Genomic DNA, 53,994 nt, shown 5'->3' on the forward strand with positions numbered 1-53,994 from the left:
TGAATCATGAAAATATAAACAGAATTTCTACACTTTCTGAATTCATTGGAACTTTCATCTGACATCAGTCAATCAATCAATCAAATAATCAAAATGTATGTACGATCTTCCCTAAAACATGCGTTTGTAGAGATATCAATAAATCTTACTGCCATATTTTCCAAAATTGATATACTTTTCTGTAATTTTGGCCATATTATTTATAGTATCTATTCATACTCTGTTACAATAACTAATAATATTTCAATTTATCTGATAATTTTAGTTAATAATATAATTAAATCTTCACTTCGAAAATAAACGTATGACCACTCCCCCAGGAAGAGAAAAGTAAATTAATTGGTTTGTGGTGGTCCATACCATGGACCTGCCTTCGGGCAGACTTTTATTTATTATTATTATAACTCCTCCAACAAATAATTGGACGAGTATCTTACTATTACAATTTTCTTAATATACCATGAAGTGAATTTTCATAAATATCTGTGAATATTGGAATAATAATTAATTCATTGTCAATATCAAAATGCGTTCCAGTTATATTATCGAAATAATCCTGCAAACAAGTTGTTGCTTGTTTTATTTCTGTCGAGATACCGTATACCAATACAAAATTGCGATATAAAACCTAAGGGATGTCACCCCAAGTAATTTTAGGGTAACCTACCTCACATTAGTTAGAAACTCACACACAATTATATGTGTATTCCTCATCGGCATCTCACCCTAAATATAATCGATATTCTAGTCTACACAATAGACCAGGAACAATGTCAAAAAAATCAGGTTTTGATCTGGTACATGAATATTTTGGAACTTATGCACAGAAACCTGTAGAGACAAAGTCGTACAAGTATTTCCTCGTTCGGTGATTCATTTATATCTTGATCCTTGTGTAGAATCTTATGCGTTTTTATCACGTTATTTAATTTTTTTTACATATTTCTCTAATATATTATATGTACAATACAATTTTTTAATTGTATATAAATTAATCCATTTTTAAACAATGATTTTTTAGAGTGGCGAAATGAAAAGTCAAATGCAAAACGAGCTTTAAGCTTGGAGTGTCCATGAAATATCTATAATAAAACAATTTAATTTTACTTATTTTGCTTATACACGTTTGTGATAATTTTAGTACAATTCTTCTTTATATTTCATTATACAATATATAATTTTTACAAATATGTTTTTATATAATAACCATATCATTTGTCAGCAGAATTATTCGCAAGAAATGTGCATCATTGATTGCTACTTACTTAGAAGTAGTATCACTGTTTGTGGACTTTAGATAATTATTTAATAATAATTAAGTAAAATCATTTTTATTATTATATGTAAATATATTATATTTATTTTATTGAAATATTGCATACTACAACACACATTTAAATTGGAATTGGAATTGCACCCTATCTAACTTGTTGAATAGAATGCATTACTTTTCAAGAGCATAAACTCAGTTAAATTGATATGACTTTTTGTAAAACATGTTTTTTAAATTTTTATTTATATTTAATATATTCTACATTTTTTATTCAGTATGTCTATTTGAAATAGAGACTCCCTATACTTTACAGTTGGTCAACATTTCATATAAATCTGATCGACCTGATTGAATTGGTAATTATATTTGGTATATATTGGTAATTATATATATTATTAATTGGTATTTATATTTAGTTAAAGATTTCTTTAATCCAACCTGTTATATTCTAGAGCTCCAAAAGTAAATGTTTTGCGTTGCAATTTTTGTTATTAGTGTCATAGGTAAAAAATATTTATTGTTTGTTGTATATTATTTATAAAATATTTTTCCACAACAAGGCTATATGTGTTGCAATATTTATTACGTCCAATTGTGAATGGATTTGCTTTTAGAGTCGCACTTAAAATAATAAAAAAAGTAATTATTTATTTATTTACAATTTTTATACTACCTTATGTTGATATTATGTTATGTACATTTTATTTTTTACATAATTTATTTTAGTTTCGATATACTGTACTATTACAAACCTTCCATTACTTTGTACTTCGCAGAAAAAGCCCTGTTTTTTGTAACTTATATGATAAAAATAATTTTTAAAAATGTTCAAGTAAAAACAATATATGTATACTTTCTCTAATGTAAAAATAATCGAGTTGATAAAGAGAATGAAGTTTATTTTGCATTGCATTATTTAAATACTAACAGCCATTATTTACTGCTAATTTTATTATAACAAACAATTCTACTATTGGTCGACCTGTACAAAAAATTTATCAAATTGATATATAATATATTTCATCAAATCACTTTATAATTAATCATTTTCTTGTTAGCAAATAATAATTTTGACAATTTTTTAAGTTTATTTTAATATTATTGTAAATATTTTGAACAATTTTGTTAATGTGACTCTTTCGTGAATGAAATTGCTTATGTAATGCATATACGCAATAACATATTTGCATATGGTACTGTACATATATATATATATAATATATAATAATATATATATTATATATATATAAACATAAGTATTATATAAAGTTTGGTACGTATGTACTTATATTAGTATATTATGTGATACCTGTACAATTCTATGCAATCTACTTTCACTTTAGGCAGGCCCGCATTTGCAAATGTGCTCTGCATATTCTATAATGGTTTCATATACATATGAATTAATATTATCAACACCAAAAACTTTGAAGAAAAAATCCTTTAACCCCTTATTTTTAATTAGTATACTACTTTGATACATTAGCTTTTTTCCATGCGAAACAATAATAAACAAATATTTTTTTAAACTGATTTGTTGGATATTGCTTTGAGATGATCTTGAAATCTTATATTCATTTCTTTAGCATAGGTTTGACATATAAAAATGACCTGAATTTGATACTAAATTATTATCTGAGTAGCGTTCCATTTAGATATGGTATACAAACATTTAAATTCAATATAAAAACAATGCAACTGCTTTAGACAATGTCAGTGGTGGTAAATTTTAAGCCTGGTAAATCCATGATAACTAAATATGAAATAATTTATTTATTTTGTTAAATAATGTATCTATCTTTCTTTAAAAAGCTGAGAATTTTTTATATTTTGTATTCAACCCTTTTATATCGCAATGCTTTCCTCCACAACTTGTTGTGGCTCCGTGATAAGATATTTTTTTATTCACTTCGGCAGGCTTGATATCAAGCAGAGGTAATATCATCGGCTTTCTTTAAAATTGATTGTTTCAAATTTGTGTTGTGTTCACTAGATAGATTAAAAAGAGTATGATTAAATAGAAGTTTGTGATCCACCGAGATGCTGCCGAACTTTATTAAAGTACACTTTGTTTATATTGTCAAGGACCAGATATATTTATTGGCTATATCATACCGAAATGATAATAGTTTTAATCGTTGTACATATATTTACATGAAATAATACGTTAATATAAACTTGAGTTAATGTTACTTGTTGAATGTTGTTTTTAAAGTTGTTACTTAGATGAAATTGAGATATTACTGAAGATACATAGTTGAAATTTCGATTAATACTTTTTACAAAGATTTGATAATATTATATTAATTTTCTGATTGGTCCGTTTAGTGGATTTAAGCGACATTCCATTACATTTTTGTATGATCAGTTGTTAACCTGAGATTTGATTGAATCGAGATCAAGAAAAAATGATTTCTTGGAAGGAAGGATTAGTAATTCATAGGATACATTATAATGAATGATTAGATTTTATGATGCTTACCCTGTTAGAAAGGTATTAAAATATATTTTAATGATTTAAAACAGGGTTGAGCTTTAGGCGTTATCAAAAATATGATTTAAAGTGGGTAGCTTCTTGGAGCGTTGCAGTAAATTGCAGTCTACAGTCATCAATATTAAAAAAAATAAAAGTTTCCTTTCTTTCTTAAGGAATTAAGATTACAACAGGTCACAGAACGCACATTATAATTAAAAATCATAATAATGTTCTTTACGTCTTTAAGGAATTAACATTGCAACAGGTCATAGAGCACACAGTTCTGATCGTTTTTTTAAATATAGAAAATATATTAAAATATAAATACGTTATTATTATATTATATCGACAAGTTTTTATCAATTATTTTTAATCTAGTGCCTAATTATTGACATTTTCTAATTATTGTTTCTATTTTTCAGTAAATCTCTACCTCCACTGTCGGTTGTATTATTCATCATGCGCTTGCAGAGTGCTATGACTAATATGTGTTGGTGAGTTAGTTAATTTTCAAGGATATAACATTGATTGTAATATAATATGCTAATATGTGCACGCTTATTTCCTACAAAACAAACTTTTGATAATGGAGATTTGCAAATGCGCACTTTCAAAAAATAATATGAAGCTACTTTGGTAGTAAGCAGACAAGCTAGTAAATGCAGCTGTAGGGTAGGATGAGTTTTAAATTTTTTCTGATTAAAGTACTTTACATGGAATATTATTACATAAGATTCTTTAAAATTTTCATTTTTAATTATCAATTGAAAATAATATAGAGATTTGAGCAGCTCCAATGTCAGAAGTTTGAAACAAATTCTTATGAGGCCTAAAGGGGGGAGGTGTTTGACTAAAAGTAATTAGTTAAAATGCATGCTGAAAAGATATCATTTAAATTATTAAATAAATATTATTGTTATTAAAATCTTTTATTATCATTGATAATTGTTTATAAACATTATCCAAATGTTTATTACATATTTTAAAATAACGCTTTACCAATGATTTTCATCAAATCTAGCTTCCTTATCTGTATAAGAGCAAATTCTATATCCAAAAAAACTCTATATTCATTCATTGCGTAAAGTAATGTGTATATGATCCTTTTTATTTTCGCTATTGAACTCTCGTGAACTCTACTGGTTCGAAGTAAACTAAAAAAAACTGAAAAAACACGTCAATAAAAGCAACAAGTTTTGATAAAAATTCGTTCTCAGAAACATGATGTCAACCGCGTTATGCATATTACAGACAGTATGGAAATATGGGAGAATAATGACCAGCGAATATGATTTGTATTTTGATTAACTTTTTAGGAACGATGATTAAAATTTTTAATATTCAGAGCATGATCGAATGCATATAAATCCATAATTATGCCAGGCTCTTCAATTTTTGTACCCAAGGATTTTCTTACCTCATATATTGTTGTTTCTTATACTATAATCTATAGACCACAAATATTTATTTTTGCTCTGTGAATTTATTCTCTTTTCTAAGAAATGATATTAATTAGGAAAAGGTGTATTAGCAAATATTTTTTCAAAAAGTTGTTATTTAGGCGACAGACCCAGAAAACTGTTGGATTTTGTACAAATATATGAAAACTGTTGAAATTGTAATATGATTAATAAGATTCTCTCGAATAACCTTTTAACACCTGCCTGACTGAGATATGAAAATAATATATAAATAAATAATAAAAAAAATCAGATAATAATAAAAAAAAAACTAAAAAACTAATAGGGTGAACATTCAAAATTATATATTTGAAGAAAATAAAAATGAATATAAAGTTAATATATTTACTTAATTTACCTAATCAAGAGTTACAAATTAATGAAATAAATATTAACAGATATTTTATGTTTATATTGATATTATAGGGCCGCACTAATATAATATAATTTAGATTTCCGTACCAAATTTTTGCAAATTACTAACACAGACCATTTTGATTATTGTAGTATATTTGCAAATATTTGTTTTTTACATGTTTTATCTTAGTCCGGTACGTTGCTTAGTGTTAAAAAATACAGATCTAAAAAAAGAGGTAAAAACATAATAATCAATTTTTTTTTCAAAAAATTTTTGGTAAAAAAATATTTGTACATAAGACAAGAAGTCCCAGCTAATTTCTATATTGCCAAGGTCATAAACCTCAAATTTCTGTTTCCACTTATTGTTTGTTTCTAGTCAAGATCCTATTATTTCATATAAAAGTATAAAATTTTCCGTTGCCTTACAAATCTTCATATGTTTTATCCAAATAGATATGCGTGTGTTCCGCACCGTGTGTGTTGTTCTGTATGTGTCATATCGAAGAATTGGATTAATTAAAGAGAAATTCTCTATATGTTCTTTTACTAGTACGTAGTTCATGAAATTTAGGGAACTATGGGGTAAAACGACATATATTACACATTAAGGTAGTACATTGAAAAGTCACAGAATGAGCATTTTATTAAAACATATGTAAATATAATGTGTAAAATAATTCTTAAGATTTAAGTTTAATTATGAATAAATAATGCTTAATAAGCGTAAATTATAATATTTCTGCTTAAGCAGTCAAGCCATTTTTTCACAGTAACATCACTCATGTTAATATGAAATGATACAATTAATATGGAATGATACATACAATTATTTTGAAATCTTGATCACACAATATCTTAATACTTTTTTATATTAGAACCTTTTTTTGAAATTAGTATGTATACTTTCTACCACCGTCAACCAAGTAACAATCAAGAAAATAATTTTATAAACAATACCAAAATATTTAAAAATGAAGAAAAAATAGAAATTGTATATAAAAATAGTACATAATAAAAAATAACTTAAAGAAAAGTGTTATGAACAAAAATAGCAAATACATCATATGAAATATAAAATATAATTTTGTAAATAATTTTTTCTCTATACATTAAATATTGAGATACTCTCGATTTTGATAGTTTACTTATTCAATTCAAATTTTAATAATTTAAAAAAAATTATGTAAAGGTATGGTAATTTAAAATAATTGCAAGGTTTAATTAACATTAAAGTTGTATATATATTTATGCATAAAAGCTTATATTACAATCTTGTAATTTCAAATTCGTTATTTTTACGGACTTTTAAATCTATTTATTGATTAAATTCATTTATATAATAGTTGCCTTCTAATTAAAAAGTTATAATAATTTCTGAGATTTTAGATGTTATTCACATATTTTCATCAATGGTTCTTACTAACAAATAAAGATTAGAGTTGCCTAAATCTATTACATTTCATGCCATACTTTTCCATTTCATTAGGCTTATGTCACTCCATTCCATTTGATGCCATATTTTTGATGTGATTTTTATTTTATGCCATTCTATCCATCTACACATTCTATTCCTTTTTATGCCATTATATTCCGTTTTCTGCTGCTCTATACCATTTTATGCCATTCCATTCATGTTCATTCCATATTACATTTTATGCCATTATTTTTTATTTTATGCCATTTCATGTCATTCTACTCTAATTAATGCCATTAGCAATAAAGTGAAATTTATTAGAATCAATTTAGTTTCCTGCAGATCAAAGCATAATAATTTCTGAGATTTCAGATATTATTCATATTTTTTCGTTTAATCAATTTTTCAACTATTACAAATTATATTCTACATTTACTACTAAAAGTGAGCCGTTTGCCCTTGATTTCCCGTACACTTGCGCAAACAGTCAGTACCCACGTTGTGCTGGATTGCTTTGTGCTTTCTCTTGTCGCAGGTGAAACTTGAATCTATTATAGACACATTCACATTTCCCCATCACAACACATCAAAATACTATCAAAAACAATTCGAATCATGTTATATTAGATATTATGCTGTACTGGAAATTTCTTGCATCTTTTTTGTAATTATATTAATTGTTAAGCAATGACTCCAAAAGGAGTGATATAATAAATAATATTTTCTCTTTTCTTCACTAGCTTTGCATGATGTTGATTATGATATTTTTATCTATATAAATAAAAATCATATTGCTTCTTGTATTTTGAAGGTACTTAAATTGTTCAATTGTAAAATTTGATAGAGCAGCACAGTAGTTTAAATTAATTGCCAATCGATAGAACTTTTTTTATACCAAAATATGTGTGCAAATATGAAATATATTATGTCTAAATATATGATATAATCCATCTCTCATATAAACCGCATCGAACGCCATTGAACTAATTTCATAATGAGCTTGCCACATTGTCACTAATATAATAAAATATTGATGTCACAAGAAGACGTGCAATTCGAAGAAGAATTTTGTTTAATAATAAGCAAAGGAATAAACTATGTATATCACACGTACGTTTGGAATTGCGAATACTCTGACTCATGTTCCAGCTGAAGCATTACTCACAATTTGTTCGTAGAGTAAATATTTATTTGAATTGATTGAGACTCATTTTTTATTGCAATTGTTTATACTGCACAATTATATTTTTGTAAGCATACCACATGGCTGAGAAATGTATACACATATATGCTGAGAGCTTCACATTTTTTTATTATTTTCTCTCTACTGGTTCATTGATGGATTAAATATTGTACTTTTCAGACATTTTCTTCTATGTTTCCATATTTTAAACTTCGGCTTTCAGTCATCAAGTTGCCAATCATCTGCGTCCTTAGTTGATATTATGCAGGAGACACTCTTTTTTCTATGGGATCCAATCAAGTTTTCTTTGCATTTCATAATTGTGTTCAAAAAAGTTGCTTTTTTCCTACACTTTATAGTACGATCTGGTTTATTACTGTGTTGATTTTAGAACCACTTTTTAAACCATTTGAGGTTGTTTTTGCAGGCTTCTGTTTGTGCAAATCCAGACTAATTTTTCAGCCAATTAGGAGCATATTATAGTACTCCATGATTTTGAAGACTATGTTCTGAAATTTTTGTATTATATTATATCTATGTTGGTTTTATGTGCACTAACCATTAATTAATATTCATAGCACCAAATTGGCATAATTGTGTGTTTTATAAAGGAGCAGCTTATTATAATATGGTATAAGTTTGAATTTAGCCTCTGGTAACCTGTAAAGCTTTTTGGTTGAGCCAAGACTTCTAATCGATTCAAAACTATAATTGTCTCATGCTGCAGTGACGTTTTGTTTTATGGATCTTGTGAATGGGTTCTATACAAGTTGTATCAGAGCTTTTGTTAGAGCTTTCAATCGAGGAGTATTCAAAAAAGGAGTATTCTTAAAAGTTATAAGTTATGCAAATTGTAGATTGAGACAGAATTGAGACAGTATAATGAATAGAGACAGTATATTAAATTGAAAATTTATTGAGACAAAATAGAGACTGCTCTATAATTAACAATAAGACTGATGATAAACTGCCTAGAACTTTGCTCTCTGTGGAGTGAATAGTGCCCCAATAGGGTTCCTTCTTTTGTGTTACCATAATTTGGCTCCGAGTTGATAGCAGAGAAACAGTATACATGCCATGATACTCATACTAAGGGGGAGTCCATTAATCTCGTGTGGTATTCAGAAGAAGGAGAGGTTTGATAAAAAATCACGCGTATTTATCTTTTACATAATTTTTTATTTAAAAAAATCCAAACATTTCCAAAATAAAATAAAAAAAATTACATTTTTTTGTAACTAAAAATACACGTAATGTTTGATGAGGGAGAGGGGTAATTTTGAATATCACCACGTATCACCAAAGGGGAAGGGGGTCCAAAAATCCCTGAAAAAACGATCACGTGAACAATATACGCCCCCTAAGGCGCCAATTAAACTTCTAATATAAAAACGTTATTCAAATGTTTGGTTTCTTGCACAAATGTACTACAAAATTTAATACGAATATTGTAGAAAGATACAACTTTTATCTCATGTTTAAACATTAAAATAATTTTCAAAATCTATCATAACTATCCACTTCAGCCTAAGATCATCGGAATCATAATACATTCTACGTGACCGAGAGTTTGTAAGCATAAGAGTAGATACTCGTCATACGACTTCATGACGAGTATGTGAATCATAACAATTATAGATAACGGAATATTTATTTAAGAAATTTGAAATTTTGAAATATTTATGCGACTCTGTTGCAATTCTATGCTAAAACGTCATTTTATGGAAAAATGATATTCCGGTATTATAAAAAGCTTCATTTATCAGTACTTACAAGTATTTCCCAAATTGCTGATGTGGTAATAACATAAAGTATGGGAATGAGATTCTGTTAAATTTGATAAAATTTAATATACATTTACTTTGAATTACAATTACAACTTAATTTCTGTTTCCTTAAAATTTAGGGTTTCCCGTGGCTTACTGGTTAGAGCTTCAGCTTTTATTTGAAAATATAGATCGAAATATGTTTACAACTTAAGAGTCCTATATGCTCAGGCAATCTGACATCAAGCAGCGTGATGCCCATTTTAAATTGAAAATATAGATCAAAATATATTTTCAATTAAAAATAAGCCCATTTTGCAATGTGAAATGGAAATCAAAAAAACTCTCACACTATTTCTTTCATTAATCAAGTTGCAGTTTCCTTTTTGCCCTCACAGACCTGCCTTAGGGCAGTACTACCAATTAAAATGTTGTTGTGATGATACTTTTAACTACTTGGATTTTTAGAATACAACTTAAAGATTAGCCTATCTCTATTTCATACAAAAATTTGGTATCAGAATTCCTCTAATACTGATGATTTCTTAGCACGAGGCAGCATTGCTGAGGAGGCGCTAATTTCACTTGAAAACATGTTGATGAGGAATCATGAATTATAAACTTCATGCATTTTGTTATAATTTATCAATATTTATTGAAATAGTGGCAGTACGTTTTACCTATATAGCATAAATAATAATGATAATAATCATCATTTTGCAAGTGAAATCATAGTAAGAGCCTATAGAAACGCTTCCGTTTTTTGTTTAAAATACGCGTAGATGTTCGTAAGTTGACCTATAATATTTATTCTCCTATAGTTGAAATATGTTCTAAGCGGATGGCCGCATTGTGTATACGTACACAACAACTCACTTTCCAATTGTAAATCTGAGAAAACGTAAGATTCAGTGCTGACAAATCGCAGGTTTCGTGTTAATAATTGTACACAGTCATATTAGCAAAATTTGTAGCTTAAATATCAATTATGGATCTACTTGGCCTTTACCATCTATGTCATTTTACAAAAACCAGAAGAAAAATTGAGGTATATTTTTAAACGAGCTTTTATGGAATGGGTTATAATTTATTTTAATTACATAATTGTCTGATATTTATATGCCATTCTAAATTATTCTTTTTCAAATAATGGTTGTCACTAGTTGTATAAATGCACAAAGACAAATATCACATAGATCCCATATTGTACCCAGTGCTGGATTTACAGTAGGGGCAATCGGGGCTACTGCCCAGGGCGGCAAATTTTGGGGGGCGGCAAAATTTGGATAGTGAGAAAAAAAATCTATACAATATAATCAACTTTTTTTAACAACATTTTTTATTTCAAGAAATACAATTAACAAAACATAATACGAATGCAATGCAAATTTTGGGTTGAAATAAACGATAACTAAAATTTATTATTTTGCCTTGCCTCCTTCTCCGAACGTAAATTATCACACTGGTTAATAAGTTATCAAATTTGGCAATTTGGCTAATATAAAGATCCGTAAACAAGCTGAAAGTTTAAGAAAAATAAGTTCTTCAGTTCTCGAGCCCTCTTAAAATGACGTATACTTCCAAGCTTATAGCGTCGAAAAAAAATTTAAACCAGTGACTCATGGCTTTGTGCCTTAAGACAAATTACTGAAACATCCCCTACTGAAAATTGCATTTTATAAAGAGCTTTCAATTTTATAGAAAAATGAAAAAAAAGACATAAAACACATTTTTTGTATTTTCAAATTTTTCGAAAATTATGAACTTTTTGCAAAAAAGAGAAAAAATATTGAAACTCAATTACCATTTTTCGTAATTGCCTGTACCAAAAGCTAATCAGCACGTCTGCTCATCAATACAAATCTAATGTTTTTTAATTATTCAAGTCGATTTCGAGAGCACGGATCAACCGATTTATGATTCAATTCCTATTGATAAGGAGACGTGCTGATTAGTTATTGGTTAAGGCAGGTCCAACTGAAAATGATAATTTAGTTTTTGAGAAGAAAGCGTCCAATAACATTCAAAAAAAATTTGCAGAATAAATAACTGCTTAAATCTGTGGGGAGCAGGTTTAGCGGTTTCGATGATCCAATAAAAAAATTTGAAAAAGAAACATTTGGCGGACAAAAGTGATTATAAGACATATGCACATTAAATTATCAGATATTTTAAAGATATTATAATAATAAGTATAAATTTTGTTTGCATTTATATAAGTTCTGTAACATTGTTTATCCGTTAGACTGCGACGCGGCGCTTACGCGCTTCTATATCTTGTACCTCGTAGCCGAAGCAGGGCGATTGCTTTAAAAAAAAGTTCGAAAGTTCGTAAAATTTCAGGGATGGGGCGGCATTTTGTCAGTGCCCCGGGGCGCCAAATTTCTAAATCCGGCCCTGATTGTACCCCTCTAAAAGTTCCACTAGATATAAGAATTCCAGTTCTTAAAGTTTCTAAGAATTGAGACTTCCAACTAAATAAATAAATTTCTTCAAATAAAATAGATTATTATTGGTAAAATTTATATAATTATTACAATAAAATATTAAATTGGGAGCTAAAATGTTTATATATTGCACTGCTCAGATATTTATCAAAGAAGTAATAGAAGAAAATAGCGCTCTAAAATTAGTCAATTATTAAAGAAATTAAGTTAATAATAATAGTTTGAGAACATATACTTTAGTTAGTAAATTATAAATTTCGAAACCTAATGAATTTTATTACTTATAGAAAGTTTTTAATTCAAACAAAGTATGAATATCTGACGGACAACAATGTAGTATTGAGATAAATAAAAATAGTTTAAAGTACAATTCATCAAATTCAAATATTAGTATTTTTATTTAAGTATTTTTAAATATATTATGAATAAAGTCACTAGTGAAATGAAAAGTTAGGCTAAGATACACAAATAGAGCTTAATTTTATCTATATCAGTTGATTAGCACCAAAACTCTTTTGCCGGTAATTAGCTTATTTTACTCACTTGTTTTCAGATACAATGTCTTCACGTTTTGAAGGTTTCTGAACATTGTGGCATACTTTAAAAAATGGATGTATGTGTGCGTGTGTGTGTATGTTTGGATACAATTTTTCGTCTACGATTTCGGGCACACGAATCAACCGATTTGAATGATTCAAAAAACATTCGATTCTTACAAAGTTATACTTCAAATATTAATTTTAAATATACAATTCAGTTTGAAAATGTAAGAATTATATATTCAGATAGATTTATGATGGGTCGTTTGTGAACGATAAAATATATAGTGATTATAATTATCTATTTGAAAATTTTTAAAACAAATGTTATTAATGATTGATCAATATTTATTGACTACTGATTTTCTTTTCTCAAATATTTATTTCTAGTACAGGAAGTTGCAGCAATTTGCCTTAAGGCACGATGCTATACACCACTAGTTAAGCAAAATAATCAAACTAATAAGGAGTATTATAAAGAACACTATACTGCTATGATAAATGAAAGAGCTTTACTCTCTTTTGATGGCTTTTTCATTTTATTTGGTAAAATTGTTCAGCACTGTTAAAATTGTTTGAACGAACGACAAATAATTTTGCTTCCTTGTGTTAACCATCTCTTTATTTTGTGATAAAACTACTAGAACATTTTGGCTGATATGTTTTTGTCCCATTTGATTTTTTACAAAACTTGTTCAAATCAATATTACGTTTGTCTGCCCTGTTTGTCGCGGACAAATGTTTATATACAAACGATAATGGAATATTGTGAGACCCGTACTTGTTGCATCATATTAGCGAACCATTCTAAATATATGTGTATTGCGTTATTTGCCCATAAATTACACGAACACATATTAAACACGAAGATGAAAAGGTCATCTCATGCTTATATTCATTTATCATAATAGAAACGCTAGTGGTAAATCGTTGACTAAATTTAAATAACCGGCTATTTTCCATATTTTGGAAACAACTTTTTTTTCTGCAAAATTTTCAAGTGAAAATGGATATTATTATTGCTCGAATAAAGATATTATTATTGCTCGAATAAAATATCAGTAGTAATTTCTTGAATCTTTCGTTTAAATGTACTCTATTGTTTTAGCAGTCAATGACACCTGAAAAAGCAGGTGCCCAACGAATGTTCTTCGGCGGTAGCAACATATATGAAATATTCGAATCACATAAATAACGCAATTTATAAACAAAATATTTTATGATTCATTTCATATTTCAGAGAATTACAAATTGTACAAAATTTGCTATAGATAACGAATAAGCAATCATTGCTATAGAAAAAAATTGATACAGTAATATGAAATTATTATCAGAAACTCACAAGGATTATAGATTGTTGCATTTTTTTACAAAAATTATCGTAAATTGTTGCAATATTTTTATTTATAAAATTTTTGTTTTTCAAAGTGAGTATGAAAAATGTATAATCAAAAAGAAAAATACTTTACTATAATAGTAAGGTGACCATATTTTTCAAAGTCAAAACCGGGCTGGCAATTTTTAGTTATGCTAATACGGGATATAATAACAGTTTTATATATATATATTTTTATAAGAATTGCGGACTTTCAGTAAGATCTTTATTACTCGATTATATGTCATACTTTTTCATCTATGATATTATATCTTATATCGATCTATGTGTTATTCTCGCTTTTGAGTCTTATATAATATTCTATTCAATTTTATTCATAAATATTTTGAAAAATTTACCATTGTTAGTTTTTTTCATAATTTTTGTTAATTCATCTATTAATTTCGTTGGAAATTTGGAACTGTCCCGGTCAATCCAGGACTTATGGTCACCTTATAGTAATATTTTATGTAAAAATGAGCGACTTATAAAACATTTAATCACAATGTATACAAAAATATATTGTTTATTTTCTGAAATTCCTTTCTCAAAATAAAACAAGTTGTATTATAATTAATAAAATGTGTGCTTTTAAAATCCTTTCAAAATTTTATAAGGAGCGTAAAGTTATCATCAAGTACCTTTCCAACCACAAGGTTGCGGGTTCAATTTTTGCTCTACGTACACCCTGATATCAAGCAGTTTCTATATCAGTTTTTAATTCAAAATGTAGATAGAAAATATATTTCTAAGTAAATATACACTTCGAGCACAGCTGTCTAAGGAAGAAGTAGTAAAAATTTAAATGGCTCAAAAATAGAATTAAAAAAATTGAGTATAAATCAAAATGAACTAGAATATTCGAGTAAATGGCTAAATGCTAGAGTGATTTTAATAAAAATAAATTAATATTGAATTTACTGCCAAATAAGCGTAGGCCATGTACGATCAACATCTGTTTGAAAAAAATACTCCAATTTTTTTGGAAATGAATTAATGGAAAAAGTTGCATTATTTGTATCTTTATATCATTGAATCTTGAGTAATATATTCACGAGAGCTTTTTCTATTATACGTTTTCCTGTAAATGTGCTATCGGTAAAAATATTTAATAAGTGCCTGTCATTAAATTATTTCTATACCACCGTACTATTAGCATTTAAAATGTGAAATAATTATATATGCACATTTTACATATATACAGAATCGTATACATATAGTAAAATCACCTAGAAACAGTTCAATGCATCTTAGACTTCAAAATATTTTACAAAAAATAAAGATAGAGCTTGATTGTTAGTAGATTAGTCTACGATTGAATGCAAAATATTGATAATTTGGAAATCAGTTTAATTTGAGAAAAAAATTAATAAAATAAAAATAACAACCTAACAAAAAATGCAAACATTTTTTTCATTTACATACTTATCAATCTGACGATACACATTGCAGAATTGTTCAAGGACTCATTCAAGGTATTCTGAATAACTAATTAGCTTAAACATTTGAATGGATTGAATACTAAAATGAAACGAATTTCACAAAATTCTTCGGTTTTAAAGATGCTATAAAAGTATGATATTGCCATAAATCCATATTAAAGAAAAAGAGCCATACAAATTTTTTTCATACAAAAAATGAGTGATTAAAGTGAAATTTTTGCAAGGAAAAGTGCTTTAGATTAAACTTAGATGTAAAGGCATTATATATATATATATATATATATATATATTTCATTACATAATTCAAATTGATTCGTGATCGACACAGGTTCCTTGTATTATAGTAATTAAATTTATTATCTTCCGGTGTGAAATTATTCGACAAAATATAACATATAGTGAAAGGCAGTGTAGTTGATTTTAAATAATTTCTTGTTTCGAATAATAACAAAGTTTATTCAGCATTTTACAATTAACAAAACACATTTTATATTAAAAGTGCTTCTGGTCAGAAATTTACATCTAGAAAAATAATTTTGTGTAATTAAAATAACTCTCTCTTTATTTTTCAAGAGCCTTTTGATGTTTAGAAAATAAGTGTTTTATATTTTAGGAAAAAAATTCGTGATTATCAAAGAAAAAATAAATATAAATTTTCTTTGCCTTAGGGATCATCATTCAAACTAAGATTCTGATAGTATATTTCACCCAATAATAATATGAAAAATAACTCTAACCAATTTTTTCATTCAAAAAAGATTTACGTAAACATATAAAATTGGTACCTACTTGATTTTTTTTGCAACCTATATATACAAAACATTTTGTCTTTGTTTGGATATTTCCCCGTAGGTATAGTACCCATTATATCTGTCGTTGAAAACAATAATAAGTATTTAGAATATAAAAGTTATGACATAATTGTGACAAAAAAGAGGAACGAAAAATTTTCCAAAAAAAATAACTATACCACCTTACTTTCTAATAAAGTATAATAAAAGGCAGTAAGTAAAAGTAATTATTTTAATTAATGGGTATAAACCTTACCAACATAGTGAGTTATAAATAATGAATATAAATCCTATTAACAGAGTAAGTTTTCCCAATAGTATTTTCGTAAAAAGTATCTCTAGCCCCTTTCTTTATGCGAATTGATCTGTACAAATTTTAATGTTTTCTTAAAAGCTACAAAAGTCTTACTATCAGAGTAAGTTTTCCTAATAGTATTTTTGAAAAAAGTATCTCTACACCCTTTCTTTATGCGACTTGTTCTGTACAAATTTTAATGTTTTCTTAAAAGCTACAAAAGTCTTACTATCAGAGTAAGTTTTCCTAATAGTATTCTTGAAAAAAGTATCTCTACATCCTTTCTATATGCTATTTGATCTGTACAAATTTTAATATTTTGTTAAAAGTTAGCGTGAAAGCAATGAAATTGATAAAAAAAATTCAAACTAGTGCTTCTTAATGCATTTTAAAATGATATTAATATAAATAACATACTTGTCTCTTCTTTAAATTCAGTGCTATAAGCTTCCACATGTGAAAACTTTCACAATAATATATCTATATAATATTACTATTTTTTAGGCTATAATAGCCTAAAATTTCCTCCTTATATTAGAATTACATCACATCGCAGAGTAATATCTTTAAAAATACCTCATCAATATTCAGTCGAATTCACAAAGTATATGCCCTTGCTTTAATTTAAAATTGATTGAGCACATTAAACCATCTTCTACATACAAGTATACTGATGTATTCCAAGTTGTATGAAGATATGACGGTATATTTATATATGTGGACCAGTTAATTAAAGTCGTTAGCATTGAGAAATAAAATAGGAAACGACAATATGGAACAGACTATAAACCTACGCTTGGACATTAATTTAATACTGCGTCTTAAAATCCAAATGCGTCTCGTCAATATGCGAAACAAAATGTTTATTGATCAATATAATATTATATAATAATAGAAACATTAATTTTAATTCATATTTTTATTTTACAATATATAATTTAGGTAATGTGCTTGGTCATCCATCTACATAAAAGTGACTAAGAACAAGTCCAATAATGCAGCCCTTAACATTGATAATGAGAAAGAAAAACATAAACAGGATTTTTATTTATTACTAGATTTAAAGTATGATTTTTACATTTCTTTATGAAATTGATCTAACAACTTTTTTGCCAGGCTATCAGTATATTCAGTAAGCTTATTTTTATAATATACCTTAATTCCTTTACTCATTTGCTTGATCATAATAAATTAAATAAAAAAGAACATAAATTAAATGCTCATAAAGTTCCAAAAAATTCTTTACTCTATATTATAGAGCTTTATATTGTTAAAGTATAGAGTCTATACTGACTAAGAACAAGTTCAATAATACAGTCCTTAATAGTAATTATAGTACAAATAGAAAATGACAAATTGATTTTTATTTTTTAGTAGTCAAAAAAATATTCTTTATTAAAAAAATTTAATCTAACAACTTTCTTGCCAGACTATCAGGATATTCAGTCAGCCTGTTTTTATAATTCAGACTCTGCCTGAATACCTTATTTCTAGTATTATTTTTAAAAAAATTGGTCGCGTTTTTTGGACCTTTTATCGATGTTTTCTCAAAAACAATTGAGTCCATTTTAAAAATTTAAAAGCCATTTAATGAAATTTTTTGTAATTAACAGAAAAGTGAAAAATTTTCCGTCCACGTTTTAGCCAAAAATATTGAACCGATTTTAAAATATCAAAAACTATTCGAAAGATATTGTTTGGGAGTTGTGCTGATTAGTTTTTGACAAAGATCGGTCGAGCCGATATTTTGTAATTAACTGTTGAAAAAAAAAATTCTAATAAAACTTTTTATGTTAGATAGCATGGTCTTGAACAGCATACTAATCTTTTACATTTCTACGGCAAGTAGTTTAATTATATGCCAAAATTGGTGTTTAAAATTGCCTTTGTTATGTGATGTTAAATAATTATCAATTCATTAAAATTTATAATAATTAGGTACTAATTTTAGGAAATACAAGCACTAGTGCTGTGCACTATGAAATATAATTACAGATATCATAAATATTTCTGAGATCAATTGGAAATAGGAATATTTAGATTCAATTGATAGCTATAAAATTATTATCCAAATAAATAGTTGAAAATTTTATCTAAATATCTAAATCTCAAATTCGGTTGACTAAATCAATTATTACACATTTCGGGAAGTTCATACAACTTGCCTTAAGGCTAAATGCCACTTTCAACTAGTTTTTAATTGATATGATTTATTACTCTACATAAATCCGTTTAGAATATTTTCAAAACTATAGAAGTAACCTTCTCAATTATTTATATTATTAACAAATGTATTATAAAATCCTTATCTGATATCCACGAAATAATTTTTGTACTTTTTAAATTGAAGGAGCTCAAACATTTTATTCTGGGATCTTTTGCAAGTTTATGTCTGGTGTTGTAGTAATTAGTTTTCAAACATAGAATAAAAATGCAAAGATATAGTAGAAATGAATATAATTCTGATATAAATAATAATAATGGGTGCTCTACCCTAGGGCTGCTCCGTGAGCTGAGTTGAACTCAAACTCGAATTCTGATATATTATTTATATCAGGAAGTAAATGTGCACTAAATTGATTAAAGTTTGACGTGATAAATAAATTAAATGAAGGAAAATTAAGTATATACTATCTAATCAACGTAATATACCAATGAAACATATGTAATCGTCTGCGCAAATAACTGATATCGCTAAGCTTATCTATTCCAGAAGGTTACAGGTGACATAGACTAATGTTTTAGATTTATCAATAGGTTATATCAGGGACATATGACAAATTCAATTCCTGCATAATAACTTAAGAATGCCCGATCTTGTAACCGTAAGGTGCCGGGTTCAAACCTCACCCATGTCCTGGATAAAAGAAGAAGATAATTATGATCTCAAATTATGATGAACATTTCTTATAATAAATTGAATTAATGAAAAAATATACCTAAACATGGTATATGTGGCCATATGTGGCTAAATGTCTTGAATCTTGAATCTTGAATCTCTATTTTGTGAATTTTTGCTAGTATGAAATTTTCCTAAATGTGAAATGTATATTATTTTTTATTGATTGGATGCCAAATTAATACATAAAATAATAATAAAAGCAAGAAAAGGTACTTAAGGTTGAAATTCGTTATCGTCACGATGGTATTGCATACTATTCAATTTGTATGGAAATATCAGTTTTGAAAAAAGAAAAACCTATTGGAAGCAGTAAATTTCCCATCACGCAAGATAAATTGGAAATTCCGGGAGGATTTCTAAAAATTATTATGACAAATAAAATATTGGAAAACCAAAGAAGAATTTTGACTTTTAGGCCTAACAATAATGTGCATCTTTATAATTAAATTTCGCCTTCCTCTTCTATCTTGCAGACCGCACATAAATATCTTTTTTCGAACATTCTTTTAATTTAATAACACCTGTTCTTTGTGTAATTTTATCTTCGTGTTGCAGAATTTAGCGTTTTACATTGCATTTCTCTCCATCAATGCAATAATGTTGCTGCAGTTTTTGCCACCAGTATTGAAAGGTCAAATGCCAGTGCGGTTGTATTATACAATACAATAAATATTGAATATACGACTTGGAAGTATCGAACATACAGTTTTGCGAAATATTGCAGAAAGATTACGAAATATTATACTACAACTAAACAGAACCATGTAGGAATATTTTATTTTGATATGTGGAATGGGATTTTCTAATGCTTTGATCATATTTTATCCAAGAATTAACTAGTGGGGTGTATGGCATCGTGCCTTAAGGCAAATTGCTGGAACTTCCAGTACCGTAACGAAATGTTTGAGGAATACTGAATGTTTTCAAATAGATTATTATAAATATTGTAACATTATCTAATATTTATAAGAATTATATATATAAAAAAAGATACAATTTTTTTTTGCCAAAATCAATTATTTTGTTAAAACAAGCTGAAAGTTCTTTGTATCATTTAAATTGGACGCTTAGTAAGTTAAGCTTAGAAAAACTGCCATTTTTTGCACATTTAGCTCTGTATCTTCGAAATGATTGGGCCTGCCATTGCCAGAAACTAATAAGGGATCGTTCAAGTATTACGTAAGCAGATTTATTACATATTGCTTACGTAATACTTGAACGGCCCCTAATCACTTCTCCCAATCATTACTAATTGAATGTTTTTTAGATCATTCAAATCGGATGCTCCGTTCACTCAAAAACTCGATTTCTATTTTCTGCACTCTTTGCTCCGTATCCCCGAAACGGCTGGACCTGCCTTTACCAAAAACTAATCAGCTCTTTTCCCTGTCGATAGGAATCGAATGTTTTTTGAACCATTCAAATCGGTTGATCCATGCGCCCGAAAACGTGACTGAAAATTTGTATCCATACATACATACACACACATATATCCATTTTTTCTGAGGTATGCCAAAATGTTCAGAAACCTTCAAAACGTCGAGAAATGTAAAAATTTTCAATTTCGATTTTTGGATTACAATAACTTACCCTACGGGAAGTTAATAAGTGGCTAAATGCTATTCCAAAGACCAATATTAAAAATGATAATAAAATAAAAAAGATCAAATTGTAGAACATTTATTTTTGTGGCAGTAACTTATTGTTGGTATAATGCGAAAACCTCTACGATTTTTTTGGATCTATGTTGCAGGAATGTTTACTATTATGTTTTTGTGCCATCAAAAAAGTTTCATTCATGATTTCAAGATCTTCGATCGTTGAGATCTTTCGTGGTCTGAACCGGTTTTTGGCGTGTGCTTCCCGGTTATACCTGACATGGACATCTGCCGAAGAGTGTTCTGGCGCTTCTGGCACGCGCCAGAGATCGTGTTAACACAAAATAACATGGGGATTTTTGGCAATTGTGATGAAATATATTGTTTTGTGCTCCAACACATAAAATGACTAAAAATGCATTGCCCTAGTCATTTTAATTTAATTTAAATTTAATTAAAATACCAAATAAAAATTTATTTGTGTAATTTGTTTACGTCACCGACAAAACAGAAAATGTTATATTTGCATGTGAAATTTCAATAATGAATCACAAACGCGTATTAGAATACGTCAAGTTCACCTTGCATCGTCGGGTGACTTACAAATGTGCTTTTTTTAAACACTCATTAAGACACGCGAACTCGAGCGTCATATTTTAAATCAATATCTGCAGTTTATACGGAGATTGACTTATATTTATATTACTTTTATAATAAAGTTAGAATTTTTTTGTTTTTTTTTATTTTATTTTATTTATATATTATTTTCATATCTCAGTCAAACAGGGGTAATTGGTATGAGAGATTATGAAACAATTTTCACATTTTGTATATACATATCATTTGTCTATTTCATTATACAACAATATAATATTTATTTTAATTTTTATTTATTATAATTAAAATATCTATTCAATCTTCGATTTCTTTATAATATTTCTGATTATTTTTTTTAATATTTATCGTCATCATTGTTTTAGTCATTCAATGGCTACAAACAAAATAAATAATGCACGATTATAAGTATTATCATTATATTTAGTTGTTTGGTATGTTCTGAATAGCTGGTTAAAAAAAACCTCATCTTTATAAGATTATTTAAAGATTACTGGCAGTGTCTTCATCGAAAATTTTATTAGTCTTTATAATTTTTATAGAAATATTTGCAAAATATAAAAATTGCTATCTTGTCCAACGATATTCTAAATGCAATTTTAAATTTGGATAGTGTTCTTCATAGGTTCTTATTATAGATAATTTTAAACCCTCATTGTCACACAATTTTTAATAATAATAATAATCATAATTCATAATTAAAGAGTATCACTCATAATTAGACAATATCAATTTTTATCTTTATTTTACAATATTGTTAAATATTTCTTCGTACTGGAGTAATGGTATTAAGAATTATATATTGAACTAAAAATTATCAATTCAAACAATTTTTTGATAGACAATTTTAATGCATTAATTAGTCTACTTCCAAAAATTTATCTGCATTAGAATGCTTTTACAACTTGCAGAGAAGTATGCAAGAATAAAAAAATCAACAATTCATTAATCTCTTGTGTTTTTGCAGAAAAATTCTGACCACTTTTCAATGCTGATTTATGGACCGAATCTGCCGCATAACAAACCAATGTTATGGCAAGGCTACGTTATGAAGAACTTTCCATACAAAATATTAACAAAAGACATGTAGTTGCTGTGCAGTCAGGTATTTTTCTCAGGTTATCAGATAGAAAAATTATCCTAGAAACCGCATAAATATCAAAAAACGATCTCATAACAGGTTCTTTCTGATACAGCTTCGTAACATACGAGTGACGTTGCAGTTTGTGTTTAAAACGCGTGAATGCACAGCAAATACATGACATTTTGACAGTATTCAGTATGATTCTGTAGCATAATATATGGAAGTTGGAGTGTATCATGGCCTTGCCATAAAATTTTTCTGTTATGCAGCAGAGTCGGTCTCTTAAAGTAGTTAAGGATAAAATACTATCTGTATTGCTCAGGAATATTTTTTAATATTGAGTAAATATTAGATAAGATTTGCAAAATTAAAATGTGTTTCATAAAATTCATATAAATCATTAAAATAATATTTATCAAATTTATATCTTAAAACTAATTAGGCTTTCTGGAGCCATGCAACTGCATCTGGTGTACCGCAGGAAAGTGTGCTTGGTCCACTTTTGCACTTTTTTGTGCCCTTCGAACCCATCTTTTGAAGTTGATTGAAAAGTTAATGTAAGTAAGTTAATGTTAATGTAAGGCATTTCTATAAGTTGTCAAATAGTTTCATTTCTTTAAATTGTTGATACGCAAGTAGTTGTAAAAAAGGCTTCTCTCATTCAAAGGAGGAAGCAAATCGTAGACGGACCAACTGCGTCAAAGTTTTGTGGATTAGATTCACACTTCTAAAATGTATTTCCGCAAATATTCCACTAAGGCATCATAATTCTCGAGAATGCCACGTTCCGAGGACATTTGACATATATCGTCAACATCGAGATGTATGTACCTACCTACCTAGTACGTCTGAATGTGCGTCGTTTGACGTAATTTCTTGCAGTCTGGCATCGTACATCGTGTGTAGCATTTTACGTTTCCATGTGCCGTACTATATATGCCATATACATAATGTGTGGTTATTTTTAGAAATAAATACTGATGAGCGACTCCCTCGCTACTTATGGACACATACGAGCTTATGAATTCCGATCTTATATTTAGATCTTCTGAGTTCTGACTTCGATGATTCACGATCACAGATTTTCTTGCACGCGGCCACGGTTATAAATTTCTAATATTTGAATTGTATTGATTTGATATTGACTTAATTGATATTTTGGATTGATTACCTACTTCATTATATTTGGCTTGATTTGGCCGGGAGGTAACGATGTTGGTTCAGGAGTTTGCTTACTGTTCACTTGACTTCATTAAGCAACATTAAATTATATTCATTCAATTCATTCTTATAGTTCCTATATAATTTAAGGGTGTATACTGGTTAAGATTTTTTTTTTTTGTTTTTTTCGCTTATGTCCAAAGATTAACTGTTCAAGAAAATGTGTACCAGAGGATTGTTATGGAGTAACCCATTGGGGTGATCTCTGTCATGTCATATATATAGAATTCCAGTACTGCTACTGGAGTTCTAATAATCAGCTTATAAAATTTTTTTTCTGATTGCTATTTAACTATTGTAAAAAAAGAGGATTGTCCAGAATTAGGTTATAATTTTTAGAAACCCCCACTTCACCTGCTTCTAAAATCATTTTTCATTTTATGCCATTTTTATATCTAAGCCACAAAACATATTGTGCATCTTTTTATTGTATTATTTTATATTTCTATTCATTTATAATGCTGTTTCCTAATTATATATCTATCATATTTTTAAATTAATTGTCATTTATTCATTTTATCGATGAGAATGTTCATGTAAATAACGTGAATCCAAAGATTGATCGCAGGTGAAATTTTACATAAATCAAGTATAATTCAAGAATATATTTTTGCATTACTTTGTGATTAATATCACTATAATATTATAATTATTTTTGGTTCTACCGCCCAATTTGCTCCAACTGCGCCAACTTTCTTGCAATATGTGCACTAATTAAATGCGTACAGTGTTGATATAAACAATAATATCACTAATGTAATTAAGATTGCCACATTGCGACTATAATTTAGTCCATTATCTACAAAAACAAACAACAATTCAAAATTTTATAGCCATGTGAACTTTTGCGATATCAACAAATCAGAAAATTCTTAATAATTAAACATAAACTACATAAAAGATGCGTTAAAAAGAGATTATCAATAAATGCTTAAACAGATCCTTATTTCGTGATTTTTTTTAAATATATATAATAGAAATAATCACTTCATAGCAGTACAGTAAATAACAATAAGTATACTGAACATTCAATTTTAGCATGAGTAGGCAATTTTTAATTAAAATTATTTGTATTCATTTGGACACAGGATTAGAATAAAACAACATAAATCCGAACAATACAATTATGATATATAATTGACAGTAATTTAAAAAAAAAACACACTTATAATAATAATTTGAGAGGTTGCTTGAACCATGATAAAGCAATGCTCCTTGCGGTAACAAATCCTTTTAATATCCTATCGAAATTTTTTTAAATCTCTAATCTGAAAAATAATAAAAACCGACATCAAAAAGAGAATAAAGTATGAAAATAATTACGATATTATAAAACTTAAATTAGAAGAGTTGCAAAGAAATTATTAATATAAATTTAAAAAAATAGAATCTTCATCGTATATTTGAATAAATTATTTTCAATTATGATTATTGACGAAGTTATTTTATATGTTAAATTTCCTTAATGATGATAATCTTTAGTTATTTCATCTGTGGGCAACTTTGATGCTCCAGCTTTAGTTTTTGCTTCAGACAACCCAATATCAAACAGTATTGATAACAAAATTTGAAAACATTTAATGTAGAAAATAAAAAATAAGGGCAATATTAAAAAGAAAATTAAGTATGAGAATCATGGGATTCATTCCCATTCGTTACTTTTAATACTTAAATTAAAAAAATCAAATACAATAAATATAAAAAAATGAAAATTGCCGAAAGAAAGTGTGAATGTATATTATTAGGCATTACCACAATATTCTTTGATTATTCAGAGCATTTAGTCTGCCACCTACAACATTTAATTTATATTCCATATCATCATTATATATTCTACTTTATCTTGCATATATATTCTATTTTAATATTCTTCTAACAGCTTCCTTAATTGATGATCTTCTTAAATTCTAATCTTGCCTTTTCTTCTTACTTCTAATTTTTTATTCAAATTCAACTTAAAATTCTGATCTCTCTAATTCTAATCTTTTTCTTGCTTTCTTCTTACTTCTAATTTTTATTCAAATTCAATTTAACAATACTAATTATATTTAATTTTAAATTAACTATAGATTTATCTTCAGCGGTAAAAGTACATTGGAAATACATCGGAAAACGTCCACAAAAATAGACAACTTTTTTTTGTGGACCTGTGTTAATTTCAACCATGAAATTCATAAGGAATTACCACCTATCAAAACTGAGTGAAACATATCAAAGCTGCATACGTGCTGCTACTTTCCGCATTAAAAAAATAAAATAAAGAACAATTTTTTTTTAAAAAAACGGCTGATATTGATCAGCTAATATAAAAAAAGCAATGCCAAATTTCTTATTAAAGTTTTCAAGTAAATTAGTTTTTCTGTTTAGCTATTATGTGTTTTCATTTTGTATTAATATCTATAAACACTTATAATATACACTCATAAATATATAAAATATATACTATTTTTAATTTTGTATTTTTGTTCTTTTTGTGGTAATTTTGTAATTTTGTTGCAATTACATTATTTCCGAGCTCAGACAACAAATCTTTTGACTTAATTTTAGTTCAGACTTTTGAGGTTATGAAAAAGCTTCAGTTTTATTTAAAAAAGAAAAAGCAATTTATTTTTATTATGGGTTGTACAAACGTAACATTTTTTTCTAAATTTTGTTCTTTATTTTAATTTTTTTAATGCGGAATGCAGAACTACATACAACTCCAAATTTCCATTACTTTATAATAGTCATTTTAGTAGTCCAATCATTTTTCATTTAGCTCGGCAATAAATCAATTAACCTTTTCGCCTTTATTGTTTTTAACGTTTTTAATTGAAATTCGATTAAGATTTTTCTAAGCTTATAAAAAAGCTTAAATTTATTCGCTCTATTCGCTGCAACATTTTAAAAACAATAGTTAAATATTGGCGATAAAATGGTTACTTTCGATAGAACTAACTGATTTGCAGTATAAACTACTGGACAAATATTTCCCGATATGCATTAGAAGTACATATCTTCTGAATGACATGCAGAAGGAGCAATTTTAGCAAAAAAAATCATAGAAATTTAATATTAAAATCCGAAAATAAAACTGTTTTTGAGAGAAAACTGATTTTTTTTTCAGAGTAATTGATATCTCACTCGTTTCACTAAACATAGCATAACCTAATTCAGATATGAATGTTAGTAGTTTAGCTTTGTAGTGGGTAAATTATCAATGTAATTTGTGTCTGCTGCCCCTTTCGTTTATATACCATATAGTTATACGTTCAGAATTAGTTGGTTATTTCTAATACTGATGTTTTTCTAAAAATATTTCTTGTGGCTAAACTTCGCCGGGTCAGCTAGTATATATATAAACTACGTGCGGCCCGCCATAAAATTTTGAAAACCAAATTGGCCCGTGGGTTAAAAAGGTTGCTCGCCATTGCTATAAAGCACGTCGCTCGCATAGCCATTGCTAGGTCCACCATAGAGAAAAACTGTAGATAGGCCAGAAAAAAACTGTAGAAAACTGTAGATTCAAATTGAAAAACTGTAAATCTACAGTTTTATCATTAAATGATGGTAATATTATATAGTTATAATAGAATATTTATAGCAACTAACAAAATATAACATTAGTGGTATTTTGGAAAAAAAAAGTTGAAAGCAATAATGATCTCTAACAGTTTTGTTATATTCATTCATCCCAAACATCGTTACCTATCAAAAAGCGATAATTCTTGAATATAGGTTTTTCATCGTAGCTTACACAATATATTGTATACTCAGGGCCGGTCCTGGGGTCCTTAGCGCCCGCATGCAACTTTTTTTTAGCGCCCCCCCCCCTATTAATTTTACCTGTTTTAACAGTTTATTATTAAAATTATATAAAAATTACATTTTTTTAGAAATTAATTTTTAACTATTCTGGATTTAGTAAACAAAAAATTAGATATAATCTAAAAGCGTATAAAATATATTGATTTTAAATTTATTTAGAAAATCTAGGCCATTCGCGGGTTGATTATAATCAAATATTTTTGAATTTTCAATTATTTTTAACGTATTGAATTAATAATATTTGGGTTTTGAAACATTTTACTTATTTGTTATGCTATTTATTCTATTGAGCAAATCATGCGAAGAAAACTAAAAACACTAGCTTTTCATTTTCAATCATAACATTCGTATTGCATGTTGGATTTTTTAAATTTTACGTTAATTTAATTTTTCATTATTTACAATATTCAAAATTGCGTCGTAAACTTCACAATTGCAATTAATTTTAGAATATGGACACCACTAGGTATAAAAAAAGCTTTAAGATACTCGTTCCAAAATAAGTTTTGCTTTCATTTTTCATATTTGTTCCATTTCCATATCCCTAACCACGCATGTCTTTCAAAGTTCATCAGATGCGAAACATTTGCAACAAAAACAAAAGTATCCCGATTAGTTATTATCCCGATTATAATTTGTTTATATTTTTTAACAAGTTCTGTTTCAACTAAATCAGCTCGCAATTTTTTGTCAATAATGCCCAACAATTAATTTAATCTTTCGCAGGTTTGCGCTTATGGGATTGAACACTAGATAATTTTTTTTTCGATTCCACGGTAATTTCAAACAAAGAAAAAATAGAATAAGTAGATTAAGCAATGAACAGAGCTGTTAATTACTAATTTGCAGAATTATTAATCGGTTAATTGTTTCTACTAATATCACATTGCAAAATAAATATGCTTTTTGTGTCTCCGTATCCCTAGTTAAGTTAGATTGTTTATTATAATTTATCAAGTATTCTAGATTTTATATAAATAATAAAAAATGTAAATAATATATTATAAATTTAATTTCCGAAACTCATTTTGGCGGCCCCTAAGGCGTGCGCCCGCATTTTTTGCATGCATCGCATGCAAGGCAGGACCGGTCCTGTGTATACTTCATTAATTATTTATTATTTCATGTTATTATTGTTATTTAACAATAGTAGTTTTGTTGACTCAGTGCAACTGCCACAAAGTTCAGCATAACAAATAAAATAAACGGCGCTAGCATCTTGAGCAAAAAAACTGTAGATTTCGAGCCCAAAACTGCAAAACTGAGATCATTCCTAAAAAACTGTTAAAACTGTAGACATGGCAACACTGCGCATAGCTACAAGCGCGAGCTGGAGGGGAGATGTCGCCCGGCCGAAAGCATGCTACGTGCCATCTCGTCGCGCTAGTGCTGAAGTAAATTTCGTTATGCGCACAACCGCACGCTCGAAACACTCGCATTTGGAAGAGGTTATAAATAGAACGTGATTTTGAGAACGTTACATAAGTCAAGTGAAACGGTTGTTACTTTTTTAGTTTTGCAGAGGTACGTATCTTGGATTGCTTATTCAAAAAACATGTCTTACTCATGCTTATATACATTTTTTGTTAGTTAGTTGTTAGGAGCTGTACAATTTAATCTTCATATTACATATATGATTTCTTTATCGACATATGTATTTCTTATTGACTCTAATTTAGAGAATTAACGCGCTTTCCGTGGTTCTTGCTAAATGTTTTTTAAATCATATTTTACAATGTTCGTATAGGCTGGTGTCATACTACATGTTTGTACTAATATTTTGCTTTATAATGCGTGTATTTAGCTAATTTTAATTTTATCAAAATTGCATTCAAATTCTAAATGTATGTAATTACATCTAAGTCTGTTTTTACACGGTAGATTGGTTCCAGAAGAAGCCGTGTAAAAAAAAACCGTGTAAAAAAAGACATTGATCTTATACAAAAATGGGTGATTTGTTTCTAATCTCTAAAACCTATTAAAATTAGTGAAAAACAAGAATTTTTAAGAACAAGAATTCATGTTTATTTTATTAAATCAAATATATAATGCTTAGTGCTATTCACGTTTGCTTTGACCAGTAAAAATTGTTTGTACGCGCTAAAGGGGAATTCACTTAAATCTTTAAGCTAGTGTTCGCAAACTATCGATACTATCGAAAGTTTCAAACTTTTTTCTTTCATAAATACTTTTTTGTGATATGAACATACTTCGCAAAAATCAAATTTGACAAAAAAATTTAAGTACATAAAATTTCAAATCGTGCTAAATGGAATAAAATCGTGTAAAAAAATTAAAAATATTCAATTTTCAAACCGTGTTATATCAAAACCGTGTACAAAAAGACCGTGTAAAAACAGACTTAGGTGTATTTCTATAATCCTATTATGTGCGAAATATCGGTCCTGGTATGTCAATCCTAAAAATGCTACCATAAAAACCCACGTTAAATTTTAGAAAATTTGATATAAATTAAAATTTGTCATTAATTTATAGTAAATTTTTAGTCATTTTCATAACAGAACTAGTGGTGCATGGCATCGTGCCTTAAGGTAAATTGCTGAAACTTCTCGCACCGATTACTAAATTTACAAATAAAACTGATTTTTTTCCAAACTTTAAAAGAATTGGCTTTTTGAGAAATTTCGAAATTTTTGAGAAAAAAAATGACTTTTTTGTAATTTGATGTTTTTAAAATTTTGAACATTTTTTTAAAGCAATCGGGCTACATGGCTGATTTGAGACAAAATATCAAAGCGCCGCGTAGTCGTCTAACGTGTAAACATTGGTACGGAACCCATATAAAAAATGTACAAAAAAATTGTACTTATTATTACAAAAGATTTGATAATACGATGTGCATATGTCTAATGATCGTTTTTGACAGGCAAATGGTTGTTTATTTTGTCAATACAACTAAAATGGGTTTTGAAATCGGACAGACCATTATCTCAAAAACTAAAATACAATTTTTTGTACGTTTTGCACGTTTTCTTCAAAATAGCTAGACCAGCCTTTGTCAAAAACTAATCAGCACGTCTCCTTATCAGTAGGAATCGAATGTTTTTTAAATCGGTTGATCCGTGTTCACTAAATCGGCGACAAAAAATTGTATCCCCACACACATACAATTAAACACATACATCAATTTTTTCTAAGGTGTGCCACAATGTTAAGAAATCTCTGAAACGTAAAGATACATAAAAATTTGTATTTTCGATTTTTTTGCGATTACTATAACTAACCCTACGGGAAGTTAAAAAAATCATGTATTATTTGTGCATTTATATTGCTTGTTCGCATCGATTTTAATATATTGTAAATTTGATTAATTCATTTAATCACATTGATTATATTTAATAACACTATTAAATTTCATCATCACATGTCAGTACTTATATTGGCAGTAGTTTTAATCTAATTGTAACTTATAGCTTATGATCACAATTGAACAGTGGCTTTTATTTTAATTTAAATTTTAATATCTTATTACAATCTGTAGCTTATGACCACAATATAATACTAATTTTAATATCCTTTTTATTTAAGAAAGTTCCAAAGATTCACTAGAGCATCACCATGTTGAAACTTACGAGATGGGGTTCAGATACTACGACAAAACTTATTGATTATTATGGAGAACACGAAAACTTGTGGAACCCAAATTCGCCTCTATACAAAAACAACATTTACAGAATAGAAACTTACAAAAAAATTATTAAAATGTTAGGCGTCGATATGACAGTTCATGATATCAGAATTAAAATTAAGAATCTTAGATCTGTTTATCATGTTGAATTGAGGAAAATTAAGAATTCGAAAATGACGGCTCAAACTGAAAAAGATTATTACAGACCAAGGTTACCTTGGTTTGAAAAAATGTATTCATTTCTTGGAGATTTAACAGAATCGGGGGATAATGAAACAAATGAAATGGTAAGTTTTTTCTTAACTCATACTTGAAGATGCTACAACTACTTCATTTGTTTTATTATATTTTTGTCTCTAGGAATCGTCAATTTTAAACACCAATTCCAATTCATCTTTGAATCAAGATCCTCTAGAATGCGTTTATACGGATACAATAAATGCTCTGACGAAGATCGAATCGATGTCTGAGAGCGATTATGAGAATCAGGATATTTTAGTGGAAGGACCAACATCTCCAAATTCAAGTTATTTGAAGATAAGTGAGGTACACAGTGAATTTTCCAATTCAGAAAACACAGTTTATTTAAATAACACTCAGCCAAGTGTTTCTGCAAGAACCTCGGGAACCAGCATCCCAAAACAATCAACATTAGGCAATGATAATAATGCGAAACCTATAAAAAGGAAGAGAAAATTGGAAAATACAATTGAAGTGGATAATTTGTGTAAAGCTATTAAATTATTAGATAATATAAGTAGTTCTTTAAATTTATCGATGCAGCAGAATTTTAAAAGGACTGAGAATGAATTTGATCTTTTTGGACAATATATTTCAGTGTTATTAAAGCAACTACCTCCACGCCAAGCTTGTGAAATGCAACTTAAAATACAAACTTTGTTGACTGAGGCTAGACTAGAATTAATAAATAGTGAGAAATAGACTAATTCCAAGAAATAAATATTTATTAATAATTGTTCTTTATACTAAAATATTTGTTTTCAGATTATTGATGTTTATTAATGAAATTTATTGAATTCTTTGTTTACTATTTCATACTTTAAACTCCAACTGAGAGGTTCCAGGTACAATTTTTGCTTAAGACAACCCAAAATCAAGCAGCAGCGATATCAGTATGGAGCTAGCTTAGTTTTAAATAAACCTAGAGTAAGCATTATTTGATAAAGCTTATAGAACAGTCTAGTTTTGATTTCTGATAAAAAAAATCCTAAATTTAAGATATATCTATAAACTGATGTTTGATCTACTCACAATCAATTTAGCAGCAGAAATAATAAAGCAAAGCGCTCAATTAAGCGTTTGTTAAAATATTATTAATATCTCGATCGTCTCAATTATTTTAAATATTAATTTAACATGCAAAAGGAAGATTTCGTACTGTTTGTTTTTATTTTTGAACGAGCAGCTGGTTTTCGAACGTGGCAACAAACCATACAATATTACGTTATGTACGTTGTTGCCGTTTCTGTCTGGTTGTCGTAGTGTAGTACAGCGACTGATATTTCAGGTATAATCAATCATTATTTTTTTCGGGTCACATTGATAAAATATACACTTTTAGTATATTGAAGTGTTTTGAGGCCTTGCTCCTAAACAACTGGTTAGAACGACGGGATTTAAATTAGAGGTCCCGGGTTCGATACTCTCTTCGAGCAACCTCACAAAGTAGTGACATAGGTATTTGCTTTAAAATATAGATAACAACATGATTTCCAATGAAAATAGCCCTCACTGGCATTGCTGCATCAATAAAAATTCAATTTTTTTGTGAAATTATAATAATACAATTTATTATCACATACTGATGGGACAACTCTTTGGGTTGATTTATAAAAAAACAACAAGAGAACCCTTGAGTTCGATCGATGTTCAAACCGATGAAAAGGTTTTTTTTTTCACATTTATAATGCTTAACCAATGGCTTCTGTGTAGGTTTTTCTTTTAAACGAAAATGCCCAATCTCTATCCAAATGAACTACCTCAATTGGCGGATTAACTTTCTTAGGAAAGTGAATAAAATATATAGTTCAAGTAAATATACAAGCATGAAATACCTCAATTTTTTCAAATTTGTTTTAATGGAAGATATAATTTCAAGACATTTTTACAAAATATAATTTTCAGCAATTTTGATAATATATGAAATATTAAACATTAGATCTAAAAGGTTACCCAGTAGTAAACCTTTCCAATTTCGATATATTAAATTTAAATTTTGTGATTATATAGAGTAAACTAAAATAAAATGATCTATGAGGTAATCGTTAAATATATTATAAAAAAATGTAATGCGTCGTGAGAAGCAATTTTGTGCATTATTATTCTGTATCAATGAACATTTACAGTACTTCGTTTTATGATAGAAAATTTGTTCTATTATCTTTCATTAGTCATTGCATTTACTGCTAAAAATCTAAAATTTTCCGAATTAATACAATAATTTTATAGTATAGTAGTAGATGAGTCATAACAGTTAATACTATATAGGAGAAAGAAAGAAAATCATTAATTTGTGGTGTTTTTACCCCATGGGCCTGTCTTCGGGTCGACAACCATTTTCATTATTAATTTTATAAATACGGGCCGTGATCTCAGTACCACTGATGTGGCGTCGGACGTGTTTATTTCACACAAGTTTATCTCTTGTTTGTATTGAGTTTTTGTATAATAAGCGTTTTGTGAAATGATACTCCGTAGTAGACTGATCCAAACATTGAAGAAGTCTGCTTTTTCATTCTTTGGGGCTATGGAATGAAGAATTATGAACTTATTTAAATTATTTGAAGTGATTAGTGATTAGTCTTGTAATTGGTATTATATAATATATCCTATATTAATATTTTATATATTTTTATCTGGCAGGCAGTAATTGTGTACTTATTTAATGATTTCAAAAGAGGCTTACTTGATTATGATCTTAATTTTTGAAGTTGGGTGCAAAACTTTTAAGATTTCACGAGCATAAATAATGCATATAAATTAATATTATTTTTATCATTTTCAGACGAAATGATTAAGATGTAATTTTTCCTGTAAATAAAGAAGGTGACCACACGCTTCGGATTGGCCAGGATAGTCCCGTTTTTTCTCTATGTTAATATTTTATAATCCAGGATTGTCCCCAATTTTGGATAAGAACTGATTTTTAATATTAGTTTTAAATATCTTATCTAACTTCAATAATCGTGAACTTGCAATTTTTAAAATTTACGAAATGTGTCGGCAACAAGTTTGGGCCACTTTGGCCCCGTATCTTTTAAATAATATAATTACTTATTATCCGCATTTGTGCAATAAAATCTAAATTCTCATGAGTTCCAGACATAGTTTAAAAATAACTCAATGCATCAAGTGATGATTCATATACTTTGCTTCGAAAGACAACGAAACTGAACGTCTTCGAAAATATGAATAGGTAGGTGCATTGCACTGAATATATCAAGTGATGATTCACAAATTCCGACACTCTGGTGATAAAAAGATTATATTGACTTGATAAAGATTTACTCATATATAAAATATTTGAAGAAAACTATAAACTATAATCTGTGAAGCTTCATTTGTAAATTATTCAAACCAATTGGATAGAAAACCAGTTCCAGACAAATTGCATCTAAGTCTGCATACACTAAAATGATCAAGATGTCTATAAAAGTTTCGAATGATTTTGTCCATTCAATAACCTTCTTTGCAAAAATATATATAGATTTTTCCGGCTGGAATTATTATGGTTTATTAAAATTATATTCTAAGAATTGCAGGATTTCAAAACTGCATATTTTACCAGCGACCCAAATACCTAGTATTGGGGTCGACATCTTTTACCCTCATATACTGAACAGGACTCAGGTATGTGAATTTGCAAATACAGATAATGGGGTGTAATAGTATTTAATTTGCGAATATCTAAAATGTTTTTTTTTATTTAAATGTATCCACACTATATTAACCAGTATTTGTTTCCCCTAAAGTGTTGAATGTATAAATAAATTTTTGTATTTTTCCTTGTTCAAATATAAATGCTTATATTAATAATAATTATTATTTTGTAAAATTCTAACGTTTTTCTTAATAAATTTTAAAATATATTTCACTTAAAAGTAGAAAATAATGGTTTAAATAATAATAACATTTAAGAAACTTATAAAGGTAATAATTGTCTAAAGATAATAATTTTTAATAACCAATATTTGTTCACTAAAGTGCTTGACGTAAAAATAAATGCTTACAATTCTTTTTTAAAAATAAATGCTTACAATTAGATTAATAATAATTATTATTTTGTAAAATTCTAACACTAAAATGTAGGCAATAGTGGTTTAAATAAAAGTATCATTTATTTACAATAATTAATTAATTATTAATTATTTACAATAATTGTCTAAAAATAAAATTTTATCGTCTTTTGTTCTTAAATATATAATATATAATGTGTTTTCTTCAGTTTCTTAATTTATGTTATTTATTATATATGTTGTAATATATACTTTATTTGATTGTTCTTTTTATTAAATATTAATATACAAAACATACAAATCTATAAGAAAACTAAACTCTTTTTTGAAATAGACTAGAATTAATACATATTTTTCCTGAAAAGTTTCATAAAAATGTGCAATTATGAATAATAAACTATGTTTGATAAATAATCGTTTTTTTTTCTTCAAATTAATGCTTTGTATGTATAATAATATATCAAATAATAAGTATAATCAACATTTTCGAAAATTTTGATATTCAACTAATGAGAACATCAAAATTTTTGAGAAAAATATGCAAAGAACAATCTTGAACTTGCCATTTCTTTCACCATTTATCTTTATTTATTATATTGTCAATCAAGGTTTATAAAATCTTAAGCTCTGGACACACGATGCCAGAATTTCTTGTGACATATTTTCTGTCAAGTTTTTATCATAAGGTGAACTTGTACACAGAAATTATTTATGTATCAGGATAAATCCATGTGATGATCTTGTCTTATATCTAAAAGAATTAAATAAAATAATAATAATAAAAAACACCTTACTATAAAAGCTTGACAGAAAATATGTTACAAGCAATACTGGCGTCGTGTGCACCTGGCTTTATAATACAAAATTGCTTAGTGGTAATAAAAAGAATAATCAAATAAAGTATAGCATACATAATGAATAGCAAAAATTAAATTTTATAAACTAATAAAAATATAAATGGAAAAGTGACTTGTTTCACCAAAATTATTAATAATTATGTAAAATTAGCTACTGCGCATATGTGGGATTTTTGATTCGATATTAAAGGCAATATTTTTAAAAACCCAAAGCTTCTATCATATTTATAAAATAGTTAATATATATTTCAAACAATACTTTGTCGTCTATAAGTATAGTATAGTATAGTCATTTTTTATTTTAGATTTTTTAAGCATATATATTTTTGCTTAATATTTTTTCTAAACATAATGCCATATACATATCGAATGTAAATTACTTTACTCACATTACTCTTTTGTAACTATTTATTTAGTTATTATTTTAATAAATCAGATTTGTGTTAAATTGCTAGTAAAAGTTCTTTTTTAAAGGATATATAATTGCCTTAATGTAATTTGATCCTGAACCCTCAGTGAACCTGTTCAAATGGCACATTTTACCTGAATTTTTCGGTGGCTACCTGTTGTCAGTATGTGTGGGCGTCATCAGTCTGTTCATTCAATATCATGACGACACAAAATCAAAGAATACATCACTGTAAATTCCTAAAGTTGATTGCACTCACGAGCTGTCGAAAGCCGGGCACCGACTAGGGATGGAAATAATTCGCAAAACATCGATATTGGAATGAAAATTTAAACTTGTTTAATTATTAACCAAAATAAATAGTACAAATAGAATGTAATTGCATCTTGAGACATAAGAAGATAATTCATGAGTTTATATAATTATAAATTAATATTTTTTTGTTTAGCAAGAGTTGAAAGTTAATTGGGTAAATGTTGGCTTCAGTTTATAAATATTAGTTAGTAGTTTCTTGACTTCAGGTGATTGTGTGTATGTGTGTATGATGTGATTTCATAGATAAAAATGATAACTTCAAGTGATTCTAGTTTTTTAATATTTCATATTTAGTCAATAAATTGTAGTTGTATAGTATTTGTTCTTATTACAGTCTCAACAGAATCGTAGCATGTCTTGGCGAGGCATATAAAGAATTGTTTGGGAGCCCTTAAGGAAGGTATAAATTATATTTCTCAAAAAATTAATAAAAAATGCAAATAATTGCTAGTTGGGGGTCTCATGGTCAGGGAAGCTACTCACAGTAACCAATGCTCAATTTCAATTTGATCCTAGTGTTGGTCATGTAAGAACCCCAACCAATAAATTAAATGGAAAAATGTTATTTTGCGTATTTCTGTTCTATAAAATAACATTTTTTCATTCCAATGTTTAAAATTTGTCAATGAAATATTGTATTACCGTTTTGACTTTTATTGTTACGACTAAGTTTAAAAATAGGGGGCACTTTTGCATATTTTCAATGATATTTCGTCCTAAAAATGAATAAAATGAAAAATGACGTGTTGTTTGAAATAGGTATTACCTATTTTATAAATATGATAGAAACTTTGGGTTTTAAAAAATCTTTAATATCATATCTAAAATGTCCTATATGCAATAGTCGTAAATTTCACACAATTATTAACAATTTTGGTGAAACAAGTCACCTTTTCAGTTATTTTTTTATTTGTTCATAAAATTCATTTTTTGCTATTCATTATGCATGTTGTTTACTTTATTTGATTGTTTTTTTTTATTACCACTAAGCAATTACCATTTTGTATTATAAAACTCGGTGCACTCGATGCCAGTATTGTTTATAACATATTTTCTGTCAAGCTTTTATGGTAAGGTGCTTTTTATTATTATTATTTTATTTAATTCTTTTAGATATAAGACAAGATCATCACATGGATTTATTCTGAAACATAAATAGTTTCTTTGTACAAGTTCAAGTTATGATAAAAACTTGACAGAAAATATGTCACAAGAAATTCTGGCATCGTGTACACCGCTTAAGGCTCTATAAACTTAAAGATAAAAAAAATGGCGAAAGAAATGGCAAGTTCAAGATTGCTCCGTATATAATAATAAAATAATAAAATCATTAAGTTATCATAAGGTTAGAATATTCAATATCATTTAGGGTCGGTTATCATATAACAAGATTTTTTCAATCCCATAATTTTTTTCTGATGTGGTTATGTCGACTTCGTCCAGCGATGGCATTGTGGTTAGAACTTGGACTAGCAATCACTAGTCTGAATTAGATTCCAACCTGGACCAGCTTTACATCAAGCAGCATTATATCAGATTTTCATTTGGGACTACAGATACATTTTGGGACAACTAGGAAAAGACAATTACTGGGTTGCTTTTCATCATTGCTAAACGTATCATCCCAATTACTAAATATTTTCGCAATTGACAGATCCAAATTCAAATATTTTTTTTGATATCGATTTACATTTATCCAGCCCTAATTCCGATTGCCGGGGTACACAGTTCAAATCATACACATCTCACATCACACTGAAACAGTTATATTATGCCGAGTCGAGGCACAAAGCAAGGCAAGAGGTAGGTACACAGATCTTATTCTTATGTGAGTAGGTGTACAAGAATGCATAGACAGATATTTCATATATGTATATACATATAATAAATTAGGATTCTTCATTTCAATATATATATATATACAGGTAGCTTTCTATTGAACACCAGTACAATACCTCTTCGAGGATATGACATTTTAAATTTTGAGTACTGTTGCTTACAGTAGCTAAATAGGATACATAAAATTTATTATTAATTCTTATCAATGGCTTATTACTGGATAACCCCTGTGGAGGCTTATTCCATCAATCACGTGATTGATTTTTCAAGGATCTTTGGATGAAGAGGAGGCTCTTGGTGATACGTGATGATATTCAAAATTAACCCTCTCCCTCACAAAACATCACGTGTATTTTAAGTTTTTTAGAGAAAAAATTGTAAATCTTTTGAATTTTTTTTTGAACATTTTCAAACCCCCCTCCACCTGAAAACTTCACGTGATTAATAGACGCTCCTTTTACCATCACAATTTTAATTCGATCATTTACATTTATTATCAAAATTACTGAATTATTTTTGTAAAACAGATTGTATTTTATAAATACTATAATAATTAAACATAAATGAATATAAACAACCATTTTTTTAAATTTGCAATTATGATATTGATATATAGTATTATAAAAAAATGATATAGAACAATACATTCGCGATTATGTTGAAAATAGCTATATATTAATCTTTCAAATTGTCTTTCAAATTGAGTAAACCAATTTCTTAATAAACTTAAATTCTTAACTTTATTAAAACAATTCGTTCTACTTCATCAACGGGGCTATTCGTTCTACTTCATCAATCATTAATCACGTGAACGAGTTTTTAAGGATTTTTGGACCCCCCTGCCCCTTGGTGAAACATGGTGATATTCAAAATTACCCCCCCTCCCCCAACAAACATTAAGTGTATTTTTAGTTACGTGATAAAACTGTAACATTTTTTTTTATGACAATGTTCGAATTTTTCAACAAAATCAGTTAAAAAATAAATACGCGTGATATCTTCCCCTCGCTCTCCACATAATATTTTGTGTTTATTTGTCAAAACCTCCCTCCTCCTAAAAACCTCACGTGATTAATGAACGCCCCCCAAAATAGCGCGTAAACAGTTTTTTCTTATTTTTATATGGGCTTTTATTTTATAATTTATTTATGCTTTTTTATCAGATGATTTTGTTCATAACTATAAACTCTTTTTAATTATTTTGATAGGTTTATTTGACATTAAGAAAATTTTGCCATAAATCATTTCCTTCTAGACTTCTTGCACTTATATTTATCATTATATAGGGCTCGCCCGTAGGTAAGCGGTTAAGAGCGACGGGGCTTGTTTCAGAGGTCCCGGGTTCGATACCCGCTTCGAGCAGCCTGTTGTCAGGCAGCAGTGACAACGATTTTCACTTGGAAATATAGATATCAATATGTTTCAAAGTGAAAATAGCCTTCGCCCGGCATTGCTGCACCAATAGAAATACTCGCCCTATTACAGAAATTGTAATAATATTGTACCATACAGAGATATGACAACCGTTTGGGTTGCCATCTGTCAAACAGACTAGTATTAAGTTAAAAATCAGCACAACAGCTTATAGGACTATTAGGTTCTGATTGCTGTTCAAAAATAACGAAAAAAAGTTTTTTAACTGATGTTAAACCGTCTTTATAACGTAAGCTATCCTAATAAGTAATTATACCAGTTATTATCAGAAAGTAGTTAAAATTGGTATATTTAATCTTGACGAACCTTTGTAATCTTTATAAACTTCTTGATTGTTTTATCATACATTTTACATTTAGTTGAATTTGTCAACAAAATCTCAACCATAGCGGAATCGGAAGTTCAAGGTTTAATATAATATTGCGGAAATATTTAGCTGGGAATACTGATGATGACCATATAGGTTTTATGAGAATTTCCGGATATGGCAATTGATTTTTTGCTTATTCACAATTACGGCTGCGGCATTCCCTATGACGTTACTGCGAAGTGGACTTTATTTTATCATGAAGATGTACAAACAGGAGACTTTTGTTCTTTTTGTTTCACAGTTGTCCATCACTTTCCAAAAAGCTTGCCGGCAAATTACCTGTTCAATACTAAATAGGACCTTCAAAAACGCCCCCGAAATGAAGGATTTGTGCATAAATGAAGTGAACTTGAAAAGTGAGAAGACATTAGTTATATTGTTTTATTATTATTGAATAGTTACTAAGTTATATTATATTGTATAATATTACTCTTCAGTAAAGATCAAATTAAGGGCCGTCTTCACGTAAAATTTTGAATCATACCTTTTTTGAAGTTCTTTGCGTATTTTTCCGGTGGTACTTTTTTTGGTTGCTCGCATATTTTTATTTAGAGCTCGAAAGAATGGCGTTATAAAAGAATCTTTTTTATATTTTTCACGCTCTTTTTTAGAACTTTAACTAATAATAACAAATTACAAAAGGATTTGTCCTTAAACTTCATGGGCTGGGAACCTATAAAGTTTTTTTAAGTGTTTACTTGGTGGATTGAGGGGGGTACATCATGTAAATACAAGTTTTTATTAATCTACTATCGCCACTTTATTAGTATATAAGTATAACTTTCATAATAATGTTTTCTTTTTCACAAGAAGTTCTTTCGCTTTTAAAAATCGAATTTGTTGGGTTAACATTATGTCATTTCGCGAGATTCATTTTGCGTTACATTTGTGTCAGTTAGATTTAATTAGCTTATATGTTACTTATAATTAGTTTAAAAGTTAGTTTAGATGGATTAGGACTGCAAAACTCGATACTTAGTAGCATTTACACAATATCCATTTCCATCTGAAATGTTAACATAAATACAAATAAAAGTATCCATTTCTGTGGCGACACCACATTAAAAAAATCGCGCCATGCAACTTTACCTCAGGGGTGGTGCGGAAAAAAGTTGCATTCTAGTTATAAGTATAATTGTAATAATTGAAATATTAGAATAATATTTTAATTAACATGTAAATGTATCACTATATGTTGTACTCCTCACCAATAATTGCAAACTTATATTGAAAATTCTTGTAATAAAAAAATTCAAATTAATCTTTGTTTTTTTATTTGTTACCTTGCATTTTTTTACAGAAGTTCATAAATAAATAATTTTTTAAAACGAATAACAAATAATTATCAATAATTAATAACATTGAATTCGATGCTAAACAGAATATTATTAGTAGGTGGGTACTGCAATGTAAAGAGACGTATGGTTTTTGACAGTACTAATAATACTTGTAAAAAAAAATTGAGAGTGCAAGTTAAATTATTACTTATTTAGCATGTTTAACACACTTATTATTATTAAAACACAAATTTCATATAAACAAATTTAACAAAATATATTTATAAAATAAATGCAACAAAAAAAGAATACATTTTAATTAATCTATTGATGAGAGAAAGTTAAAAATTTAAAGGGCCGCGGGTTGCTCATCCTTGATTTAAATCTAAAATTTTTAGAAGTTTAAAAAAGGAGTTAAACGTAATCATGCAAATATTAAATGTAATAAGTTATTAAATTGTCATTAAGTGCTTCAGTGAATATTTAATCAATCCTGGCCAAGCTTAAACTTTATGCTAAACGTTTTGGTTTATACATTTTAAAATAGTAATGATAACTTAAATATAAATAAACCAAGTGATCATGATTGTTAAAAACAGGAAAATAATATGGTTGTACAAAAGATCAAATAGTCTGCTTCGATAGAAATTAGCTAAGAAAATAGTTATTGCAATAGAAAAAAGAAAATTCAGCAATCTCATGAATGGAAAATTCTTTGAACAGTTTGGCTGAAGGGTTGGTTTGATTTCTAGTTAAATGAATAATGATTGATCTCCATTTAATGGATTTATGAACATAAATTATGAATGTACAATTATTTTTTTTTAATAATATTTGGCCTCGCTTACTCTGAGAGCATTTAGCCTAACATTATTATTTTATTTACATTTTTTACTATTTTTTTATTATATTTTTAACAGCAATCAGAACCTTACGTCCTTATGAGCTGTTGGGCTGAAACTTCTCCTTACTTTGTATTCTTAGATGGTAACCCAATGGTTAATCCATCCATATTTGATGATTTTTGTTATTATAATTAATCTAATAGGGCTGACTTTTTATTGGTGCAGCAATGCCGGGCAAGGGCTACTTTCACTTGGAAAAATATTGCTATCTATATTTCCAAGTGAAAATCGTTGTCACTGCTGCCTGACAACAGGCTGTTCGAAGTGGGTATCGAACCCGGGACCTCTGAAACAAGTTCCGTCGCTCTTAACCGCTTACCTGCGGGCGAACCCATACTATTTTTTATAACATATTCAATCTTATATATCTTATTCTATATTTTTATTTTTATTTTTTTTTCTGCATATTTTCTTTTTCTTTTACATATTTTTACTGTTTTATTACATTTTTCTTTACGAATATTTCTTCCAAGGGCAGGTCCGTGGGTTGAGTTGAAAATGCACTCAAATCATGGTTGCACGATGTCAGAGCTCTTACATTTTCTTGTTGTATAGGGATACAACTCGACTTCCTTTGTATTTCAAAGCGATACAATCTTAGTACCTCTTTACTTCCAAGTGGCATGTTGCTATGCCCACGAAAGGCCATTTTCACTTGAAATCATATTTGAAATCTATGATTTTAAGTGAAAATTTGGTATCAAGCTGCTTTGATACCGAACCGACCGAGGTACTTCAAATTCTTTCAATTATTTTCTTCAATTTTGACTTCTTCATTCTCTCTTTTCAATTCTTGCTTCTTCATTTCAAATTTCTAATTTTATTTAACTCCTATCTTTTCTCCTATTTTATTTCTTCATTCTTCTTTTAACCTCAGCAAGTTCTAATATTTTTTACTAATACTTCTTACTAACTAATACTATAATTCAGCTATTCAAGTTCTGTAATTTATATTCTTACTCCTAATTTTCTACTTAACAAATTCAATTCTATTTTATTTCAAATTAACTACATATATATTTTTTCCCCTTAAACACGACAGGATTCGATCCAGAGATCCTTGTCGTGTGAGTCGAACACACTATTAAGAAAGCTATACTCGCCACATGTGCTATCACAAAATTGAAGGCTTTTTAGATCAATTATGCCTTTGGACTTCATATAGTAGTTTATCAGTTAATTTCTCCTGCTGCAACAGTCTCCCTGCTCCGAAGCACGCGACCGTCTATTTTCAGAGAGTGACGTATTGTCTTTGTCCATGAGGGGAATACACAAGTTTTGACATGGGCGCCCCGTCTGACCGCAGCCGATTTGTATGACGTCAAATATCAATATGACGACACAACCTTGTAATTGAAAATAAAAAAAATGCACTTAGGTCACAAGTACGCATATGGTATATTAGGTAAAGCTTGTTGCTATTTTTCATTGGATTATAACGTCAAAGGAGGCGACGACTAAACTTGACGTAAGTAGTTCTATTTATGGTGAAGACGTTGGCTAGGACAGATGAGGTAATTGAATAAACTCTCTAAGTTTTTGACCACTAATATCGCCAATGATGAATAAGGTAGTACATTTATAAGGGATATGACCCTCCAAAGTACCTATTCGAATTATCCAGAGAGATCAAAAGGAAGAGTAGTAGTATTGTTTATATCTATTAGACATAAGAGCTAATATATAAACCCCAAACATAGGAGAATGGTAAACCGATGGGCTGCCTCTCATAATAATACCTCATAATAATTACCTCATAAGTCATGAACAAAAACAGCTTATAAAACATTAAAGTAAGAGTTCTGATTGCTGTAGAAACAATAAAAAAATTGTTTATATAATAAGGTAGAACATTTATAAGGGCATACAACCCTCCAAAGCACCTATAGAATTATCTAAAGGGATCTAAAGGAAAAGTATTAGTTTATATGTTAACCAGACTGTTAGACAATTATTATCACATTAATTTTTCTATAAATAAATAACAACGTTTTGAAACTTTTATACAGAAATTGAAATATTATTTACTAGTAACAACCCAAAAATTACACTTAGATTTTAATAGATTTTTTTATTATGTCGATTAAGATTAGAAATAAATCTGTCGTAACTTAAAGTGAATTCAAAATATATGTCGGATTGAGAAAACCTTATTTTGGTATATATTATGGAGTAAAAGGGCATTGGAAAATTTCCTACATTATTTTTTTCTGGTTCAAGTAAGGCTTAAACTTAGGTTATGGATAGTAATGAATATGGAGAATATAAGAGAAGTATCACATTTTTATAAATAAAAAAAATTAAATTATATGGGCATATAAAAATTAAAAATATGGGTAGAATTGGTAAAACAATAAGTAAAATTTAAATTGATTTATTAAAATAAAATTGTATTATCAAATAATTTATTTTCAAGATATCATTTCTGTCGGAGCCCTTACAACTTATCTTAGAGCAATTTCTATGTAATATATATTTTATATGTTGTTTATTGATTACAGCATCTCCATAAGTTTTTGTCGAATTTTATTTTATATTGTGCCTGTAGTAATGTTCTCAAGAATTTGCATATTAATTTTTGGAGAAGATCACGTTATTAGTCAGAGATAAGTTTAATGACCGAATTAAATATTGATTGTTAAATGCAAAATATTTCAAAGTTGGTTTATTTATACTCCCGGAGTATTAGGAGGTCAGATTGCTCGTTGAACTCTTCTAAGAAACTGTTTGGTTAGCTTGAGGATTCCATAGATATTCAATTTTTGTACAATGTCTTTTAATAGAAAAAACAATCTTTGAATAATTAATTATAATCAATAAGGCATATAAGTAAGATGGAATTTTACATACGTAATAGATCTTGGAATATAAATATTGGAATTGGAGCCTGATTAGTTTTTCGTAAAAATTGGCAGGGCTGTTTCTTCGTAAATATAAGTTGATTTTTTTCCAATGAAACTTTTTATATTGATAGATATGATCCCGAAGAACCAAAAAGATCCAAAATATTTTGGTCCTACGTCAAGTGGTTTAATTTGAAAAAAAAACATCAAGGTTTACAAAAATTTGATAGTTATGGTGGTCAGTAGTTTTGATGTGATGAGTTAAAATTTGAATTTCACAAATTTAAAAGCCATTGGAATAAACTTCTGATAAAGGGTAGTCGCAATTCAGTTTGCGAGAAGATCGGCTAAGCCATTAAAAATTGGTTTGAAATTTGCCAAAAAATTAAGTGAACAGTTCTCTAATTGTGTAAAAAGCGTTAGTATTAGTTTAAATTATAAAATAATATCAAGGACTATGTGCAGGATATATGTAATCGTGTCAATATTTTAATTGTACAATAAATAACTCCTTTGACATTGGCAATGGTCAGATGATTTGTATTTTTCTAATGCCTTCTATTTTATATAAAATATTTTACTTGTTTTACGTTTTGGGACAGTTATAGAAATTATTATTTAATAAAAAAAAGCTATGCTTACTGGAATCAACGCGCTACTCATTTTGGATTTTGCTTTTAACTTTAACATACTGCAGAAATAAATTTAGATATTATTTAGATATCTTCAATGTCCACAAATTCATATCAAACAAATTGCATAACATACTATTAAATAATAATATCAAGTTTTCAGCAGGTTCTTTCTCGTCAAAATGTCGCACCAAGTTACTGGCGTTTTTAAATCGGCGCCATCTGGTTAGGATTGAAAAAAAAGTTGAGCTTCACTGGCTGCGCAAAAGTTGCGCATAAAAGCTGTTTTCAGTAAATTTTTGAGGTAGCACATGGTCTGACAAATGTTTTGACAAAAATGTTCTCGGTGACACCTTAATATTTGTTATTTATTTCTGATCTGTTAAAAATAATTTAAGTATAATTATATATCTAAATACATCAGATATGATTTAAATTTATGGCTGTGAAATTTAGAAAGTCTACTTGAATAACAAAAATAAATTGAGGTATAACAATGAACATTTGAGCTATATGTTAAATAATTTGATAAATTAATTATGTTCTTCAATATATTTGTATTAAAACATTGATTCATTATTGTAGTAAGTTTATTATAGGTTTGGTAAAATCTATAGTTGTTATGTTACATAAGACAAAATAATTATTCTGCCTCACAAATTTTTATTATTTATTCACTTTTATTGAGCCTAAGTAAAAATGTTAAGTGTGGAAATAAATAAATGTTATTTTACAGCAAATTAGCCAAACTTCCATTACACATTTTGATATGTCTTTAATATGCGGATAGCGATGATGATCACATACGATCTATTTTCTATAATTGTTTTTTATGGTTCGGCAATATGTAACATTTCATATTTTGAGCAGCATTTTATTTTTAGATCAAGGAAATGAATTTACAGAAATAAGTTTGAGATACAGATTAGAGCAAAAACTAAAATATTTGCTCTCATTCTGAATTAATTGAGAGAGGTTTCTTGAAAAATCGCGAGGTTTGGTATAAATTTTTCTAAGAAGATTTTGTAAGGTATAAAGAATTTATTAGGAATGTACTATAGTAATTGCAGATAGTGCAAAAATTTAAAGTACGGATTAAGAGTTTATTAGCAAAAAGATTATGAGGTCTACAACTTTCTCTTTTGGTATTTTCTATTTCTCAATAATACAACTACATAATAAATACTTACACCCAAAAAGTGTAAATAGTATATGTATATACATATGTATATGTATATGATTAGGTATATATATATATATATATATATATATATATATATATATCATCTTTCATTATCGGGGTATTTTTATTGTTAAACAATAGTTCTAGCTGCAATTTATTTAAAATAATTATCAAGAACAAAAATTTTTTGAAAAAATCTGCACAATCCGGGCAACAATATTAAATTTCAGACCAATAACGTTATTAAAAATAATTCAGGCTGCAAAGTAGAAATTTGGGAGGTTCTGGTCAATCCGTAATGGGGTCACCCTTTTAATTCTCTTTCGATTGTGTAATTAAATTGAACAATTTATCTAATCAATGAAACAATTTTTTCAGTTCAAATTATGTTAAAATAATTATAGTGCAGCTTATATGAAATAAATATCGAAAATACAAATCTTTTAAAAAATTCTGTATAATTGGTGCAACAAATCTGAATTTGTCCCATATTGGTTCTAGATAAATACAGGGCAAAAGGTGGAAATTCGGTATCGTTCGGTAGTAAAATTGTATTAAATAGTTCATCCAATCAACCAAACATTTTTTTTTAGTTCAAATTATGTTAAAATAATTCTAGTAGCTGTTCATGTAAAATAAATATCAAAAATATACATCTAATAAAAAATTCTGGACAATCGGTGCAAATTTGAATTTGTCTAATATTGGTTGTAGAATTCCGAAATTCTTTCTTAATTAAAACTACTGGACAAAATGTGGAAATTCGGAACGGATTTGGTCAATCCGTGATGGGATCACCTTATCAATAATCGTTTGGTAGTAAAATTGTATTAATAGTCCAGTCAATATAGTAAGTTCACCTCGGAATTTGAGATACCCACCTGTAAATCTATAAATACTTGTATATTGACACCCTAAAGTTGTCTTAAAACCTACATTTGGTATTGACACTTTGTCATATATAGGTTTTGAGATAACTTTAGGGTGTCAATATACAAGTATTTACAGACCTACAGCTAGGTATGTCGAATTCTGAGATTCTTTCTTAATTTAAACTTAAATCACCGGACTATAAACAGATTGTCCATCAAACAATTTTTTTAGTTAATTCTAGTTGCAGCATGTAATATAAATATCAAAAATCAAAATCCATTGAAAAAATGTGAAAAATCCATGCATCAAATGTGAATTTAGTTAATATCGGTTATGGAAAAATTGGGGCGGATGGTGGAAATTGGGGGGGGGGGGCGTAGTCCTGGTGATTGACCAGGGTGGATTGATAGGTCATCTTATTAATAATCGTTCGATAAGTGTAAGATATTGGTTCTAGAAAAAATCATGGCAAAATGTGGTAATTGGATACATCCTGGTGATCAACCAGGGTGGGTCAATAGCGGTCCCAGTGATTGACCAGGATGGGTTGATAGGTCACCCTATTAATAACTGTTCGATAGTGTAATTGAATTAAAAAGTTCGTCTCTGCGAATAAGTCCAATGCCTGATGTCTGATATCTGATGTCCGATGTCCGATGTGATGAAGTAAGTTATACGTACGGCCTTGTATACGAACGGTGAGAAACCTGTTTGACTTGACTCAAGACATAGACACGAGCCATTCTCATATTCTCAACACAATGAGGCAATCCCACACTGTGCATACTATCGCATTGATATGATGAACACCTTATGTATTAAAACCGTGTAACGAAAGACTTCTGTCTGTGCTACGGCTGACCGTTGTCTTTCCAACACAGGGGAGGGAAACATTCACACAGGTTACGGATTAAATTGAAAACTAGGAAACATGATTGTTTTGCTCAGAAATTTTAATTTTTTTTTACGGAAATTCTTGTACGAAGATATAAAATAATAAAAGAATAAAACATATTTACAAATTATAGGAATCGCAAAAAAATCGAAAATGAAAATTTTTACAGATCTTTACGTTTCAAAACCTTCTGAACATTTTGGCATACCTTAGAAAAAAATGGATGTATGTGTGTATGTGTTTGCGTGTATGTACGTATGTTCGGATACAACTTTTCGTCGACGATTTCGGGAACACAAATCAACCGATATGAATATTTCAAAAAATTTTCGATTCGTATTGATAAGAAAACATGCTGATTAGTTTTTGGCAAAGGCAGGTCTAGCCGTTCCGAAGATATGGGGCAAAAAGTGCCAAAAACGGTAACTCAGTTTTTAAGAGTCCGATTTGAATAATTCAAAAAACATTTTATTTGTATTGACTAAATGAAGAACTGTTCAATTTTTTGGAAAAGCAAGTCCAACGACTTTAGAGATATAAAGGAAAAAGTAATAAAATGAGCCATTTGGCGGTCAAAAATGAACATTAGACCCATGCACAAATTATCAGATATTTTATAGAGATTTTAACAATAAATATAAATTTTGTTTACATTCCTATGGGTTCCATACCAATGTTTACGCGTTAGACGGCGACGCGGCGCTTACGCGCTTTGATATTTCGTCTTTATGCAGTTAAAGCAGTACGATTGCTTTGAAAAAAAGTTCAAAATTTCCAAAATTTTTCAAAATAAATGATTTAAGATAGAATGATTTAATATGGTTCGAAATTCTATTAAAAGTTTCAAATCATTGATCAACTTTTATTGATTATTATTATTGATTAATTTTAATTACTCGGATTTTGAATTGAGGTACGGAAAGTTCCATCAATTTGCCTTAAGGCACGATGCCCTAATTGCCTTAAGACAGAATTCCACTTACTGCTAGTTTTTGAAAATATTTGAATTAAAAAAAAAAAACAGTTAAAAAATAAATACACGTAGGGTCTTACTATACCCCTCTCTTCCTCATGTAATATTTTGTGATTTTTTGTCTAACCCCTCTCTCCCTAAAAACCTCACGTGATTAATGGACGTTCCCTAATTTAGTTTTATTTTAAATTTTAAGTTAAGGGGGTATAGTAAGACACTACGTGTACTTATTTTTAACAGTTTTTTTTAAATTCAAATATTTTCAAAAAAAAACTTTTAAAGTTAATTGGAATCTTGTAACAACAAGACTTCCTACTATTTTTGCAAGTTTTATATATTCATAGTGATAATATTTTACAATTTTTTGAATGTATAAAATATACCGAAGTAAATTGTTTTAGCAACATACCCGCATGTATATTTACTTATTATTATTATTATTATTATTATTAGAAAGGTGTCACGCTGACCGTTGACATGACATCATGAAGTCATGTTATTATTATTATTGAATTTTTCTTATTTAGAGAAATTTCTTTTCTGTTTTTATTTTTTCCCAAAAACATCTACTGCCGATCATCTGCATTCTTCTTCAGTCATTTTTTCGATTTTTTTATTTTAATTTTGATGACATTGTGCAAAAATCATTATTTTTTACATTGTTTATAATTCGGTATTTTCTTATAAAAATCTACTTTTTGCAGTACCTACTTTTTTACTTTTTTATTTAATAAACTTTATTCATTTTCTTAAATAGAGTTGATGTTTATTCCATCCATTCGCTATTTTCGCATTCGCATTCCATTATCTATTTTCAATTTTTTTTTTCAACTTTTAGGTGGACTATAATATAATAAATAATCTTGAATATTTTGGTGAAAACAATATGAACAATATATTTTCTGTTTCTTGTTACAGACTACGATGCAAGTACTCATTTGAACTAATGAAGATATCGACATAATTTTCAAATAAAGAGTTCACATGATCTTACAAATGATGAATATGTAGAGGTACTATAGTTAAAATAATATCATTGTACTGCAATAACATTAAAATATATTTTTTATTTATGATGTTAATATTTACATGAAATCAAGATATTTAATAATAATAATAAAAAATAATAGGGACAGAAATTACATACTTTAAATGCTCAAATAATACTGTTGCCATGAGCTGATATCAATGTTATTAGCAGTACCTATGATATAATATTTATAACTTACATTTAATTAAATCTGTCTTAATTTCACATTTAAGGAATTAAATATGGTTAGATTGTAAAAGTCGTTCTTGTTCTTTAATATAAATTTAAGTAATATTGCATGATATGATTCAAATGTATATTAACGTGTTTATACAGATATTATAATTTGTTTTCAAAATTTTGCAGAACATGTTTTGATTTGACAAAATTGTTTCATTGATATTTTGATTGATAGTTATTAAATTATTCCTTAAAAATTAAAAAGTTTTAATGCAAATCCGACGGTGATGATATTATGAAATTAGATAAATACAAACTATGTTACACTATATAGAGATGAAATAATAAAGAATATGTTTCTTCTGTATTTGTTGTGGCTCTCACACCATGGACGTGCCTTCGGGCAGATTATCATTTATTATTATTATGTTTCTTCTGTATAAGAAGAAATTGAATATATATAAAAGGTTTCCAACTTCTGCACGTGTGATACGCCAGAACTTCGAGTTGAGCTAGTCCGCTTTATGAATCTAATGGAATATTTTACAAATAAGACAATATTTGTCGAATAATACATTTGTTCTCTCATTTCTTAAGTTATTTTTTAATGAGCCATGTGTACAAGTTTATTACGATTTAGACAATGTATTAGAGGTTACTACCTGTAATCATACGTATTTGTTTTTAGGTCGCGCTCATGGAAATTTTAATATATGATTAGCACATTTAATTTAATTATATTAATTGGACTGTTATTCGTCAGAGTCGGTCGATTATGTAATTCTTGACAATATTATATATAGACGCTTCAAGACAATTTTTGTCTATAGTTTTATAGACAAATGAAGTAATTAACTACTAATTAGTTAGAATACTATTGATTTATTATAACAACTTTTATGTTCATTTTTGGTGGAAACAATCCAAGTAAATAAGTAATAAGACGCATGTTTCTTTATGCTTTTCTCCAAACAATAAAGTAGTTAAAAGTTATTTTTAAGAATATTTGATATTTTAAAATAAAATTAAATTTAGAATAAAATAAAGGTTATTAAAAAAGTACCAGAAACACTTTGAAAGAGAACTGTTTTGATTTCATTCGCGAAAACAATCAACAGCTTTTGTGTGCAATCTGTTCTGATTGCGCACAGAAGAATTCATCATTTGCATTATAACCTTGTGATTTGAATGATATTTATTCATATAATATTTAACATTTTTATAAACTTATCTAACTTCTTCTCAAAAGTTTTTTTTTGATTGAAATATTAAACTATATAATTTATTATTTTATAATATAATTATAAGTTTATTTTTCATTATTTTTTGATGGGATGAATGATTAGTTAACGTGAAAACTGTCGTTGTATTTAAACTTTTGTTGAATAACAATAGCACAGATATATAAATAATAATAAATAATGATAATAATTAAAATAAATTTTTATTTATAAGAATCTCTATAAGAAAATCTAGCCCAAAAAACTATTTCAAATGATATTTGTGTTTGTCCGAGTTGTTTTTTTTGGAATTAATAGTTGAGTTAAATTTAATTAAGAATTGTATAAGTTCCAATTCGAGGAATTGCAAAGATTATTTGCTAAAATACCTATTAAACCGTTTTTTCTTAATTAACTCTAAATTTTGTTTTCGTTTTACTCTGAAAATTTGTAAACAGTGTAGTAGTTTGTCATTCTTGTTACCATTAAATGAAAACATTTTAAGAGTAATAAGTCTTAATCAACATATGTTAATAATTTCTTATCTATTTCCAAAACAACATTTGTAAATCGACTTTATCAATGCTTGGGTTTATATGGGAGATTAATACTCATTAAGTATTGATGACTTTTTTATTAAATGTATTTTCTATGAAATTCCATAAAACTCTACTAATTAGTCGTGGAAATTTGGATTGAATGCGCTGGAGATGATGGCTGGACTTCCATAGTTTCAGAAAAGCATAAGCAAATTATTTATTTACAAATGTTATATAATAATAATAATAATGATAATAAATGGTAGT

At 28.0% G+C, this 53,994-nt stretch overlaps 1 protein-coding gene across 1 annotated transcript; it reads left to right on the forward strand.

Annotated features, from left to right (window-relative positions):
* Positions 1 to 4,171: 4,171 nt before the first annotated feature.
* On the forward strand, positions 4,172 to 32,639 carry LOC113373772 (the record flags this gene model as incomplete). The annotated part of the gene is given in 3 exon segments (XM_026614049.1): positions 4,172 to 4,243; positions 31,598 to 31,984; positions 32,058 to 32,639. Coding segments are annotated over 2 exon segments (939 nt in total).
* Between the last annotated feature and the right edge of the window lie 21,355 nt (positions 32,640 to 53,994).

Source organism: Ctenocephalides felis, unplaced genomic scaffold, assembly GCF_003426905.1.
Source record: "Ctenocephalides felis isolate EL2017-DRISC unplaced genomic scaffold, ASM342690v1 CF-g0.4_SCAFFOLD_01604, whole genome shotgun sequence".
NCBI lineage: Eukaryota > Metazoa > Arthropoda > Insecta > Siphonaptera > Pulicidae > Ctenocephalides > Ctenocephalides felis.